General features: G+C 46.8%; 2 protein-coding genes across 2 annotated transcripts; both read left to right on the top strand.

Annotated features, from left to right (window-relative positions):
• The first annotated feature begins 6,434 nt into the window (after positions 1-6,434).
• PDCD7 (programmed cell death 7) lies at positions 6,435-18,131 on the top strand. Its single transcript, XM_004455503.5, has 5 exons — positions 6,435-7,357; positions 9,998-10,136; positions 15,216-15,452; positions 15,708-15,795; positions 16,932-18,131. Exons 1-5 carry the CDS (start codon positions 6,497-6,499, stop codon positions 17,053-17,055), a joined length of 1,449 nt encoding a protein of 482 aa, XP_004455560.3. The 5' UTR covers positions 6,435-6,496; the 3' UTR covers positions 17,056-18,131.
• A 10,416-nt stretch (positions 18,132-28,547) lies between these two features.
• On the top strand, positions 28,548-51,369 carry UBAP1L (ubiquitin associated protein 1 like). Its single transcript, XM_058294350.2, has 5 exons — positions 28,548-29,313; positions 40,689-41,234; positions 43,308-43,517; positions 49,902-50,003; positions 50,917-51,369. Exons 1-5 carry the CDS (start codon positions 29,194-29,196, stop codon positions 51,049-51,051), a joined length of 1,113 nt encoding a protein of 370 aa, XP_058150333.1. The 5' UTR covers positions 28,548-29,193; the 3' UTR covers positions 51,052-51,369.
• Positions 51,370-66,260: the final 14,891 nt, after the last annotated feature.

Here is a 66,260-nt window from a genome sequence, read left to right as displayed (position 1 = left end):
ACAAGTAGAAATTTGCCAGAAAAAAGTAGCAAGAATTAAATCAAAATCTCAGAAGTCTGAAATAATAACTAGAAAGCTTTAGTCTTGAGAAATAAGCAAGAATTACGATTTCTTATTTCTACTCTGAGATGACCATTAGTTACATATATATTATAGTCTTTTCCCTCCTCATCCAGCTGAAGACCTTGCCTCATATTTCATTGAGAAACTATCAAATGGGAACTCATCTTCCCACCATCAAATATATAAATCTGCTTTTTTTCTTGTTACAACTGAAGAGGTCCCTCTTACCAGAACTCAAATCACTCAACACATGCCTTGGAATTCATCATTCCCTCTCATTTCTCAGGGACTTTAGTTCTTTTGTTCGTCTCTCTAGTACATTATCAGTCTCACTCCTTCTGTGTCACTCCTAGCAACATTTAAACATTGCCTAATATTTCCTATCCTATAGCAAACTTTCCAAGTTTTTTCACTAGTTGTCTTTCCAACTACATTGTAAGTTCTAGGGAGAAGACCATATCTATTTTAACTCTATAACCAGCATATATTTGGTACTCCATACAATTTTTTAAGATTTATTTTTTATTTATTTCTCTCCCCTTCTCCCCCTCCCCCCCACAGTCTGCTTTCTGTGTCCGTTCGCTGTGTGTTCTTCTGTGTCCACATGTATTCTTACCAGCAGCACGGGGAATCTGTGTCTCTTTTTGTTGCATCATCTTGCTGAGTCAGCTCTCTGTGTGTGCGGCACCACTCCTGGGCAGGCTGCACTTTTTTCACACTGGGTGGCTCTCCTTACAGGGCACACTCCTTGTGCATGGGGCTCCCCTACACGGGGGACACTCCTGCATGGCACGGCAGTCCTTGCACTTATCAGCACTGTGTGTGGGCCAGCTCATCACACAGGTCAGGAGGTCCTGGGTTTGAACCACGGACCTCCCATGTGGTAGGCAGATGCTCTATCCATTGAGCCAAACCTGCTTCCCTCCATATATTTTTAAACAGTAGAATGTCTTGTATGCCAGATTAAGTTGTAATTTTATGCAGAGACTAGTGGGGCATTTTTAAAAGGTTTTCAGTAGGGGCATTAGACCTGAGTAGATGTGTGTTACAGATTGTCAGGAGGGGAAAGCTCTTGAGTTTAATGGGTGGAGGGGAACATGACGGGACCTACTCAGGGACTTTGCTTGAGCACTTGTCCCCTCTGACTCAGTCCTTACTAGTTTCCTCTTTTTTTTTTTAATCAGTTCCCATCAGCATACAAATAAAACAATATTCTATGGAACCCAAATTCCCCTCCACTCAATGCCCAGCTCGTTCCTCTTCACAGCAAAACTAAAAGCTGATCTTGAATGAGATGAGAAAGTTTGGCATGGAAAAGTGATAAAATCTTATTTTAGTTTTAAGACCACTCTGGTTGTAGTGAAAGAGAATAGACTGGGGGAGCAAGGATGGAATCAGGAACACAAGAAGCTATTAAAATAAGCCAACCAAAAGATGATAGATGGGGCTAAGGTGGTAATAGTGGAAGTAGATGGAAGAGGCACTTTTGCAAATCTGTCTGATAAAAAGTGGTATCCCATGTTCTCTGATGGGGAATCTATTGTAATAAAGATATATATATATTATCCCTAAATTAACTTAAAAACAACATCACAGTAAAAATACTAATAGGTTTTTAATTGAAATTAGGCAAGCTAATTTTGAAGTTCATGTGGAAAAATAATGATAAATGAGCAAAATGAAAATGTACACTTACACTGCTTACTCTGTCACTCTGTATTATATACTCTGATGCAACAACTCTGTGAGGTGATAATATTAGCAGTCCTTTTTACAGATAAAGAAAATGAAGCTCAGAGGTGAAACAGCTTTCACAGTGTCACATAGCTAGTAACAGAGCCAGCATTTAAACACAGGTAGATTATTCTAGAGATCCCTATGGTTCATGAATACAATAAAAGAGAATGAGGAAGGGCTACCTGTACTAGCTATTTTAAAAAAAGAAAGAAAAGGTAAGTGTGATGCTAGTGCATGACAGACACATAGAAAACGATGTATAGAATTAGACCCCAAATACATATGGAAATTTAGTGTGTGAAAAAGGTGACATTTCATATTAGTGAGGAAAAGATGGAATATTCAATAAACGATGTTGATAATTGGGTATCCATCTGGAAAATGTAAAGTTAGATTCATACCTTGTCTAATAAATTTTAAGATATCTGAACTGAAGCCTTTAAAAGATTTCCTAGTGTCACAAGAGTTTCTGAGACTTTCGAGAGGTCCCTTGGGAAGTGAGGTCAGACTCAATGATAGTTCTTAAAGTATAAAGGAACCCGTCTAACTCACTGTGATGGTTAGGCTATTGTGTCAACTTGGCCAGGTAATTGGGCCCAGTTGTTTGGTCAAGCAAGCACTGCGCTGTCATACAAGGGCATTTATGGACTTTAGTCACCATTGACTTTACTGCAGTGGTAAATCAAAGATAGCTGGCTCTAATTACATCAGTCAGGGAGATTGCCGTCAGCAGTGAGTGACACTTAACCCAATCTGTTGAATCCCTTAAAAGGGGAAGTGATTCCAACATTGAGAGAGAATTTCCCAGCTCATCTTTGGACAGCCAACATCTCCTGAACTCGTCAAGAATCTTCATTGGCTTTTCATCGGAGCTCCTGGTTGCAGCCTGCCTGCGGAACCTGGACTTGTGCCTCCCCATGGCTGCATAAGAGACTCTTGATAAATCTCTTACTATTGATAGATATCCCTTGTTGATTTCTCTTTCCCTAGAGAACCCTGACTAATACACTCACCTTCAAGACATAAGTGATTAAGAAAATGCCTAATAAATTTTTGATTAAAAAACACACCCATCATCTAGTTACTTTGCACAGAGTAACAAACCTTTGAAAAAATAAAGATCTAATGTAATGCTGGAGGAATTGGACATCCATAGGCAAAAAATTACTCTTGACCTAAGTCTCACACCTTAGACAAAAATGAATTCAAAATGATCACTGAGGGGAAACGGACTTGGCCCAGTGGTTAGGGCGTCCGTCTACCGCATGGGAGGTCCATGGTTCAAACCCCGGGCCTCCTTGACCCGTGTGGGGCTGGCCCATGCTCAGTGCTGATGCGCGCAGGGAGTGCCCTGCCACGCAGGGGTGTCCCCCGCGTAGGGAAGCCCCACGCGCAAGGAGTGCACCCGTGGGGAGAGCTGCCCAGCGCGAAGGAGAGTGCAGCCTGTCCAGGAATGGCGCCGCCCTCACTTCCCGTGCTGCTGACGACAACAGAAGCAGACAAGGAAACAAGACGCAGCGGGTAGACACAGAGAACAGACAACCGGGGGAGGAGGGGAATTAAATAAATAAATCTTTAAAAAAACAAAAAATGATCACTGAGTTATAAATGTAAAACTAAAACTTTTACGAAAAAAACGTAGAAAATCCTTGTGATCTACGGCTAAGCAAATAAGTCTTAGATGACAACAAAGGTATAATTCACAAAAGAAAAAATTGATAAATTGCTCATCAAAATTAAGAACTTTTGCTCACTAAAAATCCTTGTAAGAGGATGAAAAGACAAGCTACAGATGGGGGAAATTTGTAAAACACATCTGACAAAGGACTAGTATCTAGAATATATAAAAAACTCTCAAGACTCAGTAAAACAGGTGGCCACCATCTCCAACCCTGCATCATGGCTGCCCTCAGACCCGTTGTAAAGCCTAAGATTGTCAAAAAGAGGACCAAGAACTTCATCTGGCATCAGTCAGACAGGTATGTCAAAATCAAGCATAACTGGAAGTGGATGTAGCTCAAACTACTGGGCTCCTGTCTACCATATGGGAGACCCAGGGTTTGATTCTCAGGACCTCGTGAAAGCAAGCTGACACGCAGAGAGCTGATCCATGTGGAGTGCTGGCCTGACCAGAGAGCTGGTGCAGCAAGATGACACAACCGAAAGAGACACAGAGGAGAGACAAAAAGAGAAGCAGCAGACTAGGGGGCTGAGGTGATGCAAGAGATTGAGCACCTCTCTCCCACTTTGGAAGGTCCCAGGATTGGTTCCCGGTGCTACCTAATGAGAAGACAAGCAGACACAGAAGAATGCACAGCGAATGGACACGGAGCAGACAATGGGGGGTGGGGGTGGGGGAATAAATCTTTAGAAAGAAAAAGAAGCATAACTGACAGAAACCCAGAGGCAATGACAATGGTGCAGAAAAGATTCAAGGATCATATCTTGATGCCCAACATTGGTTACAGGAGTAACAAGAAAACAGGCATATGCTGTCCAGCAGCTTCCAAAAGTTCCTGATCTATAATGTCAAGGAGCTGGAAGTGCTGCAGATGTGTAACCAATGTTACTGTGCTGAGATTGCTCACAAAGTTTCTTCCAAGAACCACAAAGCCACTGTGGAAAGAGCAGCCCAGCTCTTTGTCACCAATCTCAATGCCCTGCTGCACAGTGAAGAAAATGAATAGACAGGTCATTTGCAAGTTTTATTTGTGTGAAATAAAACCATAAAAGGCAAAAAAAAAAAAAAAACCCACAAAAACAGTTAAATAGGCAAAAGAAACAGACATTTCACTGAAGAGGATATAGAGATGACAACCACATGAAAATATGTTCAACCTCAATTAGTCACTATGGAAATGCAAATTAAAACTATTATGAGAGGAAGCAGATTTTGCTCAACTGGTAGAACATCTACCTCTACCACATGGGAGGTCCAGGATTCAAACCCAGGGCCTCCTGACCCATGTGGTGAAGCTGGCCCACGCTCAGTGCTGATGTGTGTAAGGATGCCGTGCCACGTAGGGGTGTCCACCGCATAGGGGAACCCCACATGCAAGGAGTGCGCCCGGTAAGGGGAGCTGCCCCGCACGAAAAAAGTGCAGCCTGCCCAGGAGTCGTGCCGCAAACGGAGAGCTGATGCAGCAAGATGATGCAACAAAAAGAAACAGATTCCTGGTGCCACTGACAAGAACTCAAGCGGACATGGACATAGAAAAACACATGGCGAATGGACACAGAGAGCAGACAATGGGGGGGGGGGAGGGGAGGGGAAAAAAACTATTATGAGATATCACTACAAACGTCAGAATGTCTAAAACAAAAAATAATTTTAAAAAATGTTGGTGAGGATGCAGAGAAACTGCATCACTCATACATTGCTGGTGAGTGTAAAATGGTACAGCCATTCTGGAAAACAGTTCAGGAGTTTCTTAAACTAAACATGCAACTACCATATAAACCAGCTGTTACACCCTTGGGCATTTAAACAGGAGAAATTAAAACAAGGTTCACACAAAAACTTATACACATGTTTATAGAAGCTTTTTTCCATAATAGCCTCAAACTGGAAACAACCCAAATGATCTTCGACAGGTGAATGTTAAATACACCTTGGAATACTATTTCATCTGAAAAGGAACAATGAACTAATGCATGTTAAACCTGGATGAATCTCCAGAGAATTATGTTGAGTCAAAAACGCAAATCCCAGAAAGTTATATACTGTAAAATTCCATTTATATAACTCTTGAAAGGGAAAAAAATGTACAAGTGTATTAATGTCAAGAGTTAAAGAGGGGTTGGGGACAGGAGAGAAAGGGTGTGACTAAAGGCAACAGGAGGAATCATAGTGGTACTGGAAATGTTCTGTTTCTTCACTTTATCAATGCCAATATCCTAGTTGTGATATTTGCTACAGTTCTGCAAGATGTTACCACTGGAGAAAAGTAGGTAAAGAATACACAGGACCTGTTTTTCTTAAATCTTTGTGAAACTACAATGATCCCAAAGTAGAAATCTAATCAGGTAACACGACTACTCATGTCTTCCCCACCCGCGTAAAACCCCTCAGAGATGACCCTAACCCTGACCCTGACCTCTATCCACCTCCCCAGCCTCAGGAGGCTCCCTTCAAGCTTTCTCTGCTCCATCCACTCTGGTATTCTTTCAGTTCCCTCCACTCGGCATTTGTACTCTGTTCGCTACGAAGCCTTTGCTTATGCTGTGCGCATCTGGACCTAGCTTCCCTTTCATCTTTTCCTATTTAACTCCTACTTATCCTTCTGGTCTCAGCTGAATCCTCAGATCCTTAGGGCAACTTTTCCCAACCTCCTTGACTAAGTCTCTAATAAACTCATGTTGCTCCTTTCATTTTGATAGTACTTATATTCACCGTTGCTCTTTTACATTTATTTGTAGGATTACTTGATTTAATATGCTTTCTTTACTAGACAGTAAATTCCGCGAGGACACGAACTGCATCTCTTAACCTACATGGTATTGCGGAGAGGGTAGTACTGCACCCAAAACACTCAGATACTTTCGAAATCCACAGATGAACAAAGTCCCTCCTGCGCTGTGTTTCTGGGCGGGGCATGTCGTAATAGGGTCGCGCGTCGTAAAACGTCACTTCCTCCCGGAAGACTCCCGGGAACCGCTCAGGTTCCTGTCATTTCTGAGTCCCTTGGTCGTGACCATGGCCCTTCCGCCTTTCTTCGGCCCCAGTCGCCCGGGCCCGCCGCCTCCGCAGCCGCCGCCTGCCGCTCCCTTCGGCTGCCCACCACCGCCGCTGCCCTCCCCGGCTTTCCCGCCTCCGCTTCCGCAGCGGCCCGGCCCCTTTCCGGGGGCCTCCGCCCCCTTCCTCCAGCCGCCGCTGGCTCTGCAGTCCCGGGTCCCCGCGGAAGCCTCTCGCGGCAGCGGCGGCACCTTCTACCCGGTCCCTCCACCGCCGCTGCCTCCGCCGCCACCCCAGTGCAGGCCTTTTCCGGGGCCCGATGCCGGTGAGCGCCCGCGGCCGTCGCCTCCGGGCCCAGGGCCGCCTTGGAGCCAGCGCTGGCCTGAGGCACCGCCACCGCCCGACGTGCTCGGGGACGCGGCCCTGCAGCGCCTGCGCGACCGGCAGTGGCTGGAGGCGGTGTTCGGGACTCCTCGGCGGGCCGGTCGCCCGGCGCCGCTGCTCGCTCCCGCCGGGCCTAGCCTGGGCGAGGTGCGCGCTCGGTTGCGCGGGGCCCTGCGCCTGGTGCGGCGGCTGCGCGGCCTGGGCCGGGCCCTGAGTGAAGCGGAGGCCGACGGCGCGGCCTGGTCACGGCTACACGCCGAGGCCGCGCCGCTGCGCGCCGAGCTGGCGGATCGACTACAGTCGCTGACCCAGGCCGCCTTTGTGGGCGAAGCACGGCGGAGACTGGAAAGAGTCCGGCGCCGCCGACTGCGGCTTCGGGAGAGGGCCCGGGAACGCGACGCTGAGCGGGAGGCGGAGGCCGCGCGGGCTGCGGAGCGAGAGCAGGAGATTGACCGCTGGAGGGTCAAGTGCGTGCAGGAGGTGGAGGAGAAGAAGCGGGTGAGAGCAGCGGACGCGCAGGGGGAGGGTGTGTGTGTAGAAGTGGAGTGTAGAACCTGAAGGGGCTTGAGACTTTGCACTTCCACTTCCTGGGGGTAAGCTAGTTTACCTCTTGTACCTCATACTTACATATAAGTGCCTATTAAGGAGATATAGAACAGGAAACAAAAGCCTTAGGTAGACTGCCAAGTTCTGTAAGGTCATTGTATAATAGGTTTACACGGTGACATTAGAGGGATAAGATAGGTCCCCTGTCCAACATTCCGTCCACTTAATAACATTTAAGGCTAACAAATGTCTGGATCCTTGTCTGTCTTGTACTGTTCTAGATGAGTTCGGGAATACAAAATATAGAATACTCGGGGCCCTGCTCAAGGAACATATTCCCTAATTGTTGACAAGGTGATGTTGGTGATTTCCCCAGGATTCCTCTGTTTACAAGTTGTTTGGATTTTTTTTTTTTTTTAGGTTTTTTAATTTATTTCTCTCCCCTTCCGCCCCAGTTGTCTGCTCTCTGTGTCCATTCGCTGTGTGTTCCTCTGTGACCGCTTCTATCCTTATCAGCTGCACTGGGAATCTGTGTTTCTTTTTGTTGAGTCATCTTGTTGTGTCAGCTCCCACATGTGCAGCGCCATTCTTTGGCACTGCTGGGCGACTCTCCTTACGGGATGCACTCCTTGCATGTGGGGCTCCCCTATGCGGGGGGACACCCTCGTGGCAGGGCACTCCTTGCACACATCAGCACTGCCCATGGGCCAACTCCACAGGGACCAAGGAGATCGGGGGTTTGAACCACATACCTCCCATGTGGTGGGCGGACACCCTATCCATTAGGCCACGCCTGCTTCCCTGTTGACAAGTTTTAAATCACGGGTGTTCGGATTTTATGATGTTTTTGAGCCCTTCCTGTATACTGTGCCCCGTGCTGAGGTTGTTACTTAATACTAGTTCTTTTGAATTTTTGTGACAACCATGAGAAGTAGGCAGTATTACCCCAGTTTTATGGATTAGGAAACTGAGGCTTGGAGATAATTAACTTGCCCACAATCACACAACCAGTTTGTGGTAAATTCACTTGGGATTTGAAACTACCTTTGTCTAAGTACAAGCCCTATTGATCTCAAGCTCTAAGTAGGGCCAGGGTGAAATTGGAAATTAATCAAGTAATTGTTCAAGGCATTCTCTTTATCCTTGAGTGCCCTCTTGGTTCCCTTCCCTACTGCTTCCATAAACAGATAGTGTCTCCTTCCTCCTCCTCTGTCTGCTGTTGCCCCAACAGCTGATATCACTTCTCCCTGAAGTGTACTGAAAGCAAGCTTTGTCCTTGCACCCCCCGGAATATCATTTAAAAATGTCTGGATGGGAAACGGACTTTGGCCCAGTGGTTAGGGCGTCCGTCTCCCATATGGGAGGTCCGCGGTTCAAACCCCGGGCCTCCTTGACCCGTGTGGAGCAGTGCTGATTCGCGCAAGGAGTGCCGTGCCACGCAAGGAGTGCGCCCGTGAGGAAAGCCGCCCAGTGTGAAAAGAAAGAGCAGCCTGCCCAGGAATGGCGCCGCCCACACTTCCCGTGCCGCTGACGACAACAGAAGCGGACAAAGAAACAAGACGCAGCAAATAGACACCCAAGAACAGACAACCAGGGGAGGGGGGGAAATTAATTAAATAAATAAATCTTTTAAAAAAAAAAAATGTCTGGAGAGGCAGTCCCTTAATCTGAGGAAGTTGTAATTCATTTCAGCAATCATTAAATGAGGGCCTGTTACGTGCCAGGCTCAGTGTTAGAGATGAAGATGAGTAGGACATAGCCCTTATCCTTGAAGGGCTTACAGCACCATGAGAAATCATGTCAGTATTGTATGACATGTTAGTAATTCAAAGGTAGTTATTAATGGGGCCCCATTGGGGGAAGGTGTCAGGAAAGGCTTCCTGGAGGATGTAGTGACATCTGAGCTGTGTCTTAAAAACATTAAAGCCAGGCAAAAGCAAGAGTTACAGTTCCAGGCAGGGGGAATAATACAAACAAAAGAGTGAAACAGCCTGGTATGGCTGTAATGGTGGAATTACAGGCACTTACTTGACAGAGAATGAAGTTTAAACTAGAGGATCTTCCCCACCACCCACAGTGATGTTATTTGAGACAGTGGCCCATGTGGAGTGGCTCGAGGAACAGTTATTTAGTATACTAAGAAGAGTAGGGTGGTGGTCTTCAGATGTTTGAGAGGCTGTCATTTGGAAGAGATCCTAGGGACTCAAGAGCAGTGGAGTACGAACTCTGTGCATAGGTTATCCTTGGAGAGCTTTATCAAGTCCTTTCCACCCTTTGTTTGTCTTTCCTGAGAGTCTGAATTTTAGGGTCCAGGAATATGCATTTTTAACAAGGGAACCCCAGGGAAGTTCTGAGGAAGAAACAAAAACCAGGACCTGCAGAGGGGAAGTTGTGCCATCCCTGGATGAGAATGACCCCTGGGCTGAACCAGTAGAGAAGGGACTTTTGCCAGTCCCAAGAATCAGGATGTAGATCCAGTGGAGCCTAAGCCTGAGATTGTTTGAATGTCTGAAATTGTACCTGCCAGTCAACTATTCTCTGCTATAAGGTTGTCTCTGATATTAGGTTTTGTGGGCTCTGGTTCTCCTCCAGGAGCAGGAACTCAAAGTTGCTGCTGATGGTGTCTTGTCCGAAGTGAGGAAAAAACAAGCAGACACCAAAAGAATGGTGGACATTCTTCGGGCCTTAGAGAAACTGAGGAAACTGAGAAAAGAGGCTGCAGCAAGAAAAGGTAACTGTGACTTTGCCTTGCTGTTTGTCAGAATTTGACTCTACTTGCATTTCTTCCCCTGCTTCCTTTCCATTCTTTACCTTAATCCCCAAAGATATTTTTGAAAGAAAAATGCTTTATACTTTTCTTCAAATAATTCATTCAACCCGTAGAATATCTGGGCTTGTCTGTAGCAGCTCAGGATTTTTGAATCAGGAGTCCTCTTTGTAGCCAAGGTTCAGAAGAGAGGCAGGTATGGGAGTCCATTGCACTGTCCATTGCCCTGACTCCATTCTCGCCCCTGTTATTCCTGACCACAGTCCTCCAAGTGGGGTTGGTAGGGCAGGTCAGCTTAGCCCAATGAAAGCTTTCTCATCCTTCCTTGGCATTCCAGAAAGTGTTGAAAATTTGGCTGATTGAGATTAAGGCCTTAGAAATACAGATGACCTCATTGTGGTACTTCTGGGACACTCGTGAATAGTCACAAGAGAGTTTGCAACATCTGTGTCTACCCATATCTCTTCCTTGCTAGAATGCAAAAACCTGAGGGCTTCTATTTAATATTCCCCACCTCACACCCTCCATGAGGTGAGTGCTCATTAAATTGCTGGGTGAATTTTCCAGCATAATTTCTCAATATTAGTCTCCCTCATTTTGATAATAGCTACCCAAAAGAAGGAAGAAATTTTAGGAGAAATTGTGATGTATAAAAAAAAGCTGCTTCTGTATAATTAGTTGACTTGAATATAAAGTGATTTGGTAACTAGCAGTTAGTTGCATTGTGCACCTAAAAGTAAAACCAACAGCGCCCAAACTTCTCTCTTCAACATACATGCTCCTCCACCTAAGTGGTAAGTGATAATGCTGGCTATGCAAGCAGGGCTGTATCACGGTGTCCTATTGTGCAGGCTAGAGCTCTGTCACCTTTGCTTAAATCTGTGAGGAACCATTGAAAGATTTTAACCAGAGAGTGAAATGATGAGAAAGAATCCTTTGCTGCTTGTGTTGATCCAGAAGCACAAATTTGCCTTAGAAAGAACAGGAGTCAGCAAGCATAAAGAGCCTGACTTTGCAGTTACTGGAATCCAGTTTCTAGTTCCAGTACTCTGCTAATGACTAACTCAGAGGCCTCAGGAATCATATTCCTTTTGGACCTAAAATCCTTCTTATTCCAAAGGATACCTTTAACTTAGCTGGGCTCTTAGAGCCTTCCCAGTGTAATTTCTTAGCCACTGTGAGAACCCTCTGAGGGGTTGAGAAATTAGAAGCCATCTTTTCATCCTTGGAGGAGTTTGCCATCTAGATCAGGCTTGATCAAACTTGGGCCTATTGGCCAAATCCTGGCCACTGCTTGTTTTTGTAAATAAAGTTTTACTGGAACACAGCCACACCATTCATTATATTTTGGCTTTGACTGCTTTTGTGCTACACTGGCAGATTTTAGATGTTGCAGCAGAGGCTGTATAGCCACACAAAGTCTAAGATATTTATTATCTGGCTTTTCAAAGAAAAAGTTTGCTGACCCCTGGTCTAGGTAAAATGAAACAAACCACAAGGTTATTACAAAGTAAGATAGTGACCGTTTAAATTTCAGTGCATCAGCATTTATGTGTGTGTCAAAATACTAACTTGGAAAGTTAGTAGAAGATGGATTTGAGTTGCAGAGTTTCCATAGTTGGGAATAAGTGAATGGAAACTTGTTAAAGCAGAGCATCCATGAGAAAATGATCTGGAGCAGTGTTACCCTTGAAGGCGAAGATAAGAGAGTGAATTGTATAAGCACATGGCTGCAGTGGTTACGGAAGAAAGAATTACCCCTCCAGCTTAACTTCACAAGAGACAGAACTACCGAACTTGAAGAAACAATACTTTTTGCCACTTATTAGCCAAAATGGAAAATTTAGTGCTCAGAGCTGGCAATATTATACTTTAGTGGTGGCAGCATAAATTATTAATTTATAAATTAATAAAATCATTAATTGAAGAAAATATTTGTTAATTACCTTCTGTATGTCAAGCGTTAGGTGCTGGCAAATGTATAGGTTTTTTGTGTTTTTTTTAAGATTTATTTTTTATTTATTTCTCTCCCTCCTCCCCCATTGTCTGCTCTCTGTGTCCATTCGCTGTGTGTTCTTCTGTATCCACTTGCATTCTTGTTAGCAGCACCGGGAATCTGTGTCTGTTTTTGTTGGGTCATCTTGCTGCGTCAGCTCTCTGTGTGTGCGGCGCCGCCAATCCTGGGCAGGCTGTGCTTTTTTTGCGCAGGGCGGCTCTTTTTGCAGGACACACTCCTTGCACATGGGGCTCCCCTACGTGGGGGACACCCCTGCATGGCACGGCATTCCTTGCAGGCATCAGCAAGCACTGTGCGTGGGCCAGCTCACCACATGGGTCAGGAGGCCCTGGGTTTGAATCCTGGACCTCCCATGTGGTAGGCAGACACTCCCATCAGTTGTTACAAAGGTACCATACCAATACTAAGGGTCAGTGATAGGGTAGTATAAGGAGTAGGGGGTTTTTGTGGTTTTGTTTTATTGTTTGGAGCAGTGAAAATGTTCTAATATTGATTATGGTGATGAGTGTACAACTCTGATTATATGAGAGCCATTGATTATACACTTTGGATGGATTGTACAGTGTGTGAATAAAACTGCTTTAAAAAATAATATTAATTTAGAAATCAAGAATGAGAAGTTTGCCTGTTATATTTTATCCCTTTACTCAGCATACTTTAGTGATTTAGAAAACGTTTGAAAAAAGTTTTGGTGGTGAGACATTCAGGAAGACCTAGCACTAAATAGCAAGGCTGGTCTTTTCTAAGTCACTATATAGAAATTATTCCAAAAAGATTAAAATCAGTGCAGAAGCTAAGGAACCTTTTTTTTTTTTTTTTAATGTACTGGATACATATACATTTTTTTTGTATCATACAATATGTTACACATATTTGGTTCATAGTAACACAATCATACAGTATTTGTCCTTTTGTTCCGGCTTGCTTCACTCAACATAATGTCCTCCAGGTTCATCCATGTTGTCATATGCTTTACGACTTTTTTTTTTTTTCATTTCTTAGAGCTGCGTAATATTCCATTGTGTGAATACACAGTTTGTTTATCCATTCATCTGTTGCTGGACACCTGGGTTGTTTCCAACTTTTGGCAATCATGAATAATGCCAAATATATAGCTTTTTAAAGAAGCAGTTAGTACCACATTTTGGTATTCTAAAAGTATCCATAAACCTTTCCACTCTTGGAAATTTATCCTTTAGAAATGAATCCATATGAGGGGAAAAAATACATGCACAAGAGTATTCATTGTAGCATTATAACAGAATATTTGACACAGCTTAAGGTAAATATCCATGAGTTAGGGTGTTTGTTAAGTAAGTGATGATACATTGATTTGGTGAAATAGAATAGGGCTATTAAATGATGAAGACTTGAAAATAATGTGGAAAATTGATGGTAGTCACACAACCACAAAGAAACGAAGTTGCTAGTATGTGGATACAAAATACTGGAAATAAAAAATTATTATGGTAGCAGGGTTAGGATCTTTTTCTTCTGTGTATCTGGTACTTTAAAAATGCTTGTGTAATAAATATATTTACCTTTAAAATCTTTGAGGACTGACAGGATGGGCTACTCCCACATCACAGTGTTGAATCACCCAGCACCCTCAACAGCTTTTATGTTTCAGGGCCATTACAGTAATGAATGTAGAACTGCAGTCTATTCAGATATTCATTGAGCATTGAATTTTGTTCCTTTTATGAAAAATTTCACACATACAAAAATAGAACTTCTAAATACCAGTCATCCAGATTGAACAATTTTCAAGATTTTACCACATGTCCTGCCTTTTTCTTTGCTGAAATAATTTAAAGCTAATCACTGACATATTTCATCTCCATTACTTATATATGCATCTGAAAAAATAGACATCTTTTTATTAACTGTGATGCCATTATCACACCTAAGAAAATTATCAGTAACTCTTTTTATATCACCTAATAACTAGTCCATAATCAGATTTCCCTAATTGATGCTTCAGGACTTTGTTAGTTTTTGGCTGATCTCACAGTTAACTAGGGTGACAATTCATCCCAGTTTTCCTGGTACTGAGAGGTTTTGTGGAGTGTGGGACTTCCAGTGCTAAATCTGGGCAAACTGAGATAGTTAGTCACCCTCCTCTCAGCAGCAGACTGTGTAGTCTATGGCGGGTTAAGTGTATCTTCTTCCTCACCTTTCCATGTGTATTCCCCCAAACTTCAGATTTAGAGGGAAAATTGTTTATCAGTTAGGTCTAGGAGTTGGTGCCTTGGGAATTTCATGAACAATGAAGAAGTATAAGAAGTTCCTGCCTTCAGTGAGCTCACTGTCCAACTGGAGGATCATGACCATTAGAAATAAACAAAAATCAAGGGTAAAGTGGTATAGTCCAGAGTGAGGAGATAGGAAAAAGTTAGGGGAGGGTTGGGATAATTGGAGACTCAAGAAATCAAATTGAGACTTGAAGATCGGTTGGAATCCATAAAATCTAAGCAAATTCATACCATAAATAGGACTTTTTTTTTTTAAGATTTATTTATTTATTCCCCCACCCACCCACCCCGGTTGTCTGTTCTCTGTGTCTATTTGCTGCATCTTTGTCCGCCTCTGTTGTTGTCAGCGGCACGGGAATCTGTGTCTTTTTGTTGCATCATCTTGTTGCATCAGCTCTCCATGTGTGTGGCACCATTCCTGGGCAGGCTGCACCTTCTTTTGCGCTGGGCAGCTCTCCTTATGGGGCGCACTCCTTGCGCGTGGGGCTCCCCTATGCGGGGGACACCCCTGCGTGTCAGGGCACTCCTTGCGCGCATCAGCGCTACACATGGGCCAGGGCACTCCTTGCACGTATCAGCGCTGCGCATTGACCAGCTACACATGAGTCAAGGAGGCTCAGGGTTTGAACTGCACACCTCCCATGTGGTAGACGGACGCCCTAACCACTGGGCCAAGTCCGCCGCCCATAAATAGGACTTTAAATTTGCTTATTAGAACACGAATTTTGGGATATGAAACAGTTTAAAATGCCATTTGGATCTCTTTGCTAGGGGTCTGTCCTCCAGCCTCAGCAGATGAGACTTTTGAGCATCACCTGCAGCGACTACGAAAACTCATTAAAAAACGTTCTGAATTGTATGAAGCTGAAGAGAGAGCCCTCAGAGTTATGTTGGAAGGAGAGCAAGAGGAAGAAAGGAAAAGAGAGTTGGAAAAGAAACAGAGAAAAGAAAAGGAGAAAATTTTACTTAAGAAACGTGAAATTGAATCCAAGTTATTTGGAGATCCAGGTAAGCTCCTTTTTAACTAGTGGAGGAAAGGAAGTACTAGGTTGTTAACTCTTATTATGGGTGAGCTCAACTTAAGAGATGGTAGGTAACAAATCATACCTTTGGATTTGAAATTCTAAACTACATCACGGACATCTCGGGTAACAATGAAACACATTTGATCATGTTATAATCACAGGCTCAGTCACTTTGCCATGAGAAATACACTTTAGATATAACACATGATGATGTTGTATTGTGCAATTTCTTTTTCAGATGAGTTCCCACTTGCTCACCTCTTGCAGCCTTTCCGACAGTATTACCTCCAAGCTGAACACTCCCTGCCAGCACTCATCCAGATAAGGTAAAGGGGCAACATGTTGCCTTTACCTTAGGTTGTAAGAAGTAGTTAATGAAATACTTACATTATTGAGGTCTATTCCTGTATTTTTTTTTTTTTTGTAAGCTCTTTATGGGTTTATTATGTTCCCAAAGTTCATATGTCACACACATCTTATTTAGTCCCCATTAATCCTTGAGAAGTAGATGGTGCTATTCCTGTTCTAACAGGTGAAGAAACTGAAATTTTGGTTGTAACTTGCCCTTTTGTATTATCCCATTCTATGGCAGTACTGTTGATTTAAAGCATTGGCTTCCTTTTCCTCATTCTGTTTTCTGGTGCTAAACAGACCCAGGAAAAGAAACTCTACTTTGTTTCTTTTGGAGGGGAGACTATTTAACACCCATGCTGGCTTCTAAGCTCTTACATCACAGCCAAAAGAGCAAAAACAAGGGGAACTGGAGTCTTATCTAAATCTGCAGTTACAAATGAGCTGGGCAAAAATTTCAGCTCCCTGGGTCTCGCTTCTCGCCTCTATAAAATGAAGGTGGTGGGCTAGTTGGGGGCCTTCACACTTCAGCAGCCACATTCTTCCCAAATGCAGTCTTGAGAAATCAATATGTTAAACAGATAAAATGAATGAATGGGTTCCTCAAGCAATTTAAAATCTATGGTTGACTGGAAACACTTTATTGTTTCTAGACACTCCCTTCTCCACCCTATCAAAGCATCTATTTGGGGCACTATGGATCTTCAAAACATGGTTTGAAAACCACCAAACTAAGTGATCTCTGAGGTCCATTCCAAAGCTCCAACATTTCTCATGAAAGAATGTTTAGTTCTCATGAAATAATGTTCTTTAGCATGCCAAGTTTATGTTCTGGGAAAAGAACATCTCTCATTTGCATACAGGCTTTAGCTTCTATCATAAGTATATACATAAGGTTAAAAGTTTTTTTTTTTTTTTTTTCAGTTTTTTTCCTCTTTGTGTACATTTTTTAAAATATGGTCTTTTTCATAATTCCTAGAAAACAAGTTCTGTTGTGGATTAGTATATCAGTCATTTGGAAACTAAGTCCAAAAGTTGAATATTTAGTTGCTGAATACTGTGCTTCAAATAAAACAGAAATAAACAGTTTTTCTGCAATGTTCTTATTAAGGCATGATTGGGATCAGTACCTTGTGCCATCCAATCATCCCAAAGGCAACTCCGTTCCCCAAGGATGGGTCCTTCCTCCACTCCCCAGCAACGACATCTGGGCAACCGCCATAAAGCTGCAGTAATAAAGGAGCTCCAGAAGAGGGGTCCCACCAGCGTTGTTTCCAGCACTAAAGATTAGTGATTCTGCCATCTTCTTGTGCTGTATCCAGGACCTCTGAACTCCAGGTGGCTTTGCCCTGCCCTGAAGTTATGTTTGCCTTCTGTGTTATGTCCTGGCCGGAGATGCTTCTTAAATCAGGAGATTAACATGGTTCCTTAGGAAAAGACCTCGGTGAATTGGGGTTATTATTACTACAGACAGTGGCCTTGGTTCACTGAATTTGCCTCTGTTTTGAGGGGCTTGGTCCACAGTGACTTGTTAATTTACTCTGACTTCCTTGTGTGGTGATGGGTAAGTACTCACGTACGCTCAATGCAAATGTGCACTGGATAGATTTAGCTGCCCTTCCACCAATACTGAGTGTTGAAGGCAAGGCTGATACACAGTCTCTTTACCCTTCCTACCCCAAAGAACTCTCTACCTTCCAGGAAGAAAGGTTGAAAATGCTTTATACTTAACTTGGTTTTGTTAATCCCACTTTTGGTGCAGCTTGGGAGCAGCTGGTGCAGCTGGTAAGGAAGATGGCAGTTGACTCCAGTCTGTGCTGCTGGAAAAGACTGGACTAATTTGGGAGTCAACTTAGGAAACCTGAAGATTACTTGTACCCAAATTTGATAGTGTTTTAGTGGATGATGGCTGCATTTTCCCCATGTTAGAAGGATCCTTACGAAAGCACCTGTTTTATATTAATAAGTTCCTGGATGTCTAGTTTTTCAGAATCCCAAGGATAGAAATTTATTTCCCTAAGGAAGTGGGACTTTAGCCTTACTCATTTGCATTGCAGGAGCTAGGATAGCTATGGAATTTTCTTAAGGACTCAAGCTTCCTAGAAAGAATCCATTTAGTCAAAAGCTGGGGGAAGAACAGATAAAAATGACAAAATTTATTTTTTTTATATTCACCAATAAATGCTGTGCCTGGAGATGATCAATCATATAATATGTCAGTTTTTTGTTTTTGTTTGTTGGTTTTTTTTAAAGCATTTATTGTGTTATTTATATTTCCAAAAAGCTAAATAAATGTCATCTTTATTTTTTAGTTTGCGCTTTTGCCTCCTACTAAATCACCAAACACACTTTCATATTAATGAAACACATTTTCACTCCAAAATTCAAATTCATTATAGACATTTTCTACAGGACAGTGAGGCTCAAGAATCAAACTTTATGTGCAAAATCCAACTCTGGATAAGCAAGAAAGGACATCATCAACTTTGGAATTATTTCATGTAATTGGAAGTTCTGGGGTACAAGATGTTAATGCCTTTGCTCCTTTTCTGTTTACTTTGCATTGTTTAAGTTATATATTATGTATTACAGAATTACCAGATAGGGTATGAGCCAGTACTCCCCGTCCAAAGTGTGTGTATAAGCTCATAAACCATAAAATCTAATCTAATGTGATTAGCCTCACAAACCCCCTTTTGTTATAAATCTACCATTTGCTCTCTGAGATGCAGTAAAAGTAGAAATAAAAGATGAATTGTAGGATGTATGTTTGATGTCCAGACAGACTTGCCACTAAGATAGCTGTGCTGGAGGAGGGCGGTACAAAGCAGGGATTCAGGAAATCTCCACAAGACTCAAGGAGAGAAAGGCATTTAACACCTAGGTACAAAAGAAAAAACACTCATCTTTCATTTCTCTTGCAAGGTTTTAATAAAGTGAGCATTGTTTTTTGTTAGATTTTTGTTTTGTAAGAAGATTTTCCTGGTTTCTTGTCTGTAAGTAATAGTGGTGGCAGCAGCCACTAGTCCTCTACAATTTTAGAAAGACTCATAGTGTCTACTAGTTGTACTTTTGAGAATATGAACAATGCCATTGTAATCTTAACCTCTTTTTCTAACTAATGGAATATTTCAAACATTCAAAAGTGAAAAGTATGATTGCCCAAGAACCTATCATCCAGCTTCAAATAATATTCAATTCTTGGCCAATCTTACTTTATCTGTACCCTCACCACTCACCCTGGATTATTTTGAGGCAAATCCCAGATGTTATATCACTTCATAAATACTTCATTATTTATAAAATTTTTAACTTTAAAAAAGTTTATAAAAACTTAAGCACGGGAAACGGATGTGGCGCAACCAATTGGGCTCCCGTCTACAATATCGGAGGTCCAGGATTCAATGCCCAGGGCCCCTGGTAAGGGCAAGCTGGCCCACGCAGAGTGCTGGCCCATACAGAAATGCCAACCCATGCAGGAGTGCTGCCCTACGTAGGAATGCTGCCCCACACAGCAAGATGACGCAACAAGAGAGAAGACACGGCAGAACAAGGAGTGGAGGTGGCACAAGAGGATAATCACCTCCCACTCCAGAAGGTCCCAGGACCGATTCCTAGAGCCACCTAATAAGAATACAAGCAGACACAGAAGAACACACAGTGAATGGACACAGCAGACAATGGGGGGAACAGGGTGGGGAGGGGGAGAAAGAAAATTAAAAAAAGCACAGTACCATTATCACACTTAGGAATAATAACTCATTATCATCAAATATCTAGTCAATGTCCAAATTGCCCTATCATATGTTTGTGTTTACAGTTTGTTCAAATCAGGACCCATACATTGATGTGTGTTGATACCTCTTTAAAAATTTCCTATAACCTATAGTTCTCTATTTCCTTCTCCCTCCTGTGCTGTCTTGGACTCAAGAACTTTACCTTGCAATTTATTAGTTGAAGAAACAGCTTTTTTTTTTTTTTCCAGAATGTTCCCACAGTCTGGATTTTGCCACTTGTGCCTTCATGATGCCATGTTCCTCTGTTTTCATATTTCTTAAAATTTAGTAATTAGAGCTGTACTGTCCAGTGTGGTAGCTACATATGGCTATTGAGCATTTGAAATGTGATGTGCAATTACATATGTGGCTCATATTTGTGATTTAGAGGCTTGATCACATTTTTTTTTTAAGATTTATTTATTTTTCTCTTTCCTTCCCCCTCACGCCAGTTGTCTGTTCGCTGTGTCTATTTGCTGCGTATTCTTTGTCTGTTTCTGTTGTTGTCAGTGGCATGGGAATCTGTGTTTCTTTTTGTTGCAGCATCTTGTTGCGTCAGCTCTCCATGTGGGCGGCACCATTCCTAGGCAGCTGAACTTTATTTCACCCTGGGCGGCTCTCCTTATGGGGCGCACTCCTTGTGTGTGGGGCTCCCCTACGCGGGGAACACCCCTGTGAGGCACGGCTCTCCTTGCGCGCATCAGCACTGCACATGGTCCAGCTCCACATGGGTCAAGGAGGCCCGGGGTTTGAACCGCGGACCTCCCATGTGGTAGGCGGACGCCCTAACCACTGAGCCAAGTCCACTTCCCTTGATCACATTTAGGTTGGGATTTTCTGTCAAGAAAAGGCGGTGTGTGTACTTGCATTCAGGAGGCAATAATTTCTTGTCTCGTGATATTAGCAGTCATTGATAAAACTCAGATTAATTCATTAGGACATGCAAAATGGTGATATTTTAATTCTATCATTTTTTAACTGGAATGCTTCTAAATGAAAAATTTCCCTTCTCAGCTACTTGGTCACTCTGAAACACAATTTGTATAAGAAAGGCAAGCAATAAATACTTAATTCCCTTTATTAGTTATCAAAATAATGAGCCAGTTTCCTTTGTTAAGTATCATTATTAACTTATGGATCCAAACGTATTTACATTTCAATCCATTGTTGTTATCTGTATTGACCATCTCACTTTAGCTAGTTTGAACCTCTTCAGGTTGGCTCCTGAATCTTTTTGACACACCCCTGTATTCTTTTTCAAGCTTACCTTGTACATTTCTCAAATCTAGAATCAGTCATTTCTCCAAGGAGCTGTTTCCTCTTCAGTGGAAAGGCATTTAGAGACCACAGTCTGTATCATAGGGATGCTATTCTTAACCCTTTTTTGAACTGTTCAGGCAACAGAACTAGGAGCCACAGTTCAATTGAAACTTCAGCCTTTTCTAAATTTTTTTTTCATGCATATTGGTTTCTTTAATTGGCCACAGGATCCATGGAAAAAAGACAGCGAAGAGAGAGTATTCACAATAGTGGAAAACATGGAAATTAGCATACAATAAACACAGGCTCAAGTTCTGGGTAGACATTTACTAAACTCATGACTTGGTTCAGGTAGTTAATCATTTTATTAATAAGTCTGCATCCAAACTGAAACGAGAAGAGTAATGGTAATTAAGTCAAAGGACTAAATTATTTTTAATAACCTTTTTATACCTGTACTTAAATTCTCTTTTATTGTATATTGAATATGAATTAATGAAGATAGCGGAATAAAATCATTCAAAGACTAACCAGAAAGCCAATTACCTGGTGATTCATCATACCCTATACGCAAGAGTATTGTTTTAGATTATTTCCCAGTAGAGAAAACCCTGGACTTGTGAGAAACTCTAACAAAAGCATTTTTTAAAAGAAATACAGGGAAAATTAGAAAGCTATAACATAAAAAGATGAGGTTATATGTTAAATACTAGGCATGTTTAGCCAGAGTGGCTGAGTTTATGAGAATTTGGTGCTACAGGCCAACTGGCTTAATCGCCCTAAAGCCATTCATGTTCTTATGTCCACGTGACTTTTGTGCAAGGATGTATCAAGAAGCTTAGCTGGGTTATGCCATCTGTTGTAGCCTTTTCATTTCTACACGCTTTGACCACAGAGATGCTGTTCTGGGAATGACAAGGTAAGTCCAAAGTATATCTTATTCCATTCAAATAAGTAGAATATAATATAGAATCTATAGAAGAAATGTGAATGCTAGAAGTATCAGTAATGATATAGTTTATGGAATAGAAATTACATGAGACATTTACAACTAAATTTTTTTGTTGTTGTTTTGGGTTTTTTTTTTTTAGTGCTTAGAACCGGTAAGCTGTTCCCAGATATGCATTTACCTTTGGGTGAATCTACACAGTTCCTGACCTGTCACACCTGGCCTAACAACCATGAAGAGTTTGTTTCCAATGCAGGTTCCATTTGAGTTTTGGAATAATGTCTCACAGGCTCTGAGGCAGAAATTGTGGTCTTTGAGGCTGTATAACTATGCAGAGTAGTAAATACGTTTCTCAACTTTTTAAATTCTTGTTTTCTGGAATATAGAAAGCAGGAATTGAACTGTGTTCTTTGAAAAATGATTTTATTTACCATTGCCAGATACTGTACTAAATGTTGGGGACAATAAAGAAGATTCTTGCCATCCTGAAGTTGAGTCTAGAGTAGAGAAGCTAAATCAGAATCATTGATTATAATTGTGCTAAGGTATTTACTAACATTTATATTTTTTATTGTTCAAATATTTATTAAGTGACTGTTGAGGTCCAGATAACTTGCAAAGTATGAGAGCTATAATGGTGAGCAAACTATCCAGTACTCCCTAACCTCATAGATAATATACTATGTGATGAGTATTCTGAAGGAAAGATATGATTCTATGAGATTATGAACTAGAACTGCCCCCTTTTTTTTTTACCCAGATTATGGGTTCTAGAATATGTTTAGGTGAAATAACAGAAAATATCAATTATATAGTAAGCATGAGAATACCATTTTTCGGTTTATATCTGTATGCTAGATCATAAGTCATATGTATTTCACACTATGAGTCACAGTCAAAATAATCTTGAAAGTCACTGTACTAGGTGAGCCTAACCAAGGCTAGGGGTCAGGGAAAGCTTTTTTGAGAAAGCAATGTTTCAGCTGAGCTCTGAAGAGTGAAAAGCTGTTAACTGGTTGTGGAGGTGGAACAAGGAAGAACGTTGTAAGTGTCTGGAAAAGCAAATGCAAAGATCTTGTGGTGTAGGACAAGAGCATGGTGATGGAGGATCAGCGTGGCTGGAGTAAGATGGGAGGTGAGGCTGGACAGGTAGAGGTCAGACACGGCACGCTTTTGTCAGGAGTTTGATTTTCATTCTGACAACAGCCAGGAAGCACTGGAGGGTTTTTAGCAAGGGAGTGGCTTAGTTTTGTGTTTTAAAATAATCCCTATTGTTGTAGTGTGTGGAAAAGAAATAATATAAAATAGGACATGAGAGGATATAGTGGAGACCAGTTGTCCAAGTGAGAATGGGGGCTTGGATTCCCTTTATTAGCAGTGGAGGTAGAAAAAAATGGCTGGACTCCAGAGATTTAGGAAATAAAACTCCACCAGGGATTTGAGATGGGCAGTGGTGAAGGAGAGGAAGGTGTCAGGGATAACTCCTAAGATTGTGCACCTGGATGGATGTTACCATTCCTTCAGACAGGGAACACTGAAGGAGGAGGAACAGTTTCGGGGAGGAAAAAACCAGGAATTCACTTTGGATATGAATTTGAGATACCCTTGAGACATCTCGGGGGAGATATCTTGTAGATAGTTGTGTTTATGAGTTTGATCTCAGAAAAGAACTGGAGAATTTAATTATGGGTTGGTACACAGATAATTGAAATTATGGGCAAAGAATAATGTCACTTAGTATAGTGGAATGTTTAAAAAAACAATACTCATGTCATTGCCTGTGCCCCTCCCTAGACTAGCTGCCACAACCCCCACCCCTCACCCCCACACTCCCTGAGGCTCAGATGCGGTCAAATAGGCACAGACCATGGACTGGTGTTTGAGAGGCCCTGAGTTATGAAGTTGCTGAAGCATGAACAGCCTGGCTTTCCTAATATCCCAGCTCCGCCACTCCCACCCCCCGTCCCCCATCCCCTCTGACTCCTTCAGGTATTTCTCCACCACCTACAAGATGCAGTCAGTACTCAGCCCAAAATTCAAGGCCCTCCCCAGGCTTCCATCTTATTGCAGACAACTTCCTGGCACAAACCAGCTCTTGAATCAAGCAGCTTGTCTTCCCTTCACTATGCCCTGCAGTTTCCTGCCTCTGCTCCCTTGCTGGAGCTGTTCCCTCCATGAAGTCTTGTTCTCCACCCCACCCTTTCTTTGCTTACAGGGGTCCTTCTGCCATCCTCTGAGGCCCAGGTCAAGTCCCATCTGTTTTTTTTTGTTTTGTTTTGTTTTTTTAGATTCAAGGGACCAGAGATTGAACACAGGATCTTGTATGTGGGAAGCTGGTGCTCAACCACTGGCCACATTGGCTTCCCTAAATTTTTTTTGGCTCATTTGGTATTTTTGTTTTATTTTTCAAGATTTATTTCTCTCACCCCGCCCCCCCCCCATCTCTGTTGTCTCTCCCTGTGTCATTAGTTGTGCATTCTTCTGTATCTGCTTGTCTCCTCTTTACACAGCACCAGGAACCAATCCTGGGACCTTCCAAAGCGGGAGAGAGGCACTCAATCTCTTGTACCACCTCAGCTCCCTGGTCTGCTATGTCTCTTATTGTCTCCCCTCTCTGTCTCTTTCTGTTGTGTCATCTTGCTGTGCCAGCTCTCTGCTTGGGCCAGCTTGCCACATGGGCCAACATGCTTGTGTGGGCAAGCACTCCTGCACAGGCTAGCATTTTGCTTGGGCCAGCTTGCCAGGCGGGTCAGCTTGCCTTCACCAGGAGGCCTCAGGAATCTAATCTTGGACTTTGCATATGGTAGACAGGAGCCCAATTGCTTAAGCCACATCTCTTTCCCTGTTTTGTTTTTTAGGAGGCACCGGGAACTGAACTTGGGACCTCCCATGTGGGAGGTGGGTGCTCAACTACTTGAGCCACATCCTCTCCCCCATCTGTTTCTTGAAGCTTTCCCAGCCCCTTCTAAGGACTAGAATATTCTCCTTCCTCTGGAGAACATCATTACTCGATGATCTGTACTTCTCATTTTGTTTTTCGCAGAAGTGACCCTCATTTTAGACTATATTCTGACTAGATCACATGTTACACTGTAGCCCTTGACAGTCTTAAGTGATGTCATCCCAGCATCCTCAAATTCACAAACTGTCCCAGAAGCAAGTGTAGCGCTGAATAAAGATTACCTATTGGGAAGCGGATTTGGCTCAACTGATACAGCGTCTGCCTACCACATAGGAGGTCTAGGGTTCAAACCCAGGGCCTCCTGACCCATGTGGTGAACTGGCCCATGTGCAGTGCTGATGCGCACAAGGAGTGCCGTACCACGCAGGGGGGTTCCCCGCGTAGGGGAGCCCCACGCACAAGGAGTGCGCCCCATAAGGAGAGCTGCCCTGCACAATAAAAGCACAGCCTAGCCAGGAGTGGTGACACACCCGCGGAGAGCTGACGCGGCAAGATGACACAGCAAAAAGAGAAACAGATTCCCGGTGCCGCTGACAAGAATGCAAGTGGACACAGAAGAACACACAGCAAATGGACACAGCAGACAATGGGGAGGGGGATAAAAAAAAAATCTTAAAAAAAAAAGTTCACTGTTGACACTTCTTGTTCTGCAATAAACAATGCATTCAAATATTTTTTAAAAAATACCTATTAAGATGCAGATGCTGGGTTGGAGGTTGGGAGGGAGAAGGAGGGTGGCCCTTCCCTGTACCTGCTCAGTGGGCAGGCAGTTCAACAAAATTGTGGTCCTTCCCCATAGCTCAAAATCTGAATATAGATGAAAATGTGAATGATAAAACTCTATGAATGCCAAAGGCCTTCTTAGGTCTTTGGACACCCCTGTGTCCCCTGCAACACCCTTGTACCCCAAAGGTTCCCTGTAAGAACCAGCTGATGGGGCACATAACTTACTGATTGTATTGGGACCTGAATGATTCTGAGTGGTGGAGACAGCATAGAGGTGCCTCCTGACAGGCTGGAAGAAAAGTCTCCAGGCATGGGGGGGAGAAGCCTTTTAAGTCTTACAGTGAAACACTGACAAGAGTAGAACAGAGAAGGGGGAGGAGATGAAGGAATTAAAAGGGATTTGCCCATCTGGCCTCATCTGACCTCTCTGCACTACAGTTACCTCCTCTGCTTCTCCCAAGGAACAATATGGGCAGATGCGGATAACCCCAGTGACCCCTAGTAGAAGGCTTTGTGTCATCCTGGCAAGGGCTACAGTTTGTATTGAGCCAGGGGCACTTTCTTGTGCAGTCTCCCTGGTAAAGTCTGACTGCAAACTGCCAGACTGGGCTCAGGAGCATAGATATAAGTATATATTATATGTGGTATGAATGAGTTTTTAATCCTCAGATTTCAGCATTAATAGATACTGTTGACTAACACTAAGTGATTTTCTCACTAACAGAGCAGGCATGAAAGTTCCAGATGTTCCACATCCTCATCAACACTTGATATTTATTGCGAGACTTCATTATTTTAGCCATTCTTGTGTTTGTGTGTATGTGTGTGTAGTTGTATCTCATTGTTTTGTCTTTTTTACGTTTCCTTTATGATTAATGAGGTTGAACGTTTTATATTTATTGACCATTTGAATATCTTCTTGAAAAGTTCCTATTCAAATCTCTTGCCTATTTTTCTATAGTATCTTTTCCTTATTGATTTGTAGCAGTTCTTTGTGTATATTGAAAATGAGTCCTTTGTTAGATGTAAGTATTGCAACTACATTCTCCCACTTTGCCCTTCTTACCTGGAGATGGCTCCCTCATCTATCTGCTCGTTGTCTGCTCACTGTGTCTGCTCATTGTCTCTGCTCATTGTCTCCGCTAGTTGTGTCCACTTGTTGTCTCTCCTTGTTGTCTGCTCATCTTCTTTAGGAGGCACTGGGAACCAAACCTGGGACCTCCCATGTGGGAAGTGGGTACCCAACAGCTTGAGCCACATCCATTCCCCAACAGTGTCTTTTTTTTTTCTTTTAAGATTTATTTTTTATTTATTGCTCTCCCCTTCCCCATCCCCAGTTGTCTGCTCTCTGTCCATTCGCTGTGTGTTCTTCTGTGACCACTTCTATCCTTTTCAGCGGCACCAGGAATCTGTGTTTTTGTTGTTGTTGTTGCATCATCTTGCTGTGTCAGCTCTCCATGTGAGCAGTGCCATTCTTGGGCAGGCTGCACTTTCTTTTGCGCTGGGCGGCTCTCCTTACGGGGCACGCTCCTTGCGCGTGGGGCTCCCCTACACGGGGGACACCCCTGCATGGCAGAGCACTCCTTGTGTGCATCAGCACTGCGGATGGGCCAGTTCCACATGGGCCAAGGAGGCCCGGGGTTTGAACTGCGGACCTCCCATGTGATAGGCAGACACCCTATCCATTGGGCCAAGTCTGCTTCCCAACAGTGTCTTTTGATGAATGGAAATTCTTAGTTTTAAAGTTATCCAATTTAGCAGACTTTTCCTTTACTGTTAGTCCTTTTTGTAAACTATTTAAGAAATGTTTGCCTACTCCAAGGCCACAAGTATATTCACCTAATTTTATCTTCAAGCTGTATTATTTTTTCCTTTTTTCTTCTTTTTAAGCTGTATTATTTTACCTTTCACATTTTGATCTACTGTCTACTTGGATTTTGTGTATGATGTGAGGTAGAGGTCAATATCATTTTTATTTTCTCATGTAGATATCCAGTTGACCCAGAATCATTTATTGAAAAGAATATTCTTTTCCTTCTCTTCTGCAGAACCAATTTTGTCATAACTCAAGGATCCATATATGCATGGCTCTTTCTTTGGACTTCATTTTCTGTTCTTTTGGTCTTTGTGAGTCCTCACACCAATACCACACTGCCTTAATTTCTGTAATTTCAAATAAGCTTTGATATCTGATAATATAAATCTTCCAACTATGTTGCTCCTCTTTAAAGATTGTCTTGACTTTCCTTGACCCTTTGCATTTTATTTAACTTTTAGAATCAGCTTGCCAATTTACACCAATAAATATGCTGGAATTTTTATACATTGAATCTATAAATCAATTTAGGAAGAATTCATATCTTTACAATATTGTGTCTCACAATCCATGAACATGGTATGTTCTTCCATTTAATCTGTTTTATAGTTTTCTGTGCAGAGGCTCTATATGTCTTGTGTTAGATTTATTCCTAAGTAGTTGTTGCTAATATAAATGTTATCTTTTTAAAATGTTATTTGTTATTTGCATAAAGAATTAAAATTGATTGTTTTATATTGACCTTGCATCTTTGACCTTGCTAAAGTCACTAATTCTAACAGTTTTACCTATAGATTATTTTATATATTTCTACATAAAATTATGTTGTCTACAAATAGTGGTGGTTTTATTTCTTCCTTTACAATACTATGTTTATTTTTTCCTTCCTTTAAAAATAAGTTTTTATTTATTTATTTTAGGAGGCACTGGGTAAGCCCAGGACTTTGTACGTGGGAAGCAGGTGCTCAACCACTAAGCTACACCCACTCCCCTTTTCCTTCCTTATTGCGCAAGCTAGGACCTCCAGTACAACAAGGAACAGAAGAGATGATGGGTACATCCTTGTCTCATTTCCAATACTGGAGATATCTTTAAGTATTTCACCATTAAGTGGAACATTTGTTACAGATGTTTTAGAGATATTCTTTATTAGGTTAAGGAAATTCCTTTCTATTCCTATGTTACTAAAGGGGTTGTTTTTAAAATCATGACTGGGTATTGATTTTATCAAATGTTATTTCTGCATCTATGCAGATAATTATGTAATTTTTTATCTTTATTCTATTGATAAGCATCTTCATTTACACTGATTGATTTTGGAGGCCAAGCTCATTCCTGGAATAAATGCGATTTGGCAGTGTTGTAGTATTCCATCCGTAATTAATGTTGTTAATATTTTTGTACCTATGTTCATTAGAGATTGTCCTCTCATTTTCTTTCATGTAATCCTGTCAGTTGGGGTAACAAGGTTATGCTGAACTCAAAACAAGATAGGAAGTGTTCCTTCTATTCCTCTTCTTTGGAAGAGTTGGTGCAATGTGATGTCATTTCTTCCTTCCTTAAATGTTTGGATAAAAACTCTTTTGATGGAACACTTCAGAACTAGTGTCAACGGACCAGGTTTTAGGAAACAAATGGTCAATAGCATGACTTAAACCTGAAGTAGTCAATTCCTATCACTATGAAAATTTTATTGTTTTTATTTATTTCCTCCTTTGTGCAGCATCTCTTCCCTCCTGGTTGTATGGGGCTCAGCTAAGTGACCATGTAGGAGAGTGGTGAGGACGTTTGAGGCTTGAGCCAGTTGCTCGAAATTGTGCTGTCTCCCTTCCATTGGGCCGTCTTCCCAGGTCTGCTCAGCCCTCTCCACATTCATCTGATAGAATGAATGCCCTGGATGGTGTCCCTTTCAGGGTGCCCAAGAGCTTTGTGACAGACACAGAGCCCTTCCCTGGGCCGGAGCTCAGCATCTCAGCCTGTAGGGAGCTTCTGCTAGGTTCCATGGTAAGTATGTCTGTCTCTATCTCCTTATCCCTGGGTCTGTGGGTCTGTGGGTAAGGCTAAGTCCCATGGGGCCTTGTTTCCTGACTTTTAAGGGCATCCAGGTCTTGGAAATAACCTAATAGAGGAAAAGTTATTTCATGAAGGTTGGGGGCTGGGTGATAGGGATTGTCTATAAGAGCTTGTTTTAACCTTGCATAACTGGGAGGATGCCTGAGTGAAGCAACTAAAAGTCACTGCAAGGATGCTCCAATCCTTCTTTTCCCTATCAGCGTGTCACTAGGTCTAAAATTCCACCATTAAAATCACTCCTTTGAGCTAAGACATCCTCTCCAGGATCCTCTGTTAAACGTAGACAGATACATGGAGCACGTTAAAAGAAATCACTATTCCACAGACTCAGATCACCCTGGGGTGCCCTTGGAGCACCCCATGCCCTTCATACTGGGAGATGCACATCCCCAGGTTATGTGGTGGTATCACATATGACTTCAGGATAAATGTGACTTAACTTCATGGATAGTCAAGTTTACTCAAAGATTTAGAAGGAAAAATCCATTGCATTTATATTGTAACAAGTATATCAGGGGTAGAATGCAAAATTCATATGAGGTTTAAAAAGTAATAGACCAACATTGCAATGTGTGGAGCTGACATTGGGCTGCTTGGGGCTGGATCCCCAGACTCTTATGTGATCACTCTTCACTGCCTGCAGGGTATTTAGGATAAATATTTAAGGATCTATTGATCTCATTTTGCAGATGAGGAAACTAAGACCTAGAAAAAGGAAATGATTTATCCAAAGTTAATAGCAGTGACAAGCAAAACCCAGGTCTACAGACTCCAGGTCATTTTAGATTAGCTAATGGCAAGACTCAGAATGTGAGAGACATGGAATAGGTAAGGTTTGAAGGTGAGAAAGGGTTGGAGAGAAGTCAGGAGCAGAGAGCACAGTCCAGGAAGGAGATCTGGGGACGGTGAAGTGGAGGGGAATGAATGACCTGTGGGCGCAGGAGGAGCTAAGTGCAGTTTTGCTTTATCTGTCGATACTGGAGTTCCATGAGGCTTCTTGGACTAAGGTTTCTGGGACTTGAAATAAGCTTTGTTTGTTTTTTTTTTTTTATATTTATTTATTATTATTTTTTTTAATTACAATTAAAAAAATATATGAGGTCCCATTCAACCCCACCGCCCCCGCCCCCCACTCCCCCCACAGCAACACTCTCTCCCATCATCGTGATACATCCATTGCACCTGGTAAGTTCATCTCTGAGCATCACTGCACCCCATAGTCAATGGTCCACATCATAGCCCAGACTCTCTCACGTTCCATCCAGTGGGCCCTGGGGGGATCTACAGTGTCCTGTAATTGTCCGTGAAGCACTATCCAGGACGACTCCACGTCCCGAAAACGCCTCCACATCTCATCTCTTCCTCCCGTTCCCCACACCCAGCAGCCCCTATGGCTACCGTTCCCACACCCATTCCACATTTTCTCTGTGGACATTGGATTGGTTGTGTCCATTGCACACCTATGTCAAGTGATGGCTTAGATTGCACATGGGTACTGGATGCACTCTTCCTGCTTCTAGTTGTAGACACTCCAGGCTCCATGTTGTGGTGGTTGACCTTCTTCAACTCGATGTCAGCCGAGTGGAGCAAGTCCAACAAGTCAAAGTGTAGGAGCTGAAGTCTGCCGAGGCTCTGGGCCTGGGTGTCATATAATCAGTCCAGAGATTCAGATCCCCTACATATATCTTAAACCCAGCACCAACTACAATTCCAATAAAGTAGCATGCAAGTCTTGTGAAAAGGGATCCCTTCTGAGTCCATTTCCATCACGCAGAAACACCAGCTCCAAAGAAGGGCCATCTGTCATGGCAGTGAACCCCTTCTGCCATGACCATAGAACCCGTGGGTCTCTTTATCCCTCAAAAGAACCAATACCTGGGGTTGTATCTACCTTATCTGTCTCTTAGACTCTGTTCAGTTGTACATAGGGCTATTCCTTCTGACAACCTCCAGACTCTTTTTTAGAGACTCACAGCCTTATAATCTCATTTCTCCTTTCCATTTCCCCCTTACATTAGGTCAAACCGCTTCCCGAAGTCATGTTATTATATGTAGACAGGTATATTCTGCTGTTCCGCATTGAATCTTTAATTCAAGGTCATTTTCTAGTTGCTTCTTCAGCTGGTATGTGGTAGTGATCCCTCGGTGCCAGGGAGGCTCATCCCCGGGTGTCGTGTCCCACGCTGGGGGAATGCATCACATCTACACGCTGAGTTTGGCTGTGAGAGTGGCCACATTTGAGTAACATGAAGGCTGTCAGGAGGAAACCCCCAGGCACAATGCTACTCTAGGCCTTGTTCTTATTGCAGGTGCATAGGCTCAAATGAAATAAGCTTTGTAAACTGAGCACAGTATCCAGGAAGCCATGTTCTATGGGACAGAAACTCTTGTCCCCAGGCAGCCTGTACTGTGACCTCTCACTCTGTCAATGGGGCATGTTTTGGGGGAAGAGTTTGCCTTATTAAACCTTCAATAGATGTGGATTATCACAGCTTTTCCCTCCCTGCTGGGCTCAAGTCCAGTCAGGAAAAACTATTATAAAAGTTCCCTTTAGAAGCAGAAATGGGCACCTCTCTCAGCTCCCAGTAGTGCAACAGGGCCCTTAGAGCGTAGGGTGGCACTGCTCTGTTCCTCAGGGAGAAGTGTCCCAGTCATAGTCTCTAGAGATACATGGGGAGGGAAAGGAGGGTGCGACACATGGGCTACATGGGAAGCCAAGGCCTCCTGCCTCCCCACTTTAAGCCCAACTCAACCCCTTTTGCTACAGAAAGAGGCCTCTTGTGGGGAGGCGTGGACCCACTGAAGACAGAGCCATACGGGAGCTGAGATCCCCTGATCCTACATGTAGAGAAACTGAGAACCAGACAGATCAAAGGATTCATGAGAACCATGCAGCAAGTTGGGGCCATAGCTGGTTAGATCTAAGTCTGGATAATCAGCTCTTTGCCTGTACCTCACTGATAGCCCCCTTGGTGCAGGGCAAGAGAGGCTCCACAGAACCTCCAGATCTCTCCCTCTCTGCTGCCTAAAAGTCCACCAAAAAGCTGTACCACGAGTGAAGCTGGGCATTTTCCCTGACTGGCCTCTTACAGGCTCCCTGCCCCAACCCACACCCAGTCCCAGCCTTGGCAGCCAGCTTGGCCTTCTCTGCTGGGCCTCCTTTCCTGGAACAATGTCTTTCTTTTGGCCTTAAAGCACCAGGGAAGAGAGTTCAAAGTAACCCATCTAACCACAGACATTTCCGACTGCTACAAACTCGCATAAAGGACAAGGATGAGCAGGGGCAGCCCAGGAAGGGGCAGCTGTGTAAATGTGTCAGCAGCACACAGGCTGCTGGGTGCCTTTATGTCGCTATGAGCAGTCCCTACTGCCAGGCCATGGGGGGATTCCTGGCCCAGGAGCTGGCGCTGGCTCTGCCCTGCTCTCAGGTGGGAAACTGCACTCCCTTGAGCCTGTGTCCTTCCCTGAGCCTCCATTTCTTTTATTGCTGGGCCAAACTAATAGAGAAGCATGAGACCCCAGGTATGATCGCCATCACATCCTGATCAACCCTCTGTGTCCACCAGAGCTGTATTACCTGGGTTTGGAATTTGAAACACCTTTTCCATAGCAACAATGTATAGATGGTAGATAGGTTACCAGACAAGCCTATGCTAGCCTAAAGGGAAAAAATACGCATACCTTCCATATTTTGAGCATCTGGTATATGTGAGGGCATCCACTCAAGTGACTCCCAGGGTCGCATGACTTGTGAGTGTCACAGCCGGCGTTGGAACACAAGCCTATCAGACCCCAAAGCCCATGCCCGTTCCTTCACCTTGCTGCCCTTCCAGGAGCATTTCCTCCATGGGTAAAGCCTTGGCAGGTTTGGGTTTTGTTGTTTCATGATTTCCCTTTAATTAAAGCTAATTCCCTTTTTTCGTTGTTTATTTAATTTTTTAGAGAGAAAATGTACTCGCATAAATTAAACTTAAATATATATATATATATATAAAGGTATATAACAGGGGTTAGCAAACATTTTCAGTAAAGGGCCAGATACTATAATAAAATCTGGGTCAAAACTACTCAACTCTGCCATTGTTACATAAAAGAGCCATAGACAATATTGAAAGAGTGGGTGGGAGTGGCTGTGTTCCAGTAACACTTTATTTACGAAAGCAAGCGGGGGGGTGAGGGGATTGGATTTCACCCACAGGTAGTTGATCTGCCCCTGGTAGCATGGGAAGCATCCCACTGGCACCCCCCCATTGTCCTGTTCCCCACCAAATGAATGGTGGCCTGTTCATTTTCTAAGGTATCCTTCCAGATATATATATGTGTGTATATACAAACACAACTATTTCCTCTTTTATGCAAAAGGCAGCAGTTTATACACATTGTTCCTTTTTGCTTTTTTCACTTAATATGTTTTAAGATCTTTCCATATCAGTGCATAGAACAATTTTGTTTTCCACTATAGAGTATTATATTATATAGGTATATCAAACTTTATTGAACTACTCCCCTCTTGATGAGCATTTAGGTTGTTTCCAACCTTTTGCCATTGCAAACAATGCTGTAGTGAACAACCATATGTGATTTGTTTACGTGTATTGCCAAATTGCCCTTCATAGGGATTGTACCCATTTCCTCCCAACAAAACAATATGCAAGAGTGCCTGTTCCTCACAGACTCTTAGCCTCCATCATCAGGTTTTGGATTTTTGCAAAAGGATAGGTGAAAATGGTATCTCATTTTAGTTTTTGCTCTTTTTTTTATTTTAACTTTTTATTTTGAAATACTTTCAAGTTTACAGGACAGCTACAAAAATAATACAAACCTTATACAAACAACTCCATCATACCCCCAACCCCCTGGAAACCCAGATCTACCAATTTTAATATTTTGCTACATTTGTTGTATCCTTCTATCTATCCATCAATCTATGAATCCCTCTAGCTATTCATCTATCTATTTATCCATTTTCTGAATAATTGAGAGTAGGATATATGAATCATGCTCCTTGAATACTTACTTAATACTGTCATCTACATTTCCTAAGAACAATGGTACTCACTTCTGTAAACACCTTAAGTGCATTTATCAAATTCAATAAATTAGCACTTATGAAAATTTACAGTTTATATTTCACTTTTTTCATAGTCTCAATAATGTAATTTTGACCCTTTTCTCCTCCCTTGAAGATCCTGTCCAAGACCAATAAAATTAGAATTTAATTGTAATTTCCCTTTTAGTTTATCTTTCTTTTTTTTAATTGTGAAGATATAATATACAACATAAACTTTCCCATCTCACCCACTCCCAAGCATAGCATCCAGTGGGAATACTCATATTTACAATGCTGCAGCACCCTCACCACCTTCCACTATTTAAACTTTCCCACCTCCCCAAACAGAAACCCTATTCCCATTATGTACTAACTCCCCATTCCCCATGCCCCCTGCCCTGGAAAGCCATATTCTAATTTCTGTGTCTATTGCACAGTTTCCAATATTTTCATTGTAATTACCATGGGACTTAAATTTAATATACTAAATCTATAACTCTCATTTGCTTAGATACCACCTTAACTTCAATAGTATATTCAGACTATGTTCCTTTTGCCTCTCTGTTCCCCCACCTTTTGTCTCAGATTGCATGTTTATACATTATGCATCCCAAACCACTGATTTATCATTACATTTTATGCATTTGCCTTTCAGATTCTGTAGGAAGTAAAAAGCAGAATTAGAAACAAAAAATAATATTGGCATTTATGTTTACCCATGTCGTTTCCCTTACCAGAGTTGCTTATTTCTTCTCGTGACTTCAGTCTGTTGTCTCATGTCCTTTCCTTTCAGCCTGCAGAACTGTCTTTAGCATCTTTTGGAGGGCTGATTTAGTGGTGACAAACTCCCTCAGCTTTTATTTATCTGGGAATGTCTTACCGCTGGAACTCACACGGGCACTCAGCTCGCCACATGAGCACTCGCATGGCACTCAGCTCACCACATGGGCGCCTGGCTCACTGCACGGGTACTTGGCTTGCCACACAGGCACGCTTTCTCTTCTTTTTCACCAGGAGGCCCCAGGGATTGAACCCGGGTCCTCCCATACGGTCGGGTCGGCAGAGACTTTATCACTTGAGCCCCATTCACTTAATCTCTCATTTTTGAAAGACAGTTTTACCTGATACAGAATTCTTGGTTGGCAATTTTTTTTCTTTCAGCGCTTTAAATATATCATCCCACTGCCTTCTTGCCTCCATGGTTTCTGATGAAAAATCAGCACTTAATTTTCTTGAGGCTCCCTTGTTTGTACATGACACATTGCTTCTCACTTGTGACTTTCAGAATTCTCTCTTTATCTTTGGTATTTAAGAATTTAATTCTAATTTGTCATTGGAAGAATCTATTTGGGTTTATCTTGTTTGGAGTTCATTGAGCAATTTGGATGTATATATTCATGTCTTTCATTAAATTTGGCAAGTTTTCAGCCATTATTTCTTTGAATAGTCTCTCTGCCCTTTTATCTCTTTCTTCTTCTTCTTGGACTCCCACAATGCATATATTGGTATGCTTGATGGTGTCCAACAGGTTCCTTAGACTCTACTCCTTTTTCTTTCTTCTTTCTGCTTCTCAGTTTCTCAAGTTTAATGATTCTCTTTCTGCCAGCTCCAATCTGCTGTTGAACCCCCTCTAGGGAATTTTTAATTTATGTTACTGTGGTCTTCAGCCATGTTTGGTTCCTTTTCATAATTTCAATCTATTAATATTCTCTTTGGTTCATGTATTATTTTCCTTATTTCCTTTAGCCCTTTGTCCATGTTTTCCTTTATCTCTTAGAACATATTTCAGGCCATTTTTTAAGTCTTTGTCTGCAATGTCATGGGTCAGGTCCTCCTCACTGATGGTTTCTAATGCTTCAATCTTTTCCTTTGCCAGGGCCATCACTTCTTGTTTCTTTGTTTTGTTTTGTTTTTAGATTTATTTCTCTCCCCTTACCCCCCCCAAGTTGTCTGCTCTCCGTGTCCATTTGCTGTGTGTTCTTCTGTGACTGCTTCTATCCTTATCAGTGGCACTAGGAATCTGTGTTTCTTTTTGTTGTGTCAGCTCTCCGTGTGTGTGGAGCCATTCTTGGGCAGGCTGCACTTTCTTTTGCACTGGGCGGCTCTCCTTACAGGGCACATTCCTTGCACATGGGGCTCCCCTATGCAGGGGACACCCCTATGTGGCACGGCACTCCTTGCGCGCATCAGCACTGCACATGGGCCAGCTCCACACGGGTCAAGGAGGCCCAGGGTTTGAACCGTGGACCTCCCATGTGGTAGGTGGATGCCCTAACCACTGGGCCAAGTCCGTTTCCCAATATTTTTATTTTTTTATTTATTTTTCTATCCCCTTCCCCGCTCCCTACCCCCGCTGTCTGCTTTCTGTGTCCATTCACTGTGTGCTTTCCTATGTCCCCTTATATTCTTGTCAGTGGCACCCGGAATCTGTGTTTCATTTTTGTTGCATCATCTTGCTGTGTCAGCTCTCCGTGTGCACAGTGCCATTCCTTACAGGGCACACTCCTTGCACATGAGGTTCCCCTATGCAGGGGACACCCCTGCATGGCAGGGCACTCCTTTTGCGCATCAGTATTGCTCGTGGGCCAGCTCATCACATGGGTCAGGAGGCTCTGGGTTTGAAACTTGGACCTCCCACGTGGTAGATGGATGCCCTATCTGTTGGGCCAAATCTACTTCCCCTTAATGATATTTAGTCTTCTGATCCATGAGCATGGAATGTTCTTCCAGTTATTTAGGACTTTTTAAATTTGTTTTAACATTGAACTGCAGTTTTCTGAATACAAGTGCTTTACATCATTGGTTAAGTTTATTCTTGACTATTTGAGTTTTATCTATCATATTTTATTTTCACCACTCTTCTGACACTTTTAGTTACTTTTATTGATATCATCTTCATTTCTAGACTCTCTTCCAGGCCCCTCCCTCCTGTCTTTTCTTTTCAGGCTCTAGCACACCCTTTAGTATTTCCTGAAAATCTGGTATCTTGCTTAGAAATTCTCTCAGTTTCTGTTTATCTGTGAATATTCTAATTTCGCCCCCATTTTTGAAAGACAGTCTTGTTGGATATAAGATTCTTGGCTGGAAGTTGTTCTCTTGTAGAATCTTAAATATATCAGACCATGTCTTCTTGCCTCCAGGGTTTCTGGTGAGAAATCAGCACTTAATCTTATTGGATATCCCTTATATGTTATGTATTACTTTTCTCTTGCTGCTCTCAGAATTCTCTTTGTCTTTGGCATTTGACATTCTGATGTGTATGTGTCTTGGAGTTGGTCTATTTGGATTTTTTTGGATGGGAGTATGTTGTGCTTCTTGGACAGGGATATCTATGTTCTTCAATAGGGCTGGGAAATTTTCTACCATTATTTCTTCAAATATTCCTTCTGCCCCTTTTCCCTTCTTTTTTCCTTCTGGGACACCCATGACACATATGTTTGCATGCCTTTTGCTGTCATTTAGTACCATGAGACTTTGTTCAATTTTTTCCATTCTTTTCTTCATCTGTTCTTTTGTATGTTTACTTTCAGAGGCCATTTCTTCAAGCTCACCAATCCTTTCTTCTGCCTCCTCAAATCTGCTACTATATGAGTCCAATGTTTTTTAAATTTCTTTTATTGCACCTTTCATTCCCATAAGATCTGCTATTTTTCTATGTATGCTTTCAAATTCTTCTTTGTGCTCGTCCAATGTCTTCTTAATATCCTTAATCTCTTTAGCCATCTCATTGAATTTATTAAGGAGATTTGTTTGAACATCTATGATTAGTTGTCTCAACTCCTTTGTCATCTGGAGGCTTATCTTGTTCCTTTAACTGGGCCATAGCTTCCTGTTTTTTGGTGTGGATTGTAATTTTTTGTTGGTGTCTTCACATCTGGCTTATTAGAGATTTTTTTGGGGTGCAGTTTTTCTCTTTAGTTTAGGGCTTGCTATCTTTTCTCCCTTGCTGGTTGTACAGTAGGAGCCAAGCATGCAGTTGGTGTTGTAAGCTACGGAGGCTCAGGCTGCCTTCATTGCACCAGGGACCAATGAAGCTTCTTCCAACTTTCTCCTTTGGGTAGGGAGAGAGTAACATCTGTGTGGAATAATCCAAATGCAGGCCTAGACTATAGTTGCCCAGAGAGACTGATAAAGCTTCACATCCCTCTCTCCCCTGCCTGGGGCGGGGATGGAGCTGCAGGTGTGGGCAGCAATCTATGCAGTGCACGTCCAAGATGACCACCGTTGCCCTGGTAGACTTCTGATTTTCAGTCTATGCCAGCCAAAGTTGCCTTCAGTTACCTGTATAGGCTGGTGCAGGGCTCCTTGGGCTCCTGAAGCCTAGGCCAGCTGCAGGCTGATCTGGTGAAAGAAACTGGTTCCTGCTGACACTGAGAGTTTCAGTCAGCGCAGCTTCCCCTCAGGCTGGGGGCGGAGTCAGAATGGCGGCTACTGGCCTCTTTCTGACTTGGGCTCGTTCTCACCCTAGCTGTTCCCAGGGTTAACTCTCAGCCATCCAAGTCTACCAATCAGTAGCCGAAATCGGCAGCCAACCGTCTCCTCCTCCCGTTTCTGGGGAATGGAGCTTCCACTTCCCGTCACAGAACAGCTCCTGGGACTGCTTGTGCTGCCAGAGCAGGATAATCACCGGCCTCCGCAGCTTGGCTGGTAATTTCCCAGAGAGGCTGACACAGGTCCCCGCAGCTTCCTCCCTGCTGGAGGTGGCACTGGGGCCTAGGCTAGAGCTGCAGTACGATCCAGATGGAAAGAAGCTGGTCCCCATCAGCACTGTGATCTTCACTCCGCCCCACTTCCCCCCCGTGCTAGGCGCGGAGTTAAGATGGCAGCTACCGGCCTCTTTCTAGCCTGACAGTCTCAAACTTTAGGTGTTCTCAGGATTATACTGTAGCCCACTGAATTTACTCATCAGAAGCTGAAATTGGTGCCCAACCATCTCTTCCTCCCCCGTTTTGGGGAATTGGAGCTTTCAATTCCAGCCGCGGAACAGCCCCCCGAGGCGGCTTGTGCCTCCAGCGGAGGATGGGCACTGGCCTCTGCAGCGTGGAGCCTCTACTTATGGGTCTTCTCTGCAGATGGGCAGTCTTGTCCTTCCGCTCCTTCAAGGACGTTGCAGGATGCTCTTCTGGCCTCCTGGAGCCCCCAAACAGGTGCTTCAGCGAGCTCCAGAGGGCTCTCGGTGTTTGCTAACTGCCCTGTAGCAGGAGCTGACTCTAGCAGCTCCTTACCCTGCTGCCATCTTGCTGGTTCTCCCCACCCATCTATTTTCCCAGTCATTTATTCTGCACCTACAAATGTCCACTCTGTGCCAGGCCCACCCTTGCCTTGAGGATATGGAGACAAACAAGTCACAGACCCTGAGCTCAGTCAGGAAGCCACACAGGGCAGCTGAGTTATGCTCCACTCCCTCCACCTACAGTCGTGTCAGGGGATGGGAGGGGGTAATGTTTTGTTTTTGGATGGCGTTTTATGTTCTTAATTTTAAAGGTAGGCAACAGAAATATTTTTATTTTTGCCTCATTTATAAATTCTCAAGTTATACTGATATTTATGTGGACTCCATATTGCTCTTTTAGGTGGCCTAACGTGTACTAGAGAAAGGTCTAGAGACAGAAGAAGAATCCCAGCTCAGTTAAATTTTCTCAGCCTCAGTTTCATAACCTGGAAATGGGAATAACACTAAAACCTGCTGAATTCAACAAAGAGTAGCGATTATTACATTTCCTGGGCCCAAAAGTACCCGTGGATGGCAGCGGAGGGCATGGGATTGTTACCGGACAAGGACCTTTGCCTGTCTGGGCAGGCTTACAAGGCTGGGCGGCTGACTGCTCAGTGGTAGCGGGTTCTGGGCTCAGACCAAGGTCTATTTGCTAAGAACAAGTTTCATTGGGAAAAAAAAAATTAATTTGTTTAATTACATACTGTTCTAAATCCATTACATTGTTCAATTATATGCACAATGGCAAAGGGGGGAGAGATTGTAGCTGAGTGGTTGAGCCCAAAGGGGTTTCACTACATTTCATTCTGTTTCCGTGTTCCTCGCTTTATTCTTCATGCTAGAGTTTGCCTTTAAATTGTTACTGATCACAGGGTGGGTGTGGGTGTGGGGGGATGGACGCCTGGGGCTCTGAATTAAGAGCCAGCCAGGCCCAGAAGAAGTCTGGGCTGACCAGGACCCAGCAGCCTCCCCGCAGGCCACGCCTTGGGAAGGGCTGCACGGCCTGGGCCCCAGCAGATCCCAAATGGCTTTTCTCTGCAGCACGACTTCAGCCTGGAGAGGAAAGCGCTCTTCTGGGTGGAGGCCGCCGGCCGGGGACCTTGCCGGTACCACAGCGGTGACCCCGGGACAGCATCAGCCCCACCGGCCTGGCTCTTGCTGGTCAGCCCCGAACACGGGCTGGTGCCTGCACCTGCTGCGGCCAAAGACCCGGAGGCCAGACCCCAAGACCCGCCGGAGCTTGAGGACGAGGAGGACGCGCCCTCTGCCAGCGCGGAGGAGCCAGGCCCCTGCGCCGCCCAGCGCCGCGCCCCGGCCAGCCCGCGCCCCGGCCTGCGTCGCTGCTCGCTGGACGCGCTGCGCCGCCTGCGGTCCGAGCTGGCCGGGGCGCGGCGGCGGCTCTCGGAGGGAAGGCTGGCCGCGGGTCCCCGCGCGCTGCTGCGCCGCCACCGGGTGCTCAGCCTCTGCCCCGGCCCCGCGCCGTCCCTGGGCCCCGCGCCGCTGGCGCCCAGCGCCCCCGCCCCGGCCCCGCGGCCCTCCACGGCCGGGAACATACCCCCTCTGCGAAGGCACAAGCCCACGGTCGCGGTAAGGACCGTGCGATCTGCCGGCCACAGCCCCCACAGGCAGGGTGCGCGCCTGCCCTTGCTCCCACTGCTTTCACCTTCGCCCACCTGGCGCTGTACCGTGCGGCCCTTTACCTGGAATAGTCCCTGCTCGGAGGTCCCCTCCTCCTCCGTCTCTCACTGCGCCTGCTTGGCTCTACTAGGGTGCATGATTATCATAATGAATGCAGTCATCCGATAGTTTTCATTTTTGTTTCCAGGACAACCAGCAACAAGCTTCACCCATAGGGGGTGCTCAGTGAACGTCTTTTTGTATCAGTGGCTGTAGCTCAGTCTAGGACCTTCCACTGGGAGAGGCTTGATCTAGAATGGCTGAACTGGAGGATCAATCAAGGGCAATTTCCTGCACAGTAATTTCCTGCCAGATACTGGCTTGGGAGGGACGAGGCCAGTGCCACAAGACAAAGAGAGCTTTGGGGTGTGGTACAAGGCCAGAGATGTATCCTGTGAAGGGTCAGGCCTTGAGAAGAGAGGGCTGCTGCAGGCTGGGAGGCACAAGTGAATTTCCAGTGCAGCCAATGAAGCTTAAGCCTCAGGCCCTTCGTTTTGTCCCCCAAAGCCATGTACCGAATTCTGTTTTCATAATGGTGTGTCCTTTTTCTTTGAGAGGGCCCTCCCAAATTGTGTAACTATCAGATTCCACAAAATCTGGATTTGGACCAGATGGGGTGGGTCAGGACTGGTAGCGGGAGGTGGCAGTTAGGCATGGCTTTCTGCCCCCCAGCAGCACCACAAAGGTATAGCAGAATAAGGCCCCGGTGAAATCAAATTCAAAAGACAGACTTGAGGCCTGACTCTTCCCACTCACTGGCTGTGTGACCTTGGGCAAGTTGCCAAGCTTCTTTGAGCCACCTTTTCTCTACGAGTAAAGCAGGCCTAGCAAACCCTGACATAATTGTTTAGGGAAAATGTAACAGAGAAGAGGTTTTGTAAGCTGAATAGGCCATGCCTATTTAAGCACCAGGGTTTTTTGTTGTTGTTGTTTGTTTTTTGTTTTTACCAGATTTTGATGCCAGGCTGGTTATTCCTTGGTCAAGATTAAATTTAACTTTGCAACAACCCTGTGGGGAAGGGAATGGGACAGATGCTGTTTTTGTTCTGTAGATGAGGAAACTAAGGTGGAGAGCAGCTAAGGATCTTTTTCAAGGTCACTGGAGTTGACTCACCAACTAAGATTTGAATGTTTCCTACCTGGGGGTGAAGTGCAGGCTCTAGGATGGGGCCATGGCACCCCAGGAGCCAGGGCAGCAGCTGAGCTTCCCTTGGGAGCAGGGAGAAGTCAGGCAGGGTCTTCAGGGTGGACAGATGAGGACTTCCTCACAGGGGATGGGTTAGGGGTAAAGCTAACAAAACCAACTGAAATGCCTCCGAGCCACCTTTAGTGCAGGGTCTACTTGGGTCCCCCCAGCACCACAATTGTCCTTACCCTGCTCCATGTCCTGCCAGGCCCCAGCCCAGCCCAACTCAGGGAGGAGAGTCTGGCTAGGAAGATCCATACCTCCTCCCCCTTCACCATAGTGTGGGCTAAAGAGCCCTTGCTTTTGGTTCCGATTAGGGTTTGGTTCCCAAATGTGTATGGTTTATCAGGTCATTAACTTCTCTGAAGCTTGACTGCAATGTCTGTAAAAGGGGATAATAGGATGGACCGACCATATATCTCTTGCAAGGTTGTCCTAAGCAGTAAAGGAAATATTAACATTTACTGGCAGTTTCTGTATGCCAGGCCCTGTGCTAATTGTTTTTTTCACATTGTCTTGGTGTCTTTTTCACGCTGTTTTTTTCCACATTGGTTTGACCTCATAATAACCCTTGATGTGGCTGCTGTGATTGCCTCCATTTTCCATATGAGTCAACTGAGTATGTGGTGAAGAGCTGAGGCTTGAACCCAGGTCTCTGGGAGTCTAAGCCCTCCACAACATTAGCCCCTACTCTCTGTATAGAAATTGATATGCAAAGGTGCCTTTTAAAATGTCCAGCCCCGCCGGGTGTCTCCCCCCTGGTGGTGACCGATACATCTAGCCTGTTTGTATTTCAGTCCCTCAGCCCGTACACCTGCCTGCCACCCCCTGGGGGGATGCCCCAGCCTCTCAGCCCTCACAGACTGCACCCTGATTCCGCGGTTGACCTGCTGTCTGCCCTGAGCCAGGAAGAGCAAGACCTCATCGAACCTGTGGTTGCCCTGGGGTATCCCCTGCATAGGGCCATCGCGGCTCTGCAGAAGACAGGGAGGCAGAGCCTGAGCCAGGTGAGTAGGCAGCTGTGGGGCTGGGCCAGGGCAGTGGCCACATGGCTTTTATCTTAAACTTAAAGAACTTTTGTTTCCTTCTCTTTAGTAGCAGAACCTCAGCCTGGCATAATCGCTGGGGGTCATGAGCAAGTGTCTAGACCCTAAAGCTGTCACCTTCCTAGGCATTTCTCAGAAATCCCCTTGCACACCTGGGGAGTCTCAATATTCTCCTCCTGTCCTGGTCTCTGCCCCAAGTACAGAGGGCTGGGGCTATGGACAGCCAAGGACCTCTCCAGGACCGTCCAACTGAACTTCATACAGTGATAGAGAGGTTCTGTATCTGTGCTGACCAGTAGCCATATGTGGTTATTGAGCACTTGAAACGTAGCTAGTGTGACCGAGGAACTGCATTTTTAACTTTGTTTAATTGTAATTAATTAAAATTTAAATTCAAATAGTTGCATAGCAGATTGGGTTCCCAAGAAGCAACTAAGATGGAGTTTTGTTTAACAGCATATTTATTAGGGAGTCCCTTGGTATCAACTCTTGTGGAAGGGAGGGGACAGAAGCAGGAGTGGGCAGGAGTGAGAAGTTGAGCTTCAATGGAGGCCAAACAGCAGCCTCGGCCAACCTAACAACTCTGGAGCATATGTGGCCCTTCAAAGTTGTGGTGAGCAGGCTGAGATGGTCACGTCTTTATACCTCTGCCTCAGCCAGTCACTGGACTTGAGTTACCCCAGGAAGGGAGATGCCAAGACAAGTGGTTCTCTTCAGCTGAGGCGGTCCCAGAAGGGTGTCTGTCAGTTCTCCTAGCGTCTGAGACAAGTCCTTCATTGAAGGGTGTGTGTGTGTTGGGGGTGCATCCCAGTATCCACCTCACCCAGACTCTATTTTCAAATAGTTCACACTCTTATCAAAGGACTGACACTCAAAGGATTGCGCTTGGACTACTCTAAGATTTGGGAGCAGGTTTTGTCCCCCAGTACAAGCCAAGGAAGTGAGACCACCTGCAGGGGAGTTAGAGCCCCCAAAGTGCCATGAGAGGTGCCAATGACAAGATACCTGGGAGCAGAAGGGTATGAAAGCTGCAGGGGGTGTTTCAGTCATCGATTGCTGTGTAATGCACCAACCGAAAACTGGGTGGCTTGAAACCACTATTTATCTGCCCATAATTCTGTGGTTTGGCAAGTTGGAGTAGGCTCAACTGGTGGTTCTTCCACAGGTCTCACCTGAGGTCCCTCTTGTGGCTAGAGTCTGGTGACTCAACTGGGCCTGGATGCTATTAGATGGCCTCTCTCACAGTCTGGTGGCTAGTGATACCTGTCAACTAGCCGCATCTCCAGCAAGCTGGTCCAGGCTTCTTCACATGGCTGCAAGAGTGAGCTGTAAGCCCTCTTGAATTTATGCATCATCACTTGGGCCTCATTTTGGTCAAAACAGACTAGATTTAAGTGGTGGGAAAATAGGCTCTGCCTCATGATGAGAGGAGCTGCAAAGAATTTATGACCATTCTTAATCTACCACAAGGAGGTTCCAGGGATCAAAAAGGCTTCATGGAGGTGCCAAGCCTTGAACTGGCTTTCAAGGATACATGAGGCCTGAACTGGCAGAATGGGTGATATTCCAGGCAGGAGGGACACTGTGAGTGAAGGGGTGGAGACAGGAGGGAAGTGTTTGGGAGGCCTTGATGAGATCAGTCTTGTTGGAGGAGAGGGTGCAGGGTGCAGGCCAGGGGGAGATAAGACATAGAAGGGGTGTTGGGAGCAGATTGAGGGTGCCTTGAATGCTGGGCTGAAGCAAAAGGGAGACATTTGTTGAGGAGGAGGGCAGGAGGTGACACTGAATGCTACTGCCTGAACCCACATCCCTCCACCTCAGTGTGACATCCTTCTTCATTTGTTTTCCAAACATCAGGGGTCCTTGGTGGTAGAAAAGCTGGACCGCAGGTATTAGAAGGTCCAGGGTAGTTGGCACTTATTCCTTCTCCTGTCCCTTCCCCATCAGGGGCTTGGACACCCTCTCCATAATCACCGATGAGTGCCAAGTGTTGAGTGTCTGAGGACTGGAGAAGCCTGCTCCTCGGGGAGGGAATGACAGAAAAAGAGTGACTCTCAAACTGGATGTTTGTGCTGCTGCCAGGTGGCACATCACCTTCCCATCCATTCCTGCTTCTGCTCTCCTCTGGGTTCATCCGTCCTTCCCCTGCCCTGCAGGAAAATCTCTGACATGGTAATCCTCAAGGGAAGTTAACATTTATTGAACACCTTTGTGCCAGTCCCTCAGTCTGAAAGTATTCATTTAGGTCTTCTCAATTCTGCAAAGTAGCTGATATTGTCTTCACTTTACAAATGAGGAAATGGAGGCCAAGGTTTGTAAAGCCAGTCAGAGGAGGCGCTGGGTTGAGACCAGATGGGTCTTTCTCATTTTCTGTGTGAGAAGCTCCCACAACACCCCAGGCTGATCTGAGATTTAGGAGCAGATCTAAAGCTGCCCCTACCTTTATTAATTTTTTTTAGGAGGTACTGGGGATTGAACCCAGGACCTTGTATGTGGGAGGCAGGTGCTCAACCAGCAAGCTACACTGGCTCCCCTGCCCCTACCTTCAGCTGTCATAGAAAAACCAGGACCCCAGCCAAGAAGCTGGCCAGGAGGGCTGGGAGGGGCCCGGCCCATAGCAGGGGCTCTGACATGCTTCCCCAGCCCCTCCAGGTCCAGTGACAAGGATGAGGTCTCAGCCGTCACCAGGTGTGATGATTATTTGGAGTCAGCATAGGGCATTGGACTTCCGTGGGGGGAGTGGGGTCTGGAAAGATCCCATTGCATGCGGAATGTTGTATTTCAGCTGTGGACTGACCACCTGCCTGGCCCACCCAGTCTCTCGGTGCCTTCTTTCCCAGTAGGCAGTCAGGGGGCAGGCCCTGAGGGGTGGACCCTGGGGGCTGTTGGATGACTTCATCCGTCTTCCCCTACCAGGTAGTATTTCCCCTTGGTTCTATGAGGTTCCCCCATTAGCTGAGCAACTCCTTTGGGTTCAGATTCCTTCTCCCCATGAAAGACACACAGCAGCAGTAGATCCTTTTCGGCCATAGAGATAAATGACAAATGGCCCGGGAGGGAGGGTGTCAGGTGATGAAGATGGGGCACTTAGAAGAGTCAAGGAGAGAAGAGGAGACATCAAAGGCAAGTCTTGTCCATCGCTCCTCCTTCCTGCCACCACAGCCGATGTGCCCGCTGTGTGGACCCACGTGAGACTCCATAGACCAGACCCAGATGTGCTTGGCACGACAGGCATCTCAGGCCCCTCTTTGATTTTTTTAACTTTTTATTTTGAAATACATTGAAACCTACAGGACAGTTATTAAATTAATACAAACCCCATCCAGTGAATTCCAACATACCACACCCCCCAAACCGAGATCCACAACTTTCATATTTTGTCTTAGTTTTCAGGTTCTGTCTTAGTTTGCCAAAGGGCTGCTGATGCAAATTATCAGAAATGGGTTGGCTTTTATAATGGGAATTTTATTTGGGGTAAAAGCTTACAGTTTTGAGGTCCTGAAATGTCCAAATCAAGACAACATCTGCTGCCCAAAATAGCAGAGATGTTTTCTCAACAAAGGTCCTTTGCTGACAGATCCTATAGTCTTACCACATGGTAAGGCAAGATGGCAAGCCTGCCGTTCTCTCTTTTCTTTTCTAAATTAATTTTCTGTGTTTCTTTTACCTTATTTATTTATTTATTTATTTTTACTTTTACTTTCCTTTTTCTTTATTTACCCCCTCCTTCCCCCAGATGGTTCGCTCATCTGTCTGCTCATTGTTTGCGTGCCTTCTCCAGGAGGCACCGGGAATCAAACCCAGCTCCTCCCACATGTGAGGCGAGTGCCCAGCAGACTGAGTCACATCCACTCCCCATGGGGTGTGGAGTCTGCTGGCTTGTGGCCTTGGCTTGTTGTAGCGGGGACGGAGTCTAGTTTGTTGTGGTTGGAGGCGGCATCTGCTCGTCTTCTTTTAGGAGGCACCAGAACCCGAACCTGGGGCCTCCCATGTGGTAGGCCGGCACCCAAGTGGTTGAGCCACATCTGCTTCTCTGCCAGTCTCTCTACTTTCTCCTGGAGCTCAGCTGTGGGCGATCAGGCACCTTTCCGTGGGCCTCGTCTCCTTGAGTCTCTTGGGGCTTCTCTGTCTTTCTGCAGCTATAGGCAAACCTGGAGTCCTCTCTCTTACATGGCCAGGTTAAAATGGCAGAGTTCCCTTTTCCTGGGTTTCTCTCTATGTCTCCATTTATATAAGACCCAGGAAGAGGGCAGAGGCTCAACCTGAGTCACACTCCACTGACATAGTCCAATCGAAAGCGTCTCACACCCACAGGAATGGATTAGTTCAAAAACAGTCTTTTTCTTTTGGGGATTCAAACAAGAACTTTAACCTGTCACAGGCCCGTTTTTGAGCCTCAGTTTCCACATTCACAGAATGGAGAGGGAATGTATGCTTGGAGTCAGTAACTTTGAGGGGCCCCTGACGTCCTGGGGTTGATACCCTCACTTGTCCTGGGACTGAAGGCAGGCCTGGTGGCTTCTACAGTCCTGTGGACCCCAAAGCTGACCAAGCAGCAGAATTTTTACAAATGTAGACTCCAGGTGCTACCATGGAGGGTTCCAGTCAGTGGATCTGGAGTGGGGCCCCAGGACCTATAATTTTAACAGACCTGCAGATGGTTCTGATATGTAGCCTGGCGTGGGGTCTACTGGCATGGATTGAGGTCAGCCATCCCTACAATCAGTGAATCTTATCCTTGGCTGCATGTTAGAATCACGTGGAAAGCTATAAAAACTTCTTGTGCCCATACCACACCCCAGGCCAGTTACTTCAGAATCTCTAGAGGTGGGCCAAGGCAGCCCTCCTTTTTAAAGCTCCCCAGGTGGCTGCAGCAAGCACCAAGGTGGAGAACGATTGCTGTGGATGAAACGGGGGGTGAAGTGAGCATCCACCCCATCAGCCCTTCCTCCCTCCTGTTTTCATCTCTGAATGAAAACTACTTCCAAGCCACTCAAAGCCCCTCCTTTAGTTGTTAGCAGCTAGTGGACAAGGTATGGGCCAAGGGGTCAGGTTATCTGGGACCCTGCCTGGGCCTCAGTTTCCTCTGTGAAAGCGGGGCTTGGATAGGGGTTTCCCAGCTGTGCTTAGAGCAAGGTCTCGGCACTCTGGGGAGCTCCTCAGGGCAGGAGCACTGCACTCCAGGCTCTGCGCTCCCCAATCCCCACGTCTGCCAGAGCAGCTCTGACCTTACTGTTTTCGTTGAAGCCTCCTTGTGCTTGGACAAACAGTCCAGAAGCTTAAACATTTGCAAACCATTAGCCTAGAGGGCCCGTGCTTTCTGCGCTGTGCTGAAGGTCTGCAGAAGCCCGACCTGTTCCTTCTCTGACTACACCCATAATTCTTATGGTCTGGAGCCCTCGCTTGGCACCTTCTTCCTATAAATCCTGCTTTGATTTGCCTGGCACTGGTGTTTCCACATGTCTGGTTTATCTCCCCCACTAAAGTGTGAGCTCCTTGAAGGTAGTTATTCATTCATTTTATAAACTCAGAATACATTTATGGAGCTCCTTCTGCCTGTCGGGCTGGGTGCTGAGAACCCAGTGGCAAAGAAGCCCGATACAACCTTCCCTCATGGAGAAAAGGTCAGTAGATGAGAAAGATAGGTAAAGCGATTACAGCATTATGTGTGCTGAGGAAGCACAGGGCACCATGGGAGCACCAAGGCTGGCACCCAGTGCAGCCTGAGGGTCAGAGGGAGTGAGGCTGGCCTGGGCTGAGGGAGTGGAGGGGTGAGGAAGGAGCTGAAGCTGGTGGCAGGGGCCAGAGCGGGGCTCTATCCTGAGGGTGACAGGAGCGCCTGATGGCTTCAGAAGGGAGGGACTTGACCAGGTCTGCAGTCCTGTAGGCTCCGCTGCTGTTCCAGCAGGTGCATAGCAGGCTCCAGATGCCATAGATGCGTGTGCCTGGGTGAGGGGCCCCTTCCCTCGTGTGGGTGCTCATCAGGGAGGGTGGGCCAGCTGGAGTGGGGGATATATAGATGTAGGATTGCCTGGGGCGGGGGGTGAGCCAGGCCTTTGTTTGGGGCCTGCTCCCCTCCCCAGTTAGTTTTTTGGGAACACCCTCGTTGACCCTACAGCCTTTCTCCTGGATTCCAGCCCCCAGCTTCAGATACCGGGTCAGGACCTGCTGCTGTCCGTCTGTCCCCGAGCCCCCAGAGGAGGCCCCTGTCCCTCTTCTGTTGGCTCGCGGGCTCTCTGGGGCCCTGTTGGGTGCCGGGGGCTGCCCAGTCAGCCTGGACCTGAGCTCCACCCTGGTCTGCTGCCCCTGCCTCTCCTCTGACTGCTCGTCCCCCTTGTGGCCCAGTTTCTCAGCTACCTCAGCGCCTGTGACCGCCTGCTGCGGCAGGGCTACGCCGAGGGCCTGGTGGAGGAGGCCATGGAGATGTTCCAGTTTTCCGAGAGCCAGGTCAGCAGGGCTCCTGCCGGGGCCCCGGGGCAGGCTCACGAGCCTGGTGTGGAGGCAGCACGCCGGCCCCCCGGGCCAGGCGGGGCGACCAGGAGAGAGCCCGGGAGGTAGCCCTGCCCGCTCAGCAGGCCAGGGGGAGCCAAGTGGGAAGGTGGGAGGAACAGAGAGGGAAAGGGAGGGGGTGAGGAGGACCAGGCCGCACAGCAAGCGGCTGAGGTTTTGTTTTATTTACTGCATCAACACAAGGACTCCTTGTCAGACACCCAGATAGGTACGGTGGGCGGTACAGAGAAGGCTGTGCTCTCCATCCCGGCACCCACCTGGAAGCGCAGAAGGCCTGCCTGTGGGCCCCAGGGAGATTCTGTGCCCTTGAATCTGTCCACAACAGGCGGGTGACGGGGCTCAGCAGAGCAGCTCTTGACTGAGGCTGAGGAAGGGACTGAAGGAAGGGGGAGTGGATGGAAAGTGGGGCAGAGAGGAGCACGCGGGTGGGGGAGGGCCTGGGGCGGGGAGGGAGGAAAGCCAGGAAGGAGGAACAAGAGGGCCCGGGGTGGAGGAGGAAGGCCGGCAGGGGCTGCCTATTCCAGACCCTGGCACGTTTGTGGCATGGGTGGAGACCCCAGGCTTTCGGGGCACCTTCCTATCCCTGGCGCCAGCACAGGGGTGTCCAGACAGCGTGAGCAGGCGGGAAGTAAAGCCCGGCCAGACCCAGGAAGTGGCAGCCAGAGGCCAGGCTGGGGCTGCCTCCACGGCAGAGGAAGGGGGATCGCGGGAAATTGGCAGGTGCTGCCCAGGATCAGACTCCCCCGGTCTGGAGGGACTAAATGCAGTGGGCGTTGGCGTGGGGGCTCCCCTGGGCTGGGGCCAGGCCTTGCAGAGCCCCCCAGCACCCTCCTTACCACCCCTTCCTCAGGCAGGGGAGTTCCTGCGCCTCTGGGAGCAGTTCAGCGACATGGGCTTCCAGCCAGACCGCATCAAGGAGGTGCTGCTGGTCCACGGCAACCGCGGCGAGCAGGCCCTGGAGGAGCTGGTGGCCTGCGCCCCGTGAGCAGGGGGCACGCGCCGTGCCCGCAGAGGCCCAGCCCTGTGCGCCGCCTGGCAAGCCATCCTCACTGGATTATTACAAACAAATGAAAAGAATAAAGTAATGCATACTCATTGCAAAAATGCAAATAAATGGGCTGTAAATACCCAAAGAATCAGCAGAAAGAGTCGAAAGTGGTGGTCTCTGGGGAGGAGTGGAGGGCAGCATGAATGAGGAACCGGTTTTTCATACACATCTTGTATATCTATCTGTATTTGACTCCATAAAATGTATACATTAGTAACTTTTATTTAAAGAAAATTAAATAAATGATCGACAATTCTTTGGGGTCCTGCAGGTACCTGGTTTTGGTGTGGAAAATTATCTGCCTGGGAGTCATAAGACCTGGTTTCAGATGTTGGTTCTGCTGATTATTGGCCCCAAGCCTATTTGGGCCTCAGTTTCCCTAGTAAAAGTGGGGTGATTGGACCTGGTGCTATCTGTGGGAATCCCCTGGAATTTGTTAAAGATACTGACTCCTAGGCTCCAGTCCCGAGCCCACCCCTTTCTGATTCAGAAAGTCTGTCCTGGCTGCCCCACAGGAATCCATTTTGTCTTCTATAAAGAAGCTCTCTGGTGATTCTTATGCAAGGGGCCATGGCCAGTATGCGTGACCCACAGAGTTTGTGACCCGTGGGGCCCCTTCTTCTCTGACCATCTGTGGCTACGTCAGTCAGTCCTCATTTTGGGGGTGGGCAGGTTGGGACCCGGGGCCTACACGTTGGAGACTCCCGACAACTGCGAGACCAGTTGTTGGAGCCACCCCTGCCTCAGGCAAGCAGCAATGACCACAGAATCAAAGCCTCTTCGCCCCCTCCACCCAGCAAACGGCTGGACCTGGGGCTGAGGCCTGTCAAAAACAAACAATAAAAAACGTCCCTGTTTCTCAGGGCTTCACCCTCAGACACTTTTTTGTTTGAACACGGAGGAGGTGCTTCTCCAGGCCTACACAGAAGGTTTGGGACTAGAACCCAGCTCTGAAGCCCACCCATCTCCTGAGTGCTTTCCACTAAGCCTTGATTCCTGCCAACTCCAAATCACATTAGGATTATTCTTTGGGCTTAAAATGTGCTCCAAATAACTTTCAGGCAGTGCCAAACTATTTGAGAAAAAAAGGCAAGATGGTATAAAGTTGGTCACATGTCTGTTGCCAAAAATCAAATTACACTTGGAAAAGACAGTAAAAATTAAAAGTTCAATTTCCAAGACGCAGTGTTAGATCCAAAGCTATTTATGTTGTGATTAAGTTCCTTTGGTCTCGGGCTGCCATTTCGTTGTCAAGTCCCCTTGATTAAAAGCAACCAATTGACTGGCCCCTCACCCACTCCTGCAGGGTCCCCACCCTTCCCCTGTCTGCCCCAAACCTTTCTATCCCTACAACACTATTGTCTGATTTAAAATGAAACATCATTGGGCAAATAGCTATTTTAAAATATTTTTTAGGAGCCAGAATAGCGCTAGAGGCATATTTTCTGAAGTCAGATTGGGCTAAAAGTACTAGCTGTGAGATCTTTTGAAAGTCACATAACCTCTCTGTGCCACAGTTTCTTATCCAGTTGTAATGATTGAATGGGAGAGTGCACAGGAAGTTTGTGGCCTGGTATCTAGTAGCTGTTTACTTATTTATACCTATTTATATCCTGCCTTGTTCCACAGTCATTACCACTACTGTGCTCATCCTCTTCATCAGTATTTTGGACAACAGATCTTCAACATTTACAATCATTCAAGCACAGAGAACTTGGGGAAACCTCTTCCCCAGTGACTCAGCCTTTCCGACCATTAAGAAGGTGGCTGGAGCAGAGCATTCTGGGAGTGCCGCCTGGGAGAAGGGGGAGCTCTATAGCTAATACCAATCATTGGTCAGGTGGCTGCCTTGGTGGCCCCTTGAAACAGCGGCAGATGACACACTCTCAGCTCTGTGAAGGTAGGGTGTTTGGGTAAGATGACACAGAGAGGAGGGCAAGAGGATGGTGGAGTCAGGGCAAACCAATGCCTGGCCCAAGGAGGCAGAGTGAAGCAAGAGGTTCTGCCTTGGTTCTTGCCCCAACTTCTGTCTCCTCATTCTTTTTGTCCCCTCTTCTGACTGTGTCCCCACCACGTTTCCCCTCAGAGGCCCTGTGCCAGCAGGATGAAGAAGTCCTCCTGACTCAGACAGGAAGGATGTCTGGTAAATGGTTTCAGGCTGAGATCTCAGGTTCTTTGTGTGTTCTTTTCTGCATTAGTTTCCCAGCTGCTAAAACAAATACCACACAATGGGCTGGCTTCACAACAGGACTTCCTGGCTCGTGGTTTCAGAGCCTGGACGGCTGGCTTCCTCCCGGGGTCAGTCTCTTCTGACTGGCTGGCCATCTTTGAGGTTCCTTGGCTTTCCACCACACGGCAACGCACATGGTGGCATCTTCTCTTTTCTCCTGAAGTTTGTTGATTTCCCACTCTGGCTGTTCCCAGTGACTTCTCTCTCTCTATAAGGACTCCCGTCATGGATGAAGGCCTGTCCTGATTAAGGGCCACACCTTAATTTAAGTAACCTCATCAAAAGGTCCTATTTACAATGAGTTCATACCCACAGGATTGGATTAAGAACATGTTTTCTGGGCGTACATAACTCCAAGCCACCACACCTTCCCAGGGAAATATGTATCCTAAAAAAGTCCTTTCGAAGGTGTATTTGTTTCCTATTGCTGCTGTAACAAATTACCAAAAATTTAGTGGTTTAAAACAACACAAACATATTATCTTACAGTCCTGGAGGTCAGAAGTCCTAATCAAGGTATCAGTAGGGCGGGGTTCCTTCAGGGGGTTCTGGGGAGAATTAGCCCCTTTGCCTTTTCACCTGTTCTCATTCCTTGGCTTGTGGCCCCATATCACACCCCCTTTCTCCCCCTGCCTCTGTCATTACATCACCTTCTATCTGACCCTCCTGCCCACCTCGTATAAAGACCTTCATGATTATATTAGGCTCACCCGGATAATCCAGCTTAATCTCCCCATTTTAAGGTCCTTAACTTAATCATACCAGTCAAGTCCCCTTTGCCATGTAAGGTAAGTAACGTATTCACAGTCCCGGGGATTAGCGTATTTTTTGCGGGGCCATTACTCAGTTTACCACAGAGGGGGGATGCTTAACCCCAAATAATCCATGACTAATAGAGGAATTTTAGGCAATCACAAAAGGGTGTTTTGGCATGTTTTGTGTTACCCTTTACAGAGATGTTTCTATTTTAGAACAGAACGTGAGTGGAGCATGCTTTCCGGGCGATCCTCTGCATTTCCACCTTTAGGAGTAGAGTGTTCAGACGAGGGCAGCCGCCTCCCAGAGGTCAGGGCCTCAGGCGAGACTGGGCCCTTCCCCGGCGCAGGCCGCACAGCTGGGGCCGCTCCTCTCCCACCTCTGGGGCTTTGGTTCGCCTTTTGGTCTCCTCGAGTTAACCTCCCGCAGCTGACGGCTCTCTCCTGGCCCTGGGACCAGCACCAGCTGCGGGGCCTCCAGCGCCTCCTCGCGGCCTTGGCCCCTTCCACCCGGGCTCTGGGGGGGCACGGTCAGGTCACGGCCCAGAGGGTCAGGCAGAAAAGCCGGGAGCCCCCTCTTCCGGACCCCCCTTCCTTCCAGCCTTCTCCCCAGCCCCAGTCCCCAGCCCGACCTCGAGCTGTGCTGTCCTCTTGTCTTATCTGGGGATTAGAGAATTCCTCTGGTGACTCTTCCAAGAACAGTCTTTGCCTTTTAAAAGAAGATTTAAAGGAGAAAGAGGGCAATGCTAAACTCAGAATAATGGCTCATACACGGTGGCGTTTTGGGCACAGTAAAAGCAGGCAGGGGGAAGGGGTCTGTTCAGCTCTCTTGGCCGCCCTTTCTGTCTCGTAAGACTCGCTGTGAGGAGGATTTGGGGAACTAGGAAACCTGGGGGGGGGGGGGGAGGCTTCAGAGACCCTCCCTCAGTACGGTGGCCCCGCCGGGACATGGGCCTCGCCCTCCAGTCGGAAGGGCCAGGGCTCTGTTCCCAGACACACGGGGTGGGAGGACCAGGACTCTCTCAGGAACAAACCTCCCTTTCTCCCCTGCCGCACACACTGTCCTCAGGGGGAATGACACCGCTGCCACAGGCATTATCTGGAGGAGGTGGGGGGGCGGGCCTTCATGGTGGGGACAAGGATGACCCTCAGCAGGGCAAGAACGGCTCTCTCAGCCCTGCTCAAGGGCACGACCCCTTCAACCACCCAACCAACACGTCCTTTATTAAGCACCTACTGTGCATCCAGCTCTGCGCCGGTCCCTCTGAGAAGACGCCGCCCCTGCACTTCAGGGGCTACGGCCCAATCTGTGAGCCAAATCGACTACCAAAGAACCACTCGTTTCCTACTTCTTCCACCCATACCAGCTGGGAGCCAGACACTGCGGGGCCCAGGGGTGGGGGAAGGAAGAGCGAGAACCGGCCTCTGCCCTGGAGGAGGAGGGCCCCCAGTGCTACGCTGGGCAGTGAGGGTCAGTGTGGCAGCTAGCTGAAGATGGCAGCAAAGCCAGAGGGACAGGAGGGCTTTGGCCTGACAAGCGCCCCTGGTGGTGGCCCTCTGCCAGCTCCCCCTGGGGGACTGGGCCCTCGCCAGGCGCCCCTGGCAGCTCCAGTCCCAGCTCAGCCATGGGGCACCCACCCCCACCACTCTCCTGGCGGGTGGCCTGCCCTCCTGCCCATTCTCCTCCTGAACCTGTCCTTATAAGGCCACCCACTCAGGAGATGTGCATTCTGTGTCCCCGGGGCTGCTGCCTGCCCCAGCGTCATCCGCTGTTTTGCTGCTCAAGATTTTTAACCTATGATTTTATTTTATTATTATTTTTTTAAAACTTTTTGGTCATTAGGAAAACGTTTCCCGGCGGAGCACAGATAGTAAGTGAGGGCGGGCCGGGGTAGAGGATGAAGCCAGGGCTCTGGGCAGCCGGTGAGCCAGCGCAGGCCAGCCAGGGCATGGCTTAGCCACAGATCCCAGAGGCCCCCTGCAGCCAAACGATTCCGTGAACCTCAGCAGCAGGCCCCACACTGGGCACGGGGACCAGGCGGGGGGCCTCAGGGGCTTCACCATGGGGACAGAAAGCTCGTAAGCCACCGATGCTGGTGTGGTGAGGGAGGCCCCTCGGCAGCGGTGAAACATCCCGCGGCAGGAGCTTGGCCAAGGGACGGGCCTCGGGTTAGCACAGGGAATCTCCTAGGAGGGAGGGCACACCTGAGGTGGGACTTGCGTGCTGGAAAGGAGGTTCACTTGTGACGTAGAGGGAGGACATGCTGGGCATGAGATAACCTGGACCTGGGACGGGAGGGGGAAGCGTGAGCCTGGAGGGCACGAGGCTGTGGCCAGGGAGAGGCTGGAGAGGGGCGCTGGGGCTGGGCCGGGGGGCGCTTGGATTTGATGTTACAACCAGGGAGCAACTGAATCTACACAATAAAGCCAGTGGTGGTGAGGAAGGCATACCACAGTAGTGCCCCCCACCCAGGGCCAATCCCCTTATTCCTTTTTTTTAAAAAATTATTTAATTGTAAAATATACATAGTATGAAAATCACTTTAGCCATTTTAAATGGACAATTCTTTGACATTGAGTCCCTTAACAATACTGTGTAAGTTTCATCACTGTTGATATCCAGACTATTTTCATCATCTCAAATCAAAACTCATACTCATTTAGCAATAACTCTCCATCCCCTTCCCTCCCCGCCTCCTGGTAACCACTATTCTGCTTTCGGTCTCTATGAATTTGCTTATTCTAAGTGTTTCATGTGAGAGAAATCATACAGCATTTGTCCATTTGTGTCTGGTTTATTTCATTCAACATGATGTCTTCCAAATTCATCCATGATGTAGCATGGTCAAGCACTTCATTCTTTTTACAGCTGAAAAATCATTTCTTAATATAGCTGAATAATATTCCATTGTATGGATGGATGTACTACATTTTGTTTATACATTCCTCTGTTGATGGATACTTGGGTTACATCCACTTCTTGGCTATTGTGGAAAATGCTTCAATGAACAACGGTGTACAAATATCTAACCAAGTTCCTCCTTTCAATTCTTTCGTGTTTATACCTAGGAGTGGAATTGCCTGGTCATATGGTAATTCTATATTTAATTTTCTGAGGAATTGCCAAACTGTTTTCCACAGTGGCTGTACTTTTTTACATTCCTACCAACAACATACAAGGGTTCCTATTTCTCTTCATCCTTGTCTACATTTGTTATTTTCAGGACTTTTTTGTTTTGTTTTGTTTTTTAATAATAGCCATCCTACTGGGTGTGAAGTGATATCACGTAGTTTTAATTTGCATTTCTCTAATAGCTAATGATGTTGAACGTCTTTTCATATGCTGATTGGTCATTCAGATACCTTCTTTGAGAAATGTCTATTCAAATCCTTGACCTGTTTTTCAATTGGGTTGTCTTTTCGTTGTTAAGTTTAGGAGGTCTTGATATATTCTAGATATTAAGTCCTTACAATATATGTGGTTTCCAATTATTTTCTCCCATTCTGTAGGTTGTCTTAACTTTCTTGATAACGTCCTTTGATGCACAAAAGTTTTACATTTTGATAAAGTTCATTTTATCTATGTTTTCATTTGTTGCTTGTGCTTTTGGTGTAAAATTTTAAAATCCATTGCCTACTACAACGTTCTAAAGATACTTTCCTATGTTTTGTTGTAAGAGTTTTATAGTATTAGCTCTTATATTCAGGTCATTGATTCCTGCTATTCTTTTTTTTTTTTTAAGATTTATTTTTTATTTATTTCTCTCCCCTTCTCCCCATCCCCCTCCTCCTCCCCCCTTCCCCCCCAGTTGTCTGCTCTCTGTGTCCATTCGCTGTGTGTTCTTCTGTGACTGCTTCTATCCTTATCAGAGGTACCAGGAATCTGTTTCTTTTTTTGGGTCATCTTGCTGTGTCAGCTCTCCGGGTGTGCAGTGCCATTCTTGGGCAGGCTGCACTTTCTTTTGTGCTGGGCGGCTCTCCTGACGGGGCGCACTCCTTGCACGTGGGGCTCCCCTACGTGGGGGACACCCCTGCATGCATCAGCACTGCACATGGGCCAGCTCCACACGAGTCAAGGAGGCCGGGGGTTTGAACCGCGGACCTCCCATGTGGTAGGCGGACACCCTATCCATTGGGCCAATTCCGCTTCCCCCGCTATTCTTAAGTGACACCCTAGTTGGGGAATTCTCTCTCCCCACTGCTGTAGGCCATCTTAGTGGGCTGTCAGTCAAAGCACCCTGTCCTCCCTGACCAGGGGTAGGCTTATGTCACTCACACAGAGCCAGGCAGACTCTGGCAGCAGGACCTTTAAGTCTTTTTTTTTTTTTAAGAGGTGCAGAGCAAGCTTATTGAGCTAAAGCTGCATTAATGCAGAAGCAGCACCAAAAGAAGTTTCTGCTCAAAGGGGTGAGCTGGGGGAGCAGCTTCTATGGCGAAGACATAGGAGAGGTGTGGAGGAATGGGGAGGGATACAGGGCACGTGACTGATGCTTAGTGTATGTGTTCTGTGAGCTGCATGGGCTACTGGGGCTGTTTGGGGAGAATGTCCTTGAGGTCCCGTTGTGATTCAGCAAGCAGGTTGTAGATGTAGGATTGCAGCCATCTGGTGAAGGTCAGCAGGTCTTGCAGGTGTCAGCTTGAACTCTTTTATATTTCTTCTTCTCAGGCTGGGGTAAGGGGTTTTATCACCACCACAAAGGATTATTGGCATGTCAGCTTGCTTCAGCTAACCTCTGTTTCTTCTTTGTAACTCCCAAAGTCTGTTGCCACATGTTGAAGGAAGATGGCAGCTGATCTCTGTCTCGTTTTCCTTCCTTCTTCCTCTTAAGGCTCCGTGGTTCCAGCTTCTGATCTCAGGTGTAGGCTGGCATAGGATTCATTCCTTCCAGACCCAGATCAGCTGACGGGGAGGTGAGATTGGCCAACCACCACACCAGGGAACCGAGAGTGTCCACAACTCCCAGGGCCAGCCAGGACCTTTAAATCTTGAGCACTCGTTCTGGCTGTACCTCAAAGGGGCAGTAGACAGGTTTCCTGCCACGGACCTTTGCAGCTGCTTGCTTCCTGTCCTTTTCCAGCCTGGTGCTCTGGCCTTCCCAGGGAATCTAGAGCTACTAAAGTCCCCCCAATAAAATCCTGTTCTCCCTAACGGAGGGTGGTTTCTCCTGCTGCCACTCTGCGGGATGCACTGACAGCCACGGCTGGGGGTGGGGGTGGGGGAGTGGAGTAAAGGCAGCAGCCAAATGGGCAGAGTGTATCTTGTCAACCTACTAACCTTGAGCGAGGCCCAGGGCAATAACGCTGGGCCTTGGCCATTGGCTGCCAGGAGGCTCCAAAGTCCTGGTTCTCATGGAGGGGCATAATCTCCATCAGGGAAGTCACCTTGTGGTTCTCTAACTGAATGGGGGTGGGGGCTGCCTCCCTCACCCAACTGTGAAGCCCTGGGGGACAGGGACTGAGCCTGGACTATCCCAACACAGCTTGTGGCCAGAAGAGGTGCTCAGAAGTGTTTGCTTGGGTGGCGGACTTGGCCCAGTGGTTAGAGCGTCCGCCTACCACATGGGAGGTCCACGGTTCAAACCCCGGGCCTCCTTGACCCATGCGCAGCTGGCCCACGCGCAGTGCTGATGCGCGCAGGGAGTGCCCTGCCACGCAAGGGTGTCCCCCGCGTAGGGGAGCCCCACGCGCAAGGAGTGCGCCCCGTAAGGAGAGCCGCCCAGCGTGAAAGAAAGTGCAGCCTGCCCAGGAATGGCGCCGCACACACAGAGAGCTGACGCAACAAGATGACGTAACAAAAAGAGACACAGATTCCCAGTGCCACTGACAACAGAAGTGGACAAAGAAGATGCAACAAATAGACACAGAGAACAGACAACCAGGGTGGGGGGAGGGGAAGGGGAGAGAAATAAATAAATAAATCTTAAAAAAAAAAAAGAAATGGATTAAAAAAAAAAAGAAGTGTTTGCTTAATGAAGAATAAGGAAGAGAAGAAAAGAGGGAGACACTTGAAGTTCACTCCTCTGAAGAACGGCCAAGTTGAAAGAGGTTTCACAGAAGTCCCAAGTAAAAGACCCATCAGAAAGTATCGAGGGAAGCTCTGGGTACTTAGGATGACATTATGAGGGAGACAATTTCAAGGGGCAAGGACGGCCACCCCCCATTCCATAATGCCCAGCCCTTCAGAGCCTGAAGGGACCACATGGATGGGACTGGAGTGAAGAAGAGATCCCAGGGGTTGCTGGGAGGATCTTGGAGTTAATTGACACAAGGCCCCTTAGTGCTGCATGGGAAGGGACCCCTGCGGAGTGTTCCTTTGGGTAGCACATGCTCCTTTTTTTGGCAGCATAAAAAAGGAGGGGCAGGGACAAGCATGGGTCCCCTTCCCTGAGCAAAGGGAAACAGTGAACACGCTCTCTGGGATGGAGCAGGCTGAGCTCTACCATCCCCATCTCTGTGAAAAAGAGGTTTGGTCTGCAAGGAAGTGTTGCGTGTGCACCTCAGGAGCCTGTAGCCTCAGGGCCAGCTGGGATGTGTGTCAGGGGCCCTGGGGGAGGAGGCTGGCAAAGGCCTGGGGAATGAGGATGGATCCTGTTCAGTCCAACTCCAGGCCATGTGGGGCCAACGGGGTGGCCTAGGGACAGCCCAGAGCTGTTTCGGGGGTTTGGGGTAGGAGGCCGAAGCCAAGGGAAGCACTGTGGGCTCCCCAGAGGGCCTTCGGTTACAGGTGCTAGGGCCCACAGGCCATGGGGGTGACAAATTCACAGCGTCTGGATCTTCAGTCAGACCCAGCGGTGGGGACGGCCACTCCACGCCCAGGTGACAGGTCTGCCTGCCCCACCACCCAGCACGCTCCTCCCTCCTGTCTCTATCAGATTCTGCCTGATCTATGTCCCTCAGACGACAGGGGTCAAGGGATTATATTTTGGAGATGTGCCCTAACCAGGAAGAAGTGGGAAAGATGCTTTTCAAAGCCCCTCTTCAGGCTCCCCAACTATACCAGGTGGTCATTAATTGCCTTGTCTACCTGGAGCCAGACCAACTGCTACTGACAAAATAGTCATCTGCCTTCACCTGACAGTGAAGAGCTTTCCAGTTTATTGACACTGTTTTAAGCTCTTTCTGTGTACTATTTCACTTAACCTCCCCACAGCCCTATAATTTAGGTTCTGTTGTTCTTATTGATAGATGCCCATCTGAGGCTCAGAGAGGTTAAAGAACTGCCCAAAGTCACACAGGAAGAAAGTACTAGCACCGGAGCAGAATCCAGGCACTCTGAGCTAGAAGCTGGAGTATCTTCCCCTGCACGGCACTGGCTCCCCTCTCAGTGGCCCTGCACCCACACCCTCTCTTGACACCACAGTAATTTTGTACACCCGACAGGTTGTTGTCCTCACTGACAGGTGCAAAGTGGGGTTCAGAGAGGTGACGCAACCAGCCCCAACATAAGGCGATAAATGGGTGGCAGGGCTGGGCCTGGAGCGGGGCTCTCCGTGCTCTGCAGGACCCACTGGTTAAGCCTGATAAAGGTCAGGTCTGGCCGGGCTTGTGGAGAGCCTGGGACCACCTTGAGGCTGGGGCTGCAGACCTGTCTGGCTCCTCACTCAGGAGGGGGAAAGCAGAAGCTGAGCTCCCCCGAGCTCACACATCTGGTCTGTTTCCACTCCCAGACACCCATCAGAAAGCTTCTAGAGGTCAAGTTTTTCTCCTCAAATCCAAGTGGCTAGGGAGGCAAGGCCCCCGGCTTCCAGTCACCAAGGCACCGCCCTTTCCTGAGGGACAGTCCACTGATTCCCATGACTTTGCAAAGACATGAGATGGGGTTTTTCCCAGTATCCTTTGCTGTGCCCAAACCTAGGCAGATGCCCAAGAAGCTGATGGCCAGGTGGTCAGGGCATGCATCAGTCAGGGCCTGGCGGGACGCAGCACATGCAAATGGGGTAATGTGAGTGGACTTGAGGAAAGAGACAGAGGGCATGGGGCGACTACAGGGGATTGTAAGGCGAGTGACAGTGGCGCTCTTCCACTCCTAGACCTGGAGCGTGAGGGAGAGGGCAGCCGCCACAACCTCGCCACAGAGGACTGGACAGAGGGGCCACCCGGCTCCCATCAGTGCAAGGCGACCCTGCAGGGAGGCGGCTGGGAGGTAGATGCCCCGACCTCACCCTCCTCCCCGACCTCACCCTCCTCCCTGACCTCACCTTCTGCTGGTGCTCCCTATAGGAGCCAGAGTCAAGGCCCATTGATATAACTCAAACAGGGCAGCCTCCTGGGGCCTGGGGCTGGAGGAGAAGAGGAAAGGAGACCTGGAGGGGCAAATAGGAGACAGGCAGCCCAGGGAGGGATGAGGGGCTTGGATCTGTTTCTCACAGCACTCAGGGACTTGCTGTAGCTCCCTACTTCCCACAGAACAAAGCCCATGCTCTCCAGCCTGGCATCTAAGGCTCTTCACAGTCAGGGTCCAACTCACCTCCCCAGGCCCACAACTGCAGGCGTTCCACGTAATCTGCATAGCAACTCTACGTAAGGCAAGTATGATCATCTCCATTTGGTAAAGAAACCAAGTTTGCCCAAGATCACACAGCCGGTACGTGTTGGAGCTGGTGTCTCGACACCAGCCAAACCCAGGCTTAGCAACTCTACCCCGCTGCCTCCTCACTGAGCGTAAGGACATTCATCTAAGCTGTCCCTTCCGTGCAGTAAGGGTCTCAATAAAGGATGAGCTGGAGGGGTGGAGAGGAGAGAGAAGAGGGGCGTGGAAGGTAAAGATAAATGACAAATGCTTGCTTCATCTGCATAACAACTCATGGTTTACAATTGAGAAACCTTAAGTTCAAAAAGGTTAACTTACCCATGGTCAAACGGCAGTCACTGTCAGAGCCCAGGTTTGGCTCCAAAACCAGCTGACTGGATGGATGGACAGATAGATGGACAGGAGGATGGCTGGCAGCAGAGCTGCCCCTCTGCAGAGTGGTGCCTACAAGATCCTCTGGTCCCTTGTCTTCACCCTAACCCAAGGCTATCTGCCTCTCTCAGCACCTGAAATTCCTTCTGCTAATCAGGACTTTAGAGTTAGGCACATCTTTGGAAGACCCCTATTAAAGTGAAAATATGCTACCTGGGAGGAGAAGCATGCTGGGCCCACGGCTTCAGGCCACTCTTAGAGTTGGCAAAATCATGTGTGTGATTTAAAGGACCCCAGTGTGCTGAAAGAATGGGACACTAGAGGGGTGAGCGTTACCGAAAAAATAAAGAGGGAGGCCTGGAACTGGGGACTGCAGGCCTGATGGCTCATGTCCTGAGAGGCAGCAGAAGAGACACACTGTGTGATGGGAAGAAGATTCTGGAGATGTGCATTTTATAATAACTTAGGGTGGTTCACTGCCTTGCTGAGTGTGCTAGGCAAGTTACTTGGCCCCTTTGACCACACTTTCCTTGGAGAGGGGTTGGACTGGATGCTCACATTCTGTCCCAAGGCCCTGTGACCCTCCAAAAGGCCCCCTTTGCTTTTTGATAGTTGCTGAGATGCCAAAGAGGGGGGCTCCCCCCTTCCATGCTCCTCCACGGGGCAGAAACGTGAGGGCTGGAATGAGTCCCCCAGCCGGTGGCCGCGCTCAGAAGCTGCCTGCCCGGCTGACAGCTGTGTCTCCCACCAGCACAGTTAATTTGCTGCTGTTTCTGGGAAGTGACAGCAACTTGAAACAAAGCAATTAGGATGAAAAAGAGGCTCAGCTGCTTTGGGCCAAAGGAAAATAAACAGACCGGCCCTGTGTGTATTCCACCGCCAAGAGGAGCGATTCTTCACAGCATGATTACCCTTTCCAATCCCAGTTTCTTCCCCTCTCTTGAAGGAAAAGAAGCGACCCATTAGCCACTTCTGTTCTCAGATCCCCTCTGCCCAGGGCATGCTGTAGACTCACAGTTCGTCAGCAGTTCCTGAAAGTGCTCCTTGCTCATTCACCATCCAACCCCCTGCCAGCCAGAAATGATACCTGCCTCCTCCAAAATCTGAGAACCTAGGGGCTTAACTACTTCTTCTATGGGATTTTCCTTTTCTTGATTGATTGCTTGATCAACTGATTATCAGTTGAGCACCCCTTAGCCATTCATTTACTCCTTCAACAAGTAAGTAATTAAGCCCCTACTATGATCTAGTCACTATTCTAGGAGCTGATGATACAGCAGACAAAAATCTGGGCCCTCAAGGAGCCTACATTTTAGTAGAAGGAAGAAGTATTAAACAAGTAAAACTACAGTATCGTAGATGACGACAAATGCTACAGAGGAAAATAAAACAGGAGAAGGGAGAGAAAGCCAAGAAGAGGGAGGTAGATTCTCAGTAGGGTGGTCAAGACCTCAGGGTGACCTTGGAGTGAAAGTGACGTCTGAGCAAAGACCTGCAGGAGGCGGGGAGAGCCAGCCGGTGGCCAAGGGGAGTGTGCCAGGCAGGACACCTGAGGCTGGAGAGTGCCCCATGTTTGAAGAGCCACAGGGCCAGGGGAAGAGTGGCAGGAGAGGAAGTCAGCGAGGAAATGGCGGGGAGAAGGGGTTGGAAGGACTTTGTCCTTCACTCAAAGGAGATGAGGCGCCTGGCAGGGGTTCTGGGTGGAGGAGCAATGGGCGGCCTGCCGTTTCCCTGGTTCACTAGGGTGGCTCTGTCTGCCGTTAGAGAGGGAAGGCGGCAAGCAGGGGAGCAGGCCCCGGGGGGATGTGGGAAGGCCTGGCTTCTCCTGCCTCTGCCAGGCAGGCCAGAGAGTCAAAATGGGAAATTTCCAGGGAGAGGAATCTTGGGGCGCGGGGCATCCAGGGTCACGGGCAAGGAGAGGGTTTGTGGAGGAGGGGAGAGTGCTCCAGGGACTCAGGCAGAGGCGGGCCAGGGAGGCCTGGAGAAACACTCCCTGCCGCTTGAAGCTGCAGCCAGGGTGCAGAGCTCTCAGGAGGGGCAGACCCGATCTTTTGGGCTCAGGAACCACTCAGCGTCTCCATAATTTGCTAACCTGACCTGGTTTGTGCCCCAGAACCTTCCACAGTGGTCAAGTCTATGTGGCAAGTATGAGGAGCTGAGAATCCCACGTCCTGGGTTCAAGTCCCTGCTATTCCACTTAACTGGCTGTGTGACCTTGGGTGAATTACTTCAGCTCTCTGCTGAGCCAGGCACAGGAACCATCCCTGCTGAGGCAGGTGGGTGCTGGTGACAAATATGGGAGAAGCCACAGAGCCTTGACTGGGAGGACCCTTAGGCTGGAGGAAGAGGGGGGCTGGCTTTTTAAAGGCATCCTCCACGATTCCTCGGAGGGAGGGAGGGAATAGCCCCAGGGTAGTAATCTCCTGACCTAGCTGTGCCCCACTGAACCCTACAGCAAGGGAACCCAGCACCGTTCATGTTCCTGTGGGAGAGGGAGAAGGGAAAGGGCCGGGCCAGGGGAGAGAATGGACCCCACAAAGAGGAGGGGGTGCAGAGGCAAGGAGGAGCATGGGAGGTGTTAAGGGGACAGGTAGATACACTCCACCTACCTCCGAACTTCAGCCAGGCCTGGAGGCAGCACAGAAACAAGCGTGTGGCCCTGGAAAGCTCGCCTGTGCCACTCAGGAGCTGGCCCCTTCCTGTCATGTTACCTTTTTCTTTACCTGTAGAAGGGGGGTGGGAGTTGGGGTGCTGCCCAGCGGCCGGCCACTCGCCATTCTGATAAAGCCCACATAAGACATCCTGTGGGAGATTTTCTGTGAACAGTTATTATTATTATGCTGAAAAGACACCTTAGAAGGGTCTGGGCTGGCTCTGGGGACAACCAGACTGCAGGCGTCCTCTGAGCAGACCCGAGCAGTCAGCCCCAAACGCCGCCAAGTGCCAAGTTCCGAGGGATGGGGTGCAAGACTTGGAGTGCTCAGTGTTGGTTAGGAGCGACCGAAGGGGCAAGTGCTCTGTAAAGAAAATTAACTGCAACCGGGAAATAAGGTAAAGGGACACGTGTCCTTTCAGTGATGTTCTGGATCCGTTTAACAGCTCCCCTAAGAGTTACCTGGTTTTCTAGGGGAATGTACCTTTGTTTGTTTTATAATTTACTATTGATTAGGGCCCACACTCTGTCACATTACATGCTAACCTGTGGATTTTGATCCAGGAAAGATGCAAAGGATTTTTGTCCAGTAAAGAAGATAATTCC

The sequence above is a fragment of the Dasypus novemcinctus genome, chromosome 3 (assembly GCF_030445035.2).
Source record: "Dasypus novemcinctus isolate mDasNov1 chromosome 3, mDasNov1.1.hap2, whole genome shotgun sequence".
NCBI classification, from domain to species: domain Eukaryota; kingdom Metazoa; phylum Chordata; class Mammalia; order Cingulata; family Dasypodidae; genus Dasypus; species Dasypus novemcinctus.
The sequence above is the reverse complement of the archived record's forward strand: the minus strand, read 5'-3'. Positions and strand labels throughout refer to the sequence as shown.

Bases quoted from the DNA above. Each gene is read 5' to 3' on its own strand.
- PDCD7 (XM_004455503.5), top strand. From the start codon at position 6,497: ATGGCCCTTCCGCCTTTCTTCGGCCCCAGTCGCCCGGGCCCGCCGCCT. The intron at 15,453-15,707 runs GTAAGCTCCTTT...TTTCTTTTTCAG, and splicing joins CAAGTTATTTGGAGATCCAG to ATGAGTTCCCACTTGCTCAC. The intron at 15,796-16,931 runs GTAAAGGGGCAA...GTTCTTATTAAG, and splicing joins CCAGCACTCATCCAGATAAG to GCATGATTGGGATCAGTACC.
- UBAP1L (XM_058294350.2), top strand. From the start codon at position 29,194: ATGAATGCCCTGGATGGTGTCCCTTTCAGGGTGCCCAAGAGCTTTGTG. The intron at 41,235-43,307 runs GTAAGGACCGTG...TTTGTATTTCAG, and splicing joins GGCACAAGCCCACGGTCGCG to TCCCTCAGCCCGTACACCTG. The intron at 50,004-50,916 runs GTCAGCAGGGCT...CCCCTTCCTCAG, and splicing joins TCCAGTTTTCCGAGAGCCAG to GCAGGGGAGTTCCTGCGCCT.